Source organism: Emys orbicularis, chromosome 6 (assembly GCF_028017835.1).
Source record: "Emys orbicularis isolate rEmyOrb1 chromosome 6, rEmyOrb1.hap1, whole genome shotgun sequence".
Classification (NCBI taxonomy): domain Eukaryota; kingdom Metazoa; phylum Chordata; order Testudines; family Emydidae; genus Emys; species Emys orbicularis.
Window position 1 is genome coordinate 109500685 of NC_088688.1, and position 72089 is coordinate 109572773.

Here is a 72089-nt window from a genome sequence, read left to right on the forward strand (position 1 = left end):
TATTTTAAGTGTGGAAAGGTTGGTAGATGGAATACCCTACTAAATACTACATTAACCACTTTGAAGTCTCACTGTAAATGATTTTTCTGTTTGTCAATATCTTCTGTGTATATTTAAACAGAGGGCAAATGTGAAGAAACTATACAAGAGATAGTTTACACAAAGAATCATAACAAGAAATCTGAATCTATATTGGGTATTCAAGTATAGGAAAGTGTGTGTGTGGGGAGGGGATGCAAGTCTCAATTGCTGCTTCATTAAATAATTTTGAATGTATAGAAGTATAGACTAGATTGGTACAACCAAGGAAGAGAATAGGCTATATGCAAAATAATGTCTGCATACAAATGTATATAGTAGATATCTGGAAATTTGCCAGTTTCTAGAAAGGAAAACTATCTAAAGTAGTTTTCTAACAAAAGGAAAAGAGCAAAGTGAAACATTTAAGCAATGTAATAGTCATGCTAACAAAAGAACATGATAACTTCTTTAAAAACCTTCATTCCATTCTGGTAAAACGTGTGCATATTTAATTATCTATCAGAATCCAGACAGTCATTCGCTGAATGATAGAAAGGGAGTCATTTTTATTCCCTAAGTACAATTCATCCTTATGCCTCACAGCTTCCACAAATCCTTCGTTAGATCCATGTTGTTGTCTTTAATCATCTTTGTATTTGTAAAATTTCCTGGTGTTTAGCTTTTGAGCTTCCAGTACTGTGAATACATCCTCCTCCTATCTTCTTTCCTTTTAATTGTGCATTTCCTTTTATACTGACTATTTTGTTTACTGTCACAAAACTTACCTAAATTTGATGTTTTAAAGTATTCAGTTTATAGTACTTGATTTTTAACTCTTTATTGTACCATAAATGTGATCCATTTATGGTCGCTAATACATCAGTTTTCCCTCATTTTCAGATCGGGTACAATTTTGTTTTAATATCAGATCAACGGTTCTGTTGTCCCCTTGTTTTTTTCTTCCATGCTTTTGGAGTAACAAAGCATAAACATTTATTTTACAAATTTCCCACTGTATATATTTTTCAGTAGATGACTTGGTAGCAGGGCCAGCTCCAGGCACCAGCGGAGGAAGCATGTACCTGGGGCGGCACATGCTAAGGGGCAGCATTCCATCCATTCCTGGGGTGGCACAGTCCGGGCGGTTTTCTTTTTTTTTTTTTTTTTGCTTGGGGTGGCAAAAATGGTAGAGCCGGCCCTGCTTGGTAGACTTTATTAAGGTATCTTAACTTTTTTACATTATCATTACTTTCACAGTAAGTTACTTCACCTAATTCAGGGGAAAAGGGAAGATGTTCTATAACTTACTCCTAATATCATATATGCTTCTGGTATTCTTTATTTTGTGTTTGTGTTCTCATGTACCATGCTCCACCACCTTGACTTTTTCTTAGTTCTAATTGTTCCTGTTTTAGTATTCTTCTACAGTATATTGGAATTCCAGTCTTATGCCTCTTCCCACCCTGTTTTTCTAGAACCAACAAAAATCAGCTCTTTCCATGCATGAAGAGATCTGTTCTTTCCTGCTAATTCCCCATATGCTTTTCAGTATGTTAACAATTTAATAATATACAATATTTGGACATCTCAAATGTTTTGCTCACTTTCCTTAACACTGTCAGTATTACCTTTGGCTCTGTGCAAACATTTAGATCTAATTTGGTGTATTATAACCTCCATTGTTTGGTTCTTTCTTGGGCCCTGATATAACAAAATATTTCAAACACCTAAATAATCCTACTGAAATCAATAGCACTACTGATGTCCTTCAGAGCTTTGCTTTGGATAGCAACCATATTAGGAAAAGCCTTCCCAACCAGTTCTGCTAGTTTACCACATAAAAAGCTGTATCCACTATTGATGAAATGAGCTATCTGAGCTGTCATGATGAGCAGTTTTGGTAGAGTAAAGGACCAATCTTCTATGAACTCAAGACTCATCTCTTTAAGCCACTGGTTTATCTCAAGGACTTTCTCTTCTCTTTGACTCTCAGTACAGACAGAATCTCATGAAAGAAACCAAATAAAAAACTCAAAGATCACTTCCTGACCCCAAATCTTGTGACAGTTTGACCTTGAGAATATGAGCAAGATACAACAGTCAGGCATCTAAGAAAAGGGGTTCTCTGCACCACCTCAGACAACTAGTACACCCCAACCAAACAAACCCATAACGATGCCAGAAAGGTGGCCCACATGTGATACCAGTTTTTAATAATCTAAAGCATCAAAACATGGGTGGATCTTTGGGTACCAGGAATACACCTGGTAAAGGATGCTATCACTTATTAGTCCAAATGATTGTAGTTATGAAGCTGTGAATTGGTTGAAAGGAGAGTTGAGATTTTCTCCTGGAAGAAATGTTTTGTTTTTGTTATGCTGTAGGTTGGTAAGAAATGAGACTAGATTAAAAGCAAATTACAAATATGGTGAAAATATTGGCAGACTGAACAGAAGATTTCAGTATCCTGGTGAGAGTAATGAGCAAAGAAGAGAGTCCCTGAAAAGCATTCTGCATTATTCAAGTAGTCTACCTTGATGCAATCTGGAATTCACGTGTAGCAATTAATAGACACTTTAGGCACAGGTTGGCTAATGATGTAGCTAGGAACTACAGAAAAAATATAACGTGTCTGACTTCCAAAATTAACAGTGTTTTCCTGTTTTGTTTCCTTTAGTTAACCAGAGTCCATAAAGACTCTCAGAAGTTGTGGACTTAAATTGGATTTTCAAGCTTTGAGGCTTTATACAGGACACACGGCAGACAGGCAGTCAGTTGGGCTGTGTATGCAGAAGTCATCAGTGCAGTGATAAGGCATAAAGTAATGCATCTTTGCAGAGAGGAGGAAAAATGTATTGGTAGGCTTAGGTCTATGCTGCTTATATGATTGCATAAGGTTATGCATACCCAAACATGACCTGTGAGCTAGCCATGTGTAGAAAAGGCTGAGCTGCTACCAGTTGCTTGGATTGCAGTTGGACGATCACCAACTCCCTCTCCATCCCATTGTCCTCTCATTCCTTGCTTCCATTTCCTTTCCAGCTATGTGGACTTGCAGTATGATTGTGACAGTATTGGAATTCCTACGTGAACTCCTCACATGGTAGGTTGTGTTTCTGGTACTATTTGCATGTTGGGAGCCTGAGATGAAGCAAAGCCAGCTGTAGCAGACTGGAACATTTGTGTCCTGGTGGGTCAGAAGCTGCCCACATCAGTTCAGACGGTTCTGCCAGCCTTCTTATGCTATGTCAGTCATGAAAGAATCATTTTGTATTTTTTCTTTAAAAAAATATTTTCTATTGACGTTGATCTTTGCCGAACTTGCTATTTGTTGCTCTGCCCTCCAGGTTTTGTCCTCTGCCTCATACTGTTGTTTTCTTCGTCCGTCACTTTAGCGTGCAAGTTGAGTTATCTTGTATCTTCCTGTAGTGCAAGTCCCTGAATTTACTTCCTAATGCTACTGTGTCTCTCTCAGTTCCAATCAGTGAGTTTGCTAATGGCATCCATGTAGGCATTACTAGAGGCCTTGGAACCTCCTAAGTAGTCAAAATGGTGTCACCACATCACAGGGGTCACAGGCAGAAGGCACTAGGAGCCTTCATAGGTAAATTGTGTGTGTAACAGGGAAAGGTCTAGTTCATAGATGGGAAGAGAGATGCCGGGGCACCCTGTGTCTTTGGCCCCGATTCAGGGAAGCACTTATACATATTCTTAGATGCTTTCCTGAATAGGAATGCTTTCAAATTGGGGTCTTAATTAGAGCTGTCCACAATAGAATACTCTATTGGTACATTTTTATGAAATATGTTATGAATATAATATAGTGACAGCTGCTTCCTCTTGAGTTCAAGTCTTGAAATTTGGTTGGCTCATTTATTATAGACTGCTGTTACAGGGAAAAAAATCAGAAGTCAACAAAAGATCAGTTGTCTTTATCAGATTCTGATAGTTCACATGCCCTTACATGAGAATAAAGGATGACAGTTTACAAAAATTGATTATTGTTTTCATGCTGGATTTGAGACCTCCAGCTTGGAGAAATGAAGGTCATCTGAGGTCACCTCTTCCATTTATTGGATTTTAGCCAAGAACATTGATGTAAGTTAATTGGGGAGGTGGTTGCAAAACTTCAGTGATAGATACTGCCCTAGAGCATGTTTGATCACGAGGTTGAAAGTAGCTTGTCAGTAGCAAAGCTTCAGTGCAAGTATATAGTATCCTTATTCCATATGTAGCCAATATAGCACTATCACAGTTTTTAAGAAGGAACAGGCAATGATATGATCTCACAATACTCATATAACCTGTCTGCCAACTTTACAGTACTGTAAGGTATGTTGAAATCACCTCATTACATTTTTACGTCAAACATAATCAGTGTAAATTGACAATCTGTGTATTTAGGTATAAGGCATCACTGTTGGGGGGGGGGGGAACCCCTCAATATATAAGGAAAGTTCCTTATTTTCAATTGAAATAATAAAATTAAGAACTATGGCAACATTCAAAAGTTCATCAGTGCTCACTTGACAGCAACATTTGCCTTAAAGACAGATTATCAGCTAATATAAAATTGAATAACCTCGTCATCAAGGGACTTGTACTATCACTCATAAATATGTGTGGAGTGTTGTCAAGGCCTGCAGATTTCTGCCAGTGGATGGGGTTACCAGAGGAGGAAAACAGTGGAGTTTCTCTCTTTTTGGAACCAGTGAAAGACCCTTTACCTCTGATCTGTGGGATCATAACTCTGGGTTTTGAGGAGCAGAACAGGGGGTGAGAAGAGGAGGACCAAGGCAGAAGTTGCATTCCAAGTCTATCTCCTTTCACAGGTGTAACTGGCTATATGTATTTACTTACATAGCTCAGAGAGAGGGGTTTGTGTAGTGAGTAGGGGCCATGCTGCTGGAAGTGATTCAAGAGCAGAACAGAAGAGGTGGCCCTAATGTGGCAGTGGAGCTCCCTTTCAGAATCCATAGGTTTGGGAAACGATCCCACTTATCTCCTCCATGCCCCTCAACCACTTCCCTCTGCGAGAAGGATGAGTTAGATGTAATTAGGTGAATTTCGTAGAATTGCCGTATCCCTCTGCCTCCCTTCTGCTGGCTTTACTATGGGAAGGTGTGCTATGGCCCCAAGTCATAACCAATTACAAATGTGAGCTGGCCTCTATAATATCAGAGGTAATTAAGAAAAGATAGCTGGGAAGCGACGTGGAGACACTGGAATCTGTGGAAGCTAGAAATGTTGGCATGAGAATTGGGCCATTCATTCTACTTGGAAGGTCAGTCAATTAGTGATTACGTCCCATGCATCTCCTTGCTTTGTATAATAATAATAATAATATATGGAGCTACACCTATCTCCTAGAACTGGAAGGGACCTTGAAAGGTCATCGAGTCCAGCCCCCTGCCTTCACTAGCAGGACAAAGTACTGATTTTGCCCCAGATCCCTAAGTGGCCCCCTTAAGGATTGAACTCAACCTTAGGTTTAGCAGGCTAATGCTTAAACCACTGAGCTATCCCTCCCCCCTTATAGCATTATGTACCTCTCTTGATCAAATGATTAAGACTTGTAAAAGTTCACTAGTGTCAAAAATCAGACACAGAGTTAGACTTGAAGCACAGGGTAAATGCCTATGTGGATTGTTTTTATTTTATACTCTTTATCTGAAGGCACAGTCCATGTGAAAAAATGTCCATGGGGCTTGGTTTGTTTCTTTTTGTTGTTGTTGACACACAGTACATTTCTACTGTGAATAATGATGTACAAATTGAGGTCAAAGTCAATTCTGTATTATTTAATAGACTTCAGTTTATGGGTTCAGCAAACACGCCTTTGTGATAGCATATGCTGATTGCTTTTGGAGTACTGTGAGGGGCTGACAATCAATTAGTCTTTTTTATTGGGGAAAAGCAAACCAGGAACATCTGAATCCGAATCTTTCCTACACCATCAGATGTCGCTTAGGGCAGGAAAAAAAATGAAAGTATTGTAGAGAAGTCAGGTTAGCTGCAGGCAGCAGTTTGAAGAAGAAAAAAAAAAAAATAGCTGGTGGCAGCCTTAGTTGCATCAGAAAAAAAGTTCTGCAGAGCCATGAGCTGACTGGGGGTCTTTCCAAACATGAAGGGACCTGTGGCCATAGCTTTCTTGATTCCCAGAGGCCAATCTTGGGCAGCTATAATGGATTTCTAGGAAAATTCTGTTTTATTTTTTCAAAATGCTCCACAATTTTTCTTAAAATCTGTGAAAAGTTTTGAATTTTATATTTGGGGCTGTTTTCTGAAACAAAAGGAATAAGTTTCTAGCTATTGTACTTGCAGAAACAGACTTGAAAATGTAACTGGAAATAAACCAATGCAAACCAAACTCCAGGATTGAAATTTGAGCTAGCCAACATATTTTGATCAAAACTTTTTTTTAAATAATCTGGAAACTTTCACAAAAAGGATTTGGACTTTTTTTAAATTTTCTGGATTTTCATTTAAAAATTGGTATTTCATCATTTCAGAACAGAAGGAGTGCATGTCTGGGAAGGTGGAGATTTCAACAACTTGTTTTCTGTCCCATTGATATTTCTTTCTATGCCACAGCTAGTGCATATATTTTCTTTTCTGTTCTCAACTTCAACTTTTTTTTTTTTTTTTAAATGTGTGTGGTCTTCTGCGCATCTGAGATTGAATGGCTGTTTTACCATGGGTTGCTGAAGGACCAGACGCAGAGATGATGAATTGTGAAATATTCTCTCCATTTCTGTGGTTGAATCTGTTTCAGTTTCACTTTGTATAAATAATTTGTTGATCATTGGAGCAGAGGGACTGGAACCAGGGAGTCCCTCCTCCCAAGTGAGTGTCCTACCTACTAGGCCAGGGGTCGGCAATGTTTGGCACGTGGCTCGCCAGAGTAAGCACCCTGGCGGGCCGGGCCAGTTTATTTACTTGCTGACGCGGCAGGTTCGGCCGATCGCGGCCCCCACTGGCCGCGGTTTGCCGTCCCGGGCCAATGGGGGCGGCGGGAAGCCGCGGCCAGCACATTCCTCGCCCGCGCCGCTTCCTGCCGCCCCCATTGGCCCGGGACGGCGAACCGCGGCCAGTGGGGGCCGCGATCGGCCGAACCTGCTGCGTCAGCAGGTAAATAAACTGGCTCGGCCCGCCAGGGTGCTTACCCTGGCGAGCCGCGTGCCAAACGTTGCCGACCCCTGTACTAGGCTATAGAGTCATTTTCACTTGCTTGCTCTGGCCCAATGACTATTCAAGTATTTTATACAAAGTGGAACAGCTTCAACAGGAGAGATTGAGAGACTCCCTCCACAGATTATCTATAGCCTGGGGGTTAGTGCACTCATTTGAAAGGGGAGGGAGCCAGAGATTCAAGTCCCTGTTTCAAAGCAGGGATATTCACACCCCAGGTGGATGCCCTAAACACTTGGCTATTGGGTATAAGTGGAATCATTACCTCCTCATTTTGGTGAATCTAGCCCTTCATTTCCTTTGCTTTTATTAAAAATATCCCAAATAAAACATTTTGTTTGACCCCCAAACTAAATTTTTCTGACTCTTTCAATTTGCTGAAAGTTCTGAAAAATGTTCGTTTTGCTTTGACACAAACAGCAAACCGGTTTGTTTGCGGTTTTTTTTTTTTTCCAATTTCTTTGAATAGCCAGCAAATTGAAAAATAAGTTATTTGCATGCTCTAATGGTCATCATTCACATGTGATATTTCAGCAGTGGGTTAAAAAGAAGGGAATCTAAACAGATATAGTGGAGAAATGTCATCAATTAGAGGAAATTTTCAAATGAGCCTCTGAAAATTCACCCACTAAATTTGCAGGGAATTCCATTTGCCTATGAAAAAAATGGCATTTGTGTGTTCAAATGAGCATTTGTGTTTTGTAGCCAGTGGGAGGCCTGGTGAAAAGGAAGGGGAGGGCAACAGAGTGGCAACATTGAACACACTGGTTCAAGTGGTTTTGTTCTTAGCTCAGCTGTCTGATGGACTCCTTCCCCTGGTCAATTGGCAGTTGAGTACAGAAACCATGTCAGAACACTTGCTTTTGTAAAACAAACAAGCCCTTATAATAGGGACATTATATATTGGCAAGACTGCACAGTCACCTTTATTATTCAGATGCAGTGATATCACTGAAATATATTTTTTTGTGTGGGGGGGAGCAGGTTCTTTGGCAGGTTGTCTTTTGCTTAGTGAATTTATCTTGTCGGTAGCTGAAAAAACAGACACTTTCCATGAGCAATAGGTGGCAACTAGATCTTGGTACTGAGGATGCCATATTGCACTGGCAAGGTAATAGATGCATGATGTGGGATCAGCTAATATTAATGCTCCTTAATAAATAGCAGTACCCTCTGCCACCCATATTGATGTCCTAATGCCACTTTGAGTAATAAATGTTTTGGGAGCAGGAAAACGTGTCCATTTTAGTTCATATTAAATAAGATCTCCTATCAAGATCTTGTTTAGTAAAATATAGATGGTTTTGGCTGGACAGCATGCCCTGTGGAAGTCTCAAGAACAGAAGGGAAAACAAGATGGATGTGATAATTTTATAAGCTGCATGAGACCAGGGCCATTGTGGTTATGCACGGATGCAACTATAATGGCATGTCCATATAGTTTAAATTAGGTCTGCATGAACTCTGTCACAAAATGAAAAACCCTCAGATTTTTCCCTTTTTTTAGTTTGTGCATCTTCACAGAAAATGCACTGAGTCCTATAAAACTTTACATATCACTGCGGAAGATTTATTTTTTCTGGATGTCAGCAGAAATTTTAATAGTGATTTTTGTGGTGCATGTTTGAGATTTTAGCTTCCTTCATTGGCTTTCGTCATAAGGTTGAAATCATACTGTTTTCCTTCAGGATCCTCGACTGTCTGAACCCAGCCTTTGTTCTAACGAGTGTCAGCACAAACAATTTTGATAAAAGAAAATGTTTTTGATGGCCATTATTCTGCGACCATGTGTCACTGAAATTTTGCTAAGACAAAATATCATTTATTCAAAACATCGTGAAAGTACAAGTGGCTTGTATGTTGTTTGATGTGAAAAATATCTGTCCTCATAAAAAAATGGAAAACAAAATTATGGGGGGGGGGTCATGAAATTAACTCCATTCCCCATTTTAGGCAATCTTCATGAGCATAGCTTGTGCAGAGAATTTGAATGTAATAAGCAGTACTCCACATCTTCTCTAATGTAGTATCATAGTTTTTTAATGGGTCTTTCTACCTATTCCCATTATTAGTTATTACATACATTTTTTTCACATGACTAGGTGGCAGGATAGTTTCATAATAAATGTTTGAAAATCTTAGCACTTACCATACCTGTTTGCCAGAAAGGGGAGCATATAGCCCTAAGAAATATGATGATCAAAAGGGGTTACACTTCAGAAGAACAAATCATTATGAATATTACACATGAAACTTTTGTCTGAGACTGAATTGTATTTGTTAGTCAGAACATCACTGAATTCGACAACACCACAAATATCTGGTATATTGCCCTAAATTTTGAATCTTGCATCTTGAACTGTATAGTAGTATACGTTGTGTTACAGACACTTAGGTGTATTTATTTGGCATCCATTTTCATGTTAGGAACCTATGAACAAAGGCTCTGTAATCCTGAGAGAACAAAGGTCCTAACATTAACAAGATTAATTTGGGACAATGGTAAGGCAACACTGGCTGAAGTGTTGGCAATACACAGATGACATCTAGTTCTACCGTCTTTATATCAAACTCAAAGAGCACCTTCTCTCAGCTTCCTTAATGCTTGCCCAAAATGAGCCTTTGGATGCAGAAAGGCTGGGCAAAGCTGAACCCAGGCAAAAACGGGGATCATGTTGATAGGAAGAGGAAAGTGCTTTGAGGAACATGCTTCCTTTATAGCATCTTTCATACTAAGAGCATCTGCTTGCAGAATGGATGGCAGCCTTGGGGTCACTTTGAACTTCTCTGTACTACTGGAAAACAGGTTAGTCTTGCAGGGGAGGCAAAAACCACCCAACTCCATCCAGGGCTCAATATCCTATTGCACCCTATTGTATAAGTCACTGACCTGGCCACAGTGATCCATGCAATTGTGATTTCATGCCCAATTACCTCAACACATTATATTTAGCAATGAAGTCACACACATGTAAAATCTCCAGATAATACAAAAAGCAGCAATCTACCTGCTTAGCAGCATAGATCGCCATGAGCACATCACCCCATTGTTGATTTTTCTCTGCACTGGCTCAACATTGAATACAGAGCTCAGTTCAAGATCTCCATCCTGATATTCAATAGACTACAATATGGTTGGGCCTAGGTACCTCAGAGATTGCCTCTTCCTCTGTAACCATGACCTCTGACTACAACTATTTTCTACAGCTGCTCTGCCTGGTCCAGGTAAGAGGGCTTTTCCTGCACTGGTGTGGACCTAAATAGTCTCCCCTCTCTTCCAGCCATCTGGAGCAGAGGATGGGTCAGTGTCCCCATACTGACCTGATCTGAAGCTGCCACAGCAAGTCACTCTCTGGCTATTTAGTCTTTAAAGGAGTCACACTTTTTCTTACAAGGCTGACAGCAGCCCCCACAGCTTAATGTTCAGTGAGATAACCTTTTTGGTTCCCCTCAATAAGATCTACTAATAAAAATGGCACACACATAGCTCCCTCTATCACAGCTGCGCCCACAGTCTCTTCCCCCAAAATACTAATTAGCTATTTCTGCTACAGACTAGGGATGGGGGAAAGAGTGAGAGAGACAAATGAAGTCTGTTGTTATTTCTATTTTAAAATACTCAGGAAGCACTCTGATACTATGGTGATGGGGGCTATATATGTACCTAGATAGATAAATCAATTTAAAAAAGAACTGAAAAATAAATGTTAGTCAATTATATATTAACAGCCACAATGCCTCTGGCAACATGCTATAGAAATGGCATCATGTGATCTAAGGAAACAGAACACAGATTTTAGTAAGTAACTCTTCGCATTTTATAAATTTATCCCTATATATTTCAAATGTTAATTGGGATTATAAATCGATGTATGTTTGGGTGATTCTGGTCTGTCTTCCTGACAGTAACCTAGTGTTATATTTTAAAGTTACACAATTAAAATGACTAATCAGCAGGAGGTAGAGTAGTAAAATTGTATGTTAATTGTAAAATCATTAAAACCGACACTTGCTCTGACATGTGACTGCATGAGCACTGTGGTGGTAAAGTGCTAGCAGCACTTTTTTTGACGCTGCATATGTAATTAGAAAAAGCCTGCTATCTCCTGTCAGTGTTTTCTACCTAACTGTAGGGTATGTTTTCCATCTCTTTTCTTAATATCCTATTTTCAAGGTATTTTATTAGTACCTACCAATAAAAAGCAGTAGTCTAGAATTAATGAAAAAAATCAGCTAAATGGTTATGCATTTATGGATAGTACAGAAAATAAAATGGGAAAATATTATTTTGAAGATACAGTTTTGGGATAAATATTCAAGGGTTGATTTTGAGGACAACTCCTAAGTACCTAAAACGATTAAACCTAACTTCAGGGGATCTGTAGAAACCACCTCAAGTGCTGTTGTTACAATGGAACCCCTCTTCTTCCCAGCAGGGAGCAAAGGCTGCATTAATAGAGATAAAAAATTATAGATTAATGCAAAGCAATGGTAAGTGGACAGCACACATTGTTTAAATGTGACTGGACTGTATCACCTATTAAGGAGAGTAGTGCAATTTTACAACATGAAAAGACCAGACATGGGCAGAGGGAGATGAAAAACATGTGGGGGGTTTTAAATTGCCAGTGGTGCAATTCTAAAATAAGAGTATGTGAATTTGTGATTCATTGCCAAATGCATGGAGAGATTTGTAACATTTTCCTGTTAAAACAAGTATTATAATAAGAATGTTTTTGTTTTAGTCAGACTAAGCTGTGGGAAGTCGGAAAAGGTGTGTTTCTCTCAACTGCCTAATTATTTTCTCCTCTGAAAAATGAGAGATGGGAAGGAAGGAAGGATGGTTTTGTGGTAAAGGCATAAGAAGTTGGGAGACCCAGATTGCTTTTATGGCTCTTCCATAAACTTACTTTTGACCTTGGGTAAGTCACTGAGGGCCTGATTCGAAGCCAAAGGGAGTCTTTCCATTGACTTTAACAGGCTTTGTATCAGGCCTTAGGGCCCAATCATTCTTCCAATATTAAGTGTCAGGTTGGACAGTATAGAATGCTTTTGAGTAATCAATGAAGCACATGGTCAATAGGTGATTGTACTCTGCATTTTCCAATGATGTGACAGATATTCATGATTTGGTCTCCCTCTCTGAAGCCAGCTTGTTGTGGTGGTGATTCTATGTCTGTCCTTCATTTCATGTGATCCTGGATTATGTACAAAACAATTTTGCTTGTGTGTTATATCAGGGAGATAAGATAATTACTACGTTCTGTTATGTCAGCTTTCCTTGGTAAAGGCAGAAAAAATTCCTTTGTTCAGTCCTCTGGACAGTTTCTAGTCATCTATACATCATTACAATTTTTTTAAAAGAAGATCAGTACTTTATTTGCCAATATCTTTTAACAATTTTGCAGGTACATTACCTACCTCTGGTGCTTTCTCAGGCCTCATTTTCATAATACATACACCATTTCCTCTCGCAGGATTGATGGCTCCAGCTCTGTATTCTTTTTTGTCATCCTGTATTACGACTGGCTCAGGTGGCATTGTAATCTCTCTATCTCCATTTAATATAATCATTCTCAGTGGGACCTCTGCCATTGTGACCTTTTTTATGTTTGTTTATGGGGAAAACCTCTTGGTAAGAAGTCTGGCCGCTTTGAACATACCTTTTGTATTATTCCTCACTTTAGATAGCTACCAACAAAAAGTAATCACCTTCCATAGCTGACACTCCATAAGATTTCCTCCCTGGAAAGATCCCACCCTTGAGCTTTATGGATGGAGGAGGAGATGGGTCTGTAGGCCAGATTTTCAAAGCACTCAGCACCCAGCAACTCCCATTGTTCTGTAATTTTAATTATTCTTAATCCAAGACTCTTAGGTCCTCAGACAGCAAAGTATTTATTTTTTATGTGCATACCTTTTAAGCATGTGAGTATCCCCACTGAAGTCAATGGAAATACTTTATGCTTGAAATGAGGCAAATGTTTTCTAAGTGCGTTGCTGAATCCAGATGTTAGGCTTTTTTCTACACTGGAAATGTCCTTACCCATTATTCCCAGTGGGTAACATTCAGCTGATGCTAGTGCCAGAAGAAGCCTTAAAGTGTCATTGAACTGAATGGAAAGGCTCCTATTGAGTGCAGTGGGTCTCTAGTTCAGGCTCATAGACAAGGCACAGATACTTTTTGCCACTCTTTAATCAAAGCTGCTCTGAGATGACATACAGATAAAAACGTCTGTGCTTTGTCTACACAAGCACTTCCATTAGTGGCGTACTGCCTGTTGGGAACAATGAGTGTGAAAACTTCTAGTTTAGATGCAATATTATGAAACAATTAAGCTTGAAGTTTGAAATACTGGAGTGCAAATAACTTTGAGCCAAGGGACAGCAAAAGTGAAGAAGACTCTTAAAATTAAGTGATGACAATGTAGATAAACCAAGCATGAGAGGGATGAATCTCAGCCTGGGATTCTAAATTAAACCATTTGTGAAAGTAAGACCAAGCTCTTTTGACTTGAGTCCCAATTTTTGAAAGAATTTTACCACACGCTAGATTTAACTTGACATCAGTGGGATCTAAGCACATGCTGAAGTGTTTTCCTGAATTAGGACCATAGAGAACTTAAGGTACAAAAATCTAGAACGTATGGTCACATTCACTCTCTTCCAGAAGTTATGCCCACCAGAGACACAGGTCTACCATTATTTGGGCACCTAGAATAGTGTGATTGGCACAAAGTATAAATAAATTATTATTTATAATTAAATAGATGTAATCTCAAAATTCCTATTTATGAGCCCTAATTTATTTAGATTTTCCAGTAGAAAAGACAATTTATGAAACCGCTCTACAGAGGTGAATCTTCATTGTGAATTGCTCTCTCACTTATAGCCCGGGGGGGGGGCAGGGAGAAACAAGAAAAGAAAGAAATCATGATAATTAATACTAAAGTTATTTGTAAAGCTTCCTTTCTCCTCTCCAACCCACCTCCCCATTGAAGGACTCTGGGAGCTCCATATAATAATCAAACAACTGAAGATACATTGCAAAACATTTTAAGAGACCACCCTTCTTCAACAAACAGCTGCATTCATGGGGTTAAAAACAAGTAGAGGTGATGGTTGATTAATATGAGGTCAGCCCTGGTCACAATGAAATCACCTTTAGAATAAAGGATTTTTAAGTCGTTTGAACTATATGGAGCAATGGAATGAGATGGAGTATTTTATGCAGGAGTCAGTTTTAGAGTGTATGATCACAACCGCCTGGTCACCTACCAGTTTAGGATTTGATCCTGCTCCTGCTGAAGTAAATGGCAAGACCTGTATTAACTTCAGTGAGAGCTGGATATAGCCCATAAAGTGACGTTGTGCTCTAAAAAGTGACTCTGTAAATTACACCCCATTACCCAGCATGTGTGTTCAGTCATATCTTCCCCTTCATTATTCTTCATTAATTATATTATGGTAACTCCCAGAAGAGCCAGTCAAGATCCTCTTGTGCTAGACACTGTACAAATACCTAGGAAGCCACTGTCCCTGCCCCAGTGAACTTAAATTTAAGTGACAAAAATAAATTTGACTTTATCTTTCTGCAAGCACTTCACAGCAATGGCAGCTAAGAGAAAGTAGGCTGGATTCTATTGCTTTGTGTGAATCACCAAAATAACTGTTTATTAAGGGCTAGAATGGATTTACATGCATAATCCCATTAACTTCAGTAGGGCTACATTTGTATGAATAAAAGTTCACCCACATGAGTAAGGGTTGCAAGATCTATCCATATATTTCAATCCAATTCCTTATGGTAATGGGATGGTACCAGTCTACATGAGGGCATAATTTGGACTGCAGAACCTTGATTGATGCCTGAGAAGCAAAGAATCCAGTTTGATTTTTTTTCCAGTTGTGTATTGGACTGACAGATGGGAGGGAACATCTTATTTTCTAAGCATGTTTGACATGGGCAATGTTGAGAGACCAAAAAAGTGAAAGTCGCTCTTTTCAGAGTCATTCTATACAGTAGATCTGTAGATGGGGTTACACACAAAAGTCTTGTGCGGCCAGAGGAGGACCATAAAAATAAAAGGTACATGGCTGAAATCTTTTAGAAAATGGGTGTCTAAAGTTAGGCTTTTAAGTGCATAGCTAGGTGCCTAAATATAAGTGGATTGATTTTTTTCAGCAGTTCTGAGCATATTTGCACCTCCTACTAAAATGGAAGCACTGACAGAAAATAAAAAGTTGGATAAAGAAAAGAGCCTAACTGTAACTCTTGAATGAATGTGCAGAACAGCCATGATTCCCAATAACGATGAAACTTCCATAACTGAATGTTCATGCTCTGTACTAAAAACTTTCCCATTTAGAGCCTGATTTTTAGAAATAGCTTCCACTTTTCTGAATGCAATTTTTCTCCCCCCAGTTTCTTGCACCCATAATTTTGAACTTTCAGTTAATTGCAGGAGTAAATGCTAAAATAGGACTTCTAACTAGGACTGTTCAAAATTTCTGTCAAAACTTTTTTTGATAGAAAATTGGATTTTCAATTAATTGGAAAAAAATAACTGAAACACAAAAGGTTTTGGTTTTCAACTAATTTTTTTCCCCGGGTGTTTTTTGAGGGGGCAGAGGGGTTTACAAAATTCAAAATTTTCCACAAAAGGAAAAATCCCATTTTCTGGCACCTTTGCTTGTAAGTACAATTCCTATCTATAAAAGCAATTATAAAAATTGTTTTATTCATTGTGAAGACCCAGGGCAGTTCTTGCTTTATCCAGTCCTCTTTACAAATCCCTAATCTCACAACTGTTAAATATGTGCCAAACCCTTCTTCAAAAACTGATTAAATCAAAAGACTACAAAATATATTATGGTGTGAAACCAACCTGTGGAATTCACAGCTACAGGATATTATTGACTCAAATGCTAATACATTTTGTTTCAAGAAGACTTCCATGGTGCAGATCTGGGCATGTAAGGATATGTTAGTAGGTCAATAAATAAAAGTTACTTGTGATCTTTTTCCCAATTACCATAGAACTAAAAGATGACAGTACTTATGCAGCAAATCTTTGCTCTTTCAGGGGGTTGTTTTCTTTAAACTGTTAAACATCAGATTATTTATGTATTATGGCCCCCCCTTCCCCCTCCCCAAAAAACTATTCTATAGTAGTTTAGGAAGTCTTTAAAAACGCATTTGAATAGCAATATTTGCTGTCACACTAGCAAGATACAAATTTTAAAAGGTCTATCAGTTTTCATGCATAAAGTGATCACCAACTGGACATAAAGCAATTCCTCCCTCTCCCCCCCCCCCCTGGTAAATAGCATTGCATAACTGGGCACTCTTTTGTGTTTTTAATTCCTCTGATATATTAAATAAGTTATTCCTGGAGTTAGGGTACCAAACTATATGGACCAAGGTTCCTATGTTCTTACCTTTCTATTTTTTCCTGTATTTGCATGTATTGCTACAGCCAAGTTCCCAGCGAAGAATTTTGTTTCATGTGCCCACCTAATAACAAAATCCTCCTGTTGGGTCAGTAAGCATGAAAGAAAGGAAAAACAATTAAACACTTTTTGGACTGCTTGCTATTTGTTGTGTGGAGATGCTAAATAATAAAACCCATTCTGTAGAAAATAGTCTGGTTTTATCCACCTTTTAATTGTCATCTAATGCATATTCACTTAGTGTACTTCAAGCAGCCAATGAGAACATGTTTTAAAGCCCACTCAGATCAGTTGTTAGCAGAAGTGAAACTGGATCTTAAATCTCAGGTTTGAAAATGAGATTGCTGAAACATTTCAGGCCTCCTACTGGGAGGCATACTGGTGGATTCAATTACGATGACGTAGGCCATGGGCCAGGATTTGGCAAAGACAGATATAGATATAGATATATGAAGACTGAAGCCATGTATAATGGGATTTTCTGAACTGATTGGAGAGCCAAAGAGTTGGACATATATTGTCAAGACATGATGCCATATTGATGTATGATGTAAATCCCTTCAATACCAAATGGGGGGGAAAAGGTGAATATGATGGTTATTGAAGTTATTGACATCCTAGAAGAGTTGGAATCCAATGGTAGTGAAATTCTTGAAATTATTTAGGGCAACAACTATGGGAGAAATTTTGAAGTTTGTGTAGCACACTATTCACTTAGTCAAACAGTCTCTCCTAACAATGTAGAATAGTTGTGCTAATAAGTCACTGCAGAAGAAAAGGTACGTAGGTCACAGCAGGAAAAAAAAGTGCACATAGTTTCAGTGTTCACTTCTACTGTTGTGTATGCAAATATAAGTTCCTCAGTTCATTGTCTCTTGGAGGATGTGCAGCCTGATCTTAGATTATGTATTAATTATATTGATTACTTCAGAATCCCCAGTTATCACTTTGAGGGTTGACAGGTTCTTGCCCCAAGATCAGACCCAGTGTTATTTAAATTATTATATAGTTGGGAACCCTGATGTGCACAGTTGCAACACTTACAATATAGGCACTCTTTTATGTTTACAAATATAATTTATTAATTATTTTAGCAGAGTCACAAACACCCCAACTTAGTAAGATAGAAATACTACAGAATGTACATCTGCACACCTGAATACTCACACCATCCCTTGTAGAACAACCTGAAATGTAAGCCATCACCTTCCCCATCATCACCAGTGGCCATCATTCTGGCACCTCTCTCTCCTACCGCCCCTAGGCGGTATAATATGTTACGCTGATGCCATTATGTTTGATGCATATTCAGTAGGGGATTTTTCCCTTCTCCTTATTTGTATTTCCTCACCTCACTAATGTTGAAGTGTCTTTCCTATAAGTTAGCATATCCATGATCTCAACTTATTATATATGTCAATTAGTTACCATGGTCCTTTTGAGGTTTAATATCGCATTTGTTAATTCTGTCCTAACTGGTTATTTCAGTTCTTTCCAAGTTCTAAGTTGTGGGGTACCTGTTAAGTTTAAAAGGGTATGAACTTAGGAAAGCCCCTATGCCAACCTGTTTCAATGCATCCTCTATGCTAAAAGTCACAGTCATACATGTACTTATGCTTTAGCTCCATTTATCTAGGTGAAAAGTCCCACACATATGTATGCTAACTCTGCCTTAGCTCACCATATAGGAGGTATGGCCTGCAGGTCCCTTGTGTTACAGCCAAAATATACCCTAATATAAACCTATTATAATAAAACAAGAAAGAAAATAAGAAACGTATAAGGAAATATATATATATATACATTTAAGAATTGCCACATTTTTTTATCACATGTACTTGTTATGTATGTCATTTTGTTGCCAGGACACTTCTGTGGTTGAATTATTTACCTGCCGTCAGAACTTGCCCTTAAATTCTATTTTCAGCTCCCCAAATACTTGGGGTTTTCCATTGGGTTGTTTATCTGTTCAAAGATCATAGGTCTCAAGCCTTATGCTAACTTGCTGAAGCTAATATCTTACAGGATACAGGCCTGTAGGTTTCTTGCATTACTGCTGAATATGATGCAAAGCAAAATATAAGGCAAAGCAGTAAATATAATGAAGGCAAGCTACGGATGACAGTAGAAAAGATATGGAACATCCTGAAACTGAATTCATGGAAATGGAATCTCAAACATATGGGGCTGGAGCCTCTATTGGTATAAATTAGCATAGCTCCATAACTGTCAATACAGCTATGATGATTTGCACCAGTGGAGGGTGTGGCCCATGGATATGAACCAAAAAGATAGAATATCTATATAAAAAGATGGTCTCTGCAGCCATAAGAAAATCTACAGGCAACCTACATGGTTGTAGTGTTAACTCCCACTGGATGCTTTCCCTGTATAGTTTTGAACAGTGAAGTTCTAGAATGGATTGGTTTTGAAAGGAGGTAGATATCTAGGAAGTTGGATTTTATCTTTGGTTTAGAGAATGAACTCTAAATAAGGGACTTTGTTATCTCTTTATTAGGGCTGTCAAGCAATTAAAAGAAATTATCATGATTAATCGCACTCATAAACAATAAGAGAATACCATTTATTCAAATATTTTGGAAGTTTTCTACATTTTCAAATATATTGATTTTAATTACAACACAGAATATAAAGTGTACAGTTCTGACTTTCTATTTATTTTTTATTACAAATATTTGCACTGTAAAAAAACAAAATAAATAGTATTTTTCAATTCACCTAATACAACTACTGTAGTGCAAATGCTTTATCATAAAAGTTGAACTTACAAATGAAGAATTATGTACAAAATAACTGCATTCAAAAATAAAACAATCTAAAACTTTAGGCCTACAAGTCCACTCAGTCCTACTACTTGTTCAGCCAATCACTCAGACAAATAAGTTTGGTTACAATTGCAGGAGATAATGCTGCCCACTTCTTGTTTACAATATCACCTGAAAGTGAGAACAGGTGTTCACATGGCACTGTTTTAGCCGGTGTCACAAGATGTATACGTGCCAGATGCACTAAAGATTCATATGTCCCTTCATGCTTCAACCACCATTCCAGAGGACATGCGTCCATGCTGATGATGGGTTCTGTTCAATAATGGTCCGAAGCAGAGTGGACTGATGCATGTTTATTTTCATCATCTGAGTCAGATGCCACAGGCAGAAGGTTGATTTTCTTTTTTGGTGGTTTGGGTTCTGTAGTTCTGCATCATAGTGTTGCTCTTTTAAGACTTCTGAAATCATACTCCACACCTCATCCTGTCAGATTTTGGATGGCACTTCAGATTCTTAAATCTTGAGTCGAGTGCCGTAGCTATTTTTAGAAATCTCACATTGTACCTTCTTTGTGTTTTGTCAAATCTGCAGTGAAAGTGTTCTTAAAACAAACATGTGCTAGGTCATCATCCGAGACCGCTATAACATGAAATATATGGCAGAATGTGTGTAAAACAGAACAGGACACATATAATTCACCCTCAAATGAGTTCAGTCACAAATTTAATTAACACATTATTTTTTTAACAAACATCATCAGCATTGAAGCATGTCCTCTGGAATGGTGGCCGAAGCATGCTAAACATTCGTATGCCCCTTCATGTCTGGCAAGTAAATACCTTGCAACGCTGGCTACAAAAGTGCCATGCAAAAGCCTGTTTTCACTTTCAGGTGACGTATCTCCTGTCAATGTAAACAAACTAATTTGTCTTAGCGGTTAGCTGAACAAAAAGTAGGACTGAGTGGACTTGTAGGCTCTAAAGTTTTACATTGTTTTGTTTTTGAGTGCAGTTATGTAACTAAAAAGTCTATATTTTTCAGTTACGCTTTCACGATAAAGAGATTGCACTACATTACTTGTAGGAGATGAATTGAAAAATACTATTTCTATCATTTGTACAGTGAAAATATTAAAAATAATATAAAGTGAGCACTGTACACTTTGTATTCTGTGTTGTAATTGAAATAATATATTTGAAAATGTACAAAACCATTCAAAAATATTTAATTTCAATTGGTATTCTATTTAACAGTGCAATTAATTGTGATTAATTTTTTAAATCATGATTAATTTTTTGGAGTTAATCACGTGAATTAACTGCAATTAATCAACAGCCCTACACTTTGTTATAGAGCTCGAGTGACATGAAAACACTTTGGACATGGCCTTGTTTGATGGTCTGAGAATTGAGTGATTACTGACATAATGTGTGACCTTGGGCAAATTCTATAGCTTCAGAGTTTTTGTTAAAGGGTATCAAGAATGTCCAGGCTTACAAAAATACATATTTTAAAAGCAAAACCCAAGAGTTTTGGAAGGGAGATAAAACATCATGCTTCAGGGTATAAGCCAAACTGTAGCTGATGGGGAGTGGGAGGGTGGGGGTGGGTTATAGGAAAGCTTTCCTATGTGCAGATTATTCCATAACTGACTGGTGCAGATTTTCTTGTACCTTCCTCAAAAGCATAATGTACTGGCCATTGCTAAAGACAGGACACTCAATGAGATGGACCACTGCTATGATCTGATATTGCAATTCTGGAGTTCCTATAGAACAGCAAATAAGATAGTTACTATTATGGAAAAATGAGTGAAACTATAGAAGAGACAAGCTATCTGGTATTTTTTTTTCTTGTGTGCATGTATATATGATGCCTCCTGTTTAAATAAATATATACATGCATATTTTGCTGCAGGTTATAAGTTTGAATGTCGCTTATAAATAGTCTAGTTTGATCCGCCCTCCAGATGCATTCGAAAGGACATAGTGGAAACATTGGAGAAGTCCACTCTGCTTTCAAACATTATACAAAAGTGATTTCTCCTGCAAGTAAAGGGTTTGTGGGTAGCAAAGGGGTTTCAGAATCTCTGTCAATGACACTTATTTTGTTTTCCTAGCATGTTATATTGGGTTCAGTGTCTCTATAGGATATAGCTGATAAGTCACTTTTAAAACATAAGACTGTATATATGAATTTTACATGCATTAAAAGCATGTACATAGCCAGAAGTATTTTTATTTTGTAGCAAATATTATTTCTTTCCTTTGAAATACTGTAATAATTAATTAGAATGTTTACATAGCCTGTAAGTGCATGTGAGTAATATCAGAGGTTATATTTTTTTCAGTTTGTTTGAGTTGGAACGCACAGATGTTATGTGTTTAATAGATTCATTGCCGGCCTCAAAAGATCATGAAGTCTTGGTTGGCCATACCAGGTGGGGATAATTCACATGGGGTTGTGCCAAGTATTCCTTTAGTTATTTGAGGCAATAAGAACCTGAGATGGAGGCTTCATTGTGTGCTAATAATGGATCCTTTATAAGACAGTATCTTTTTGTTAAGATAATGTATATCGGCCACAGTGCACAGCTGCCAACAGAAATGGCTCCATGATCAGTGCTGCTCTCACCTGCCCAGTTGCATCAGGAGATGAGAAAGATTTAAGAGACCGCTTTCCGGGACGTTGCATTGCTAGATTAAGATTCTGTAACATCAAAACATGTTTTGATTTTTGTTTTTAAAATGACATCAGCTAGGTAAAATGATTCCATTGTTTGTGCTTTATTGATTCTTTGTGAGCTGCAAGGGCCAGCCATTAACTATTATAGAGGTTTGGTCTCCTTTAAGCTGTTGTTTTATTGTACTTCCCTCCTTTATGATATTGACTAAGGAGGGGCTTCTTATTTTAGTGCTTGGCATATTGGAGCATATGTTGTGAGACTGGGGAAGTTGAGCTGTGAAACTCAAGGCCTGATTCTGAGCTCATTTATACTGGTATAAATCTGGAGTAGCTCCACTGAAGGCAGTGATAAATGAGTGTAAAAAAAAAAGTGTAAAAGCTAGTGTAAATGAGATCAGAATCAGGTACTTATTTGGAAGAGTGAACTTTAGCTTTATCTCTGTTATTGCTTTGGAATTAGGATTTATAGCTGTTTACTCTGGTCCTTGCTTGCCTGTTTTTTCCTTATCTGTTTTTTAATCAAGTGGTCTGTGTGTGTGGGCGAGTTTTGTATAATTAGAATTTTATGATTTTTTTTTTTTGGTGTGCATCCCTCCACTGTATTGCCATCTGTAGAGCAGTATTGAAATGCAAATATATAGTTCTTTCTAAAGTGATTTATCAAGATAGATTTAAGTGTTTGTAACCTGACAAGACAGTGAATGTGTTGTATTTAATAAGAAGATATAAATTTGTGATTGATAATTTTGAAGAGCACTATTAGCTCAAATGACTACATTAGCCCTGGATAGTCTATTATTACTATTATTTGCATTTCAGTAGCACCTAGGTGACCCATCGTGCTAGGACCTGTACAAACATGTAGGGCTTGTCTACATGAGGACATCCAGGAAAACTAATCCAAATTAACGAAAAGTATGAATTTGAAGGGGATTAGTTAAACTGTATTAAATCTCTGTGTGGATGCTGTTATTCAGAATTAAAGTAGCCTTAATTTGGTTCAATTTAATTCAGAGTAAAGTTATCAAAAAGAAGTCTTTCCGTGGGATTAATTTTGGAATCTTGCTATGAATATGGAGACTGTTCCAATTCAAAATCCAACAGTGAAAATGCAAGAGCCATATTCCAGGTCCTAATTTACTGAAGAAGTCATTTGAAATAATATATTGCAACCCATTCCTGGAACATTGGAATTTTTGTTTGTTGTTTTGCAATGTAGGAGTTGAAAAATAGATTTTATATTCGCTTCTGTGGGTGTTTGGGGAAAGATCATAATAATTAGTATTTATTGTCAATAGTATGTAACAGCAATGAAGTCCATAAGACATCTTCATGACTTATTCACCATTTTCCCAAGAGAATATTCCAAAACCCCAAATTTTACATATACTCTGTATATTTTCATGCTAATTTCAAACTCCACTTCATTTGGGATGTAACCCTAAATATAGAAGCATTTTTCCCCACATTTTCTTCTTATAGTATTTTTGGAAAATAATCTAGAGCATCGATGGTCTCCAAAATAGAAGTTGTACCTAAATGAGAAGGGGGGAGAGAGAGAGAGAGAGAGAGAGATTTCTGGAGAAGGTAAGGAAAGCTCTTACCCACAGGAGGAAAATAATCTCTTATTACCTGGAACTCCTTTTTGATGTAATCTAGTTAGGCTCTGTGGCATGTGTTGATGCAGGAGGTCAGACTAGACAATTATAATGGTCTATTCTGGCTTTAAGGTCAATGAATCTATAATGTAAAGAAATAAAAAAGCAGGGTTTTTTATTTACTATATCTGGAATATTCAACAAAATAATTCACAAATCTCAAATGCTTTTTGCTGACTCAGGATAACATTTAAGAGAAATATTTTTGAATAAGGAATTGGATTCCACTCAGACTATTCTTTGGAAATTTAAATTTGTATATCTTTTAGAGAAGTAGGCTTCTCCTCTCTTAAAATTTCTAATGATAATTGATAAACATAATGGGATTTTATTTTTTAACACTTTGAGGACATCTAACTGAATATGCAAAGTCTGTGTCTCTGCCCTCAAGATATTTCTTTCTTGGACAGTATTGTTCCAGAAACAGTGTCACTCTGGATTTCATTTTGCTCATTGGTAGGCTTTAGGGTTCCTTCACTATCACTATGTTTACCAATACAGGCATTGGATAGGCTCTTATTCTACAGCTGTGGGAAACTACTTCACCTCCATTGATGTCACAGCAGGTTGCTGGGAATATTGATAGTTCAGACCCTGACTATGCAATACTTTTCATCTCTCAGTACAAAGGATGTCTCTCATTTTAGTCCCAGATTTCCTTCCTTTGCTCACAGACCTAGTGTTCCTTCACTGTTTGTTTGTTGCAATTTATTGACATCCCAAATGCTGAATCATTAAAACAGATTCATAGGGAAATGTTTTTATGTACAATAAATTAATACTACATCATTAAAAGATGCATACTATTTTTCTTGTCTTCCTCATTTTGGGCTCTCTCACATTTTGTCTCACCACTGTGCTTTAGAGAGACAAGGTAGGCAAGGTAATATCTTTTATTGAACCAACTTCTGTTGGTGAAAGAGATGAGTTCGAGCTACAAAGAGCTCTTATTCGGGTGTGGGAAAGATTCTCTGAGAATGTTTCTACGCAGCAAAGAAAAACCACGGCTGTCCCATGCCAGATGACTCGGGCTCCCGGGGCTCGGGCTGTGGGGCTGTTTCATTGATGTGTAGATGTCTGGGCTCAGGGTGGAGCACGGCCTCTGGGACCTTCCCACCTCTCAGGGTCCTAGGCCTGACCGCCAGCCCAAGCCCAGACATCTACACAGCAATGAAACAGCCTCACAGCCCGAGCCCTCCGAGCCTGAGTTGGTTGGCATGGGCCAGCTGCAATGCCTAGTTGTTGTGTAGACATACCCTGAGAGTCACAGCTAAACAGGAGGTGGAACAGATTGTTTAGCATAAGTAGTTAGCACATATTTTAAGGGACAATTCAATATGCAGTGGCCCTCTAACACCTCTGCAGTCATAGGCGAAAAAGTGGAGGGTTGTGGGTTACAAATTGTTGTAATAAGCCATAAATCCAATGTCTTTATTAAGACCATGATTTTTAGTGTCCAGAAGAGTTGTGAATTTAAGCTCCCAAGCTTGTCTTTTGAAACTGCTGTGCAGGTTTCCTTTGAGGATGAGGACTGATAGGTCAGATATAGAGTGATCACTTTGTGAACAGTGTTAGGGTGTTTTAGTCTCTATTGTTTTCCTGTGTAACTTCATTTGAGAGCGTAGTGATTGTCTGGTTTCACCCACATCGTCGTTATTGGGTCATTTAGTGCAGTGGATGATGTACACGACATGTTGTGATAGGCATATATAGGATCCATGGATCTTGAAAGGTGTACTGTGCTTTGCCATATTCAAGTATGTGGATTGTATAGGCCAAGTCCTTATAAGTAGTCATAGCTATATTTCCAGATACACAGAAAATGTGAGAGGCCTCCTCTCCATACTTAACCTTGCACAGCATCATGAGCATTGTGAAACATTAGGGTTGTCATCACCTGCTCTCTCTCATGGGTATCTTACGCAGGAAGGTCAGAGAAAAAGGGAGAAGATGTGAATGCTATCGGGGAACATTAATAAATGTACAGATTGAGAGCAAGCAGTTTTATTGAGAATTAATGCAATAGAAATTTGCTGAAAAAGACCAAGATGATTTGATCTGGATCCAGGAACAAACTTTTCTAAATTATGTGGTAGATTCATAATGAAAGCAATTTCATTAGCAGGGAAATTGTCACTTAGGTTTCCAATAATTTGGGGTAATAAATAAAGGCCTGATGCAGTGAGGTGCTTGAACACTTCCTGACAGATGCTGTGTCTGTAAATTCCATTTACGTCAATGAAAGCTGAAGGTGCTTAGCAGTTTGCAGGATTGAGCCCTAAGATTAACAAGAACTACAAGAATTAACAAGAACTAGATTTAGAACTTTAAGGGGGGAGGGATAGCTCAGTGGTTTGAGCACTGGCCTGCTAAACCTAGGGTTGTGAGTTTAATCCTTGAGGGGGCCATTTAGGGAACTGGGGTAAAAAAACTGTCTGGGGATTGGTCCTGCTTTGAACAGGGGGTTGAACTGGATGACCTCCTGAGGTCCCTTCCAACCCTGATATTCTATGATTTTAGGGGGGAGGGATAGTTCAGTGGTTTGAGCATTGGCCTGCTAAACCCAGGGTTGTGAGTTCAATCCTTGAGGGGGCCACTTAGGGATCTGGGGCAAAATCAGTACTTGGTCCTGCTAGTGAAGGCAGGGGGCTGGACTCGATGACCTTTCAAGGTCCCTTCCAGTTCTAGGAGATAGGACATCTCCATTAATTTATTACCTATACACTCTGGTTTACTGCAAATGGATGGGTCTGAGTGGCTGTGGCTGCACTATGCTGTCTGTCTATGGTAGGTATTTCTATAGCTCCCATTAATATCGTACCCAAGACCGCAATCCTGCAATGAGCTCTGTGCACCTGAGTCCACATGGAATCCCATAGAAGACAGTGGGGCTCTGCATGAGCACAGGTGTCTGTCCACATGGAGCTCATTGCGAGATTGGTGCTCAGGAAAAGGGGACTTATGTGTAGATGTCCATAAAGGACTTCATAGGGGATTCTGATTTTTACCTATTCCAGCTTTTAGAAAAGCTCTGCTTGTTTTCTTTGCTTATGTTTTTGTTTGTATACATTTGTTATGATGAGAAAGCTTTAGCAAATAGATGGCCTTTTAGCATGCTCTAAAATCATTCAGACTTTGGTTCAATCTGATCTCCTCTGGAAGCTCATTCCACATATGAAGCCCCTTAACAGATTGCTTTATCTCCTGCTCTCACAACCTATGGTCTAGTTCTTTGATGAATTTTGCTGGTGTTCTGAAGAATTATATAGAAGTTTTCCAGAGAATTTTGCAGAGGATGTAGTGGAAATTTCAGTGTAAGGAGACCACTCTTCAGGTTCAGGCAGTGATTTTATACTATGTGCATTTGGTACCTGAAGTACATGGCAATTGAACTACAATAATATCCTATCTACAAATAATAACATATTTTGTACTGAAGGCTGTAATGCAGGATAGATCATAATAAACAATTCTGCCTCCAATTATGGTTTCAGGATGTATAACAGAAGTATCAATTAGGACAAATCTTGGTTTAAATGGACTATTAATGCCTAATTGGACTTCACAAAAAGGTTGGACTTCAGAATGGATAATTCAATCCCTGCGGAAAGAATAATGTGGAATAAGTATTCCTAAATTTCACCCATTACAGTAAAGGTTTTTGTCAGAGGAAAAGAACAGCAGTTTGTCTCTCTCAAATGTTTTTTCCACCAACTTGTATAGTCTCTCTCCACTTAATTTGTATTTTAATACAGTAATTAATTTTTTAAAGTGTAATATTCAGAGAAAAGTTGTTGTTTTAAATTGGACCAGCATGGAAAAATAATGGAATTTTATATAAGTATATTACAGCTTCTTGACTCTGACTTCATGGACAAATTAAAGTGGCACTGATTAAAGGGAAAGTAAGTGGAGGGAAAGTTCATGTAGTATTAAGACATTATTCAACACGAAAGAAGCCAATGCATATTTTGTTTGTCTCCCAATTAAAAATAACATGTCTGACATCTACCTCACCAGTGTCATAACCAAAGAGTTTTGTATCTTGGGAATGCAGATTATTATAACAGATGAATGAAAAGAGCTTGTGATTTTTGACTCATTGCAAGGTATATTGTTCTGTCTGCCTCTAGGAGTTTTACTATCAATCTCCTTTTTTTTTTTTCTTCTTCTGCAAAATAGCACTCAGTTCTCTCTCTCCATTTCACTTTCTTTTAGTCCAAGACTGTAAAACATGTGCTCAAGGCATATTTTGCGAGAATTAGAGAAACAGTCTTCAAGGTGAGAACAACATTGTTTTTTCTACCATTTCAGAAATCTTATTAACCAAAAGAATTCCTCCATTGCCCCCAGTGCATAAAAAAAGACATCTGAAATAGCAGTAGGTGGATTACTGCAGCAGTTGTTGTAATACTGTTACCGAGTCCTCTTCTGGAGGAGAGAGATGAGATTTCTTATTTAGGGCCCAATTCTGTTCCCACTTAATTAAATGATAACACTCTTACTGTTTTTAATAGAAGCACAAGTAGGGACTTGATTGCTTTGGCCAGATTGATACATTTACTCCATGACAGGCCCTGATCCTGTGGAGATATACATGCATGCCTAACTTTATGTACTATGAGTAATCTCACTGAAGTCAATGGGACTTCTCACAGTATGTAGGAACAACCATACTGGATCAGGCCTGAGGTTCCCCTAATCCATCCAAGTACCCTGCAGTAGGCAGATGAATTATAATCAGCCCTTCAGAGAGACAAGATGGGTGAAGTAATATCTTTTATTGGGCCAACTTTGTTGGTGAGAGAGAAAAGCTTTTGAGCTACACAGAGCTCTGCTTCAGGTGTGGGAAAGATACTAAGAGTATCATGGCTAAATACAAGGTTGAAGAGATTACTTATACTAAGCTCACATTCTAAGGGACCACTGAAAGGGAAGTGGCCCATTAACACCTCTGCAGTCATAGGACAAAAAAGTGGGGGGTTGTGAGTTACAAATTGTAATAAGTCATGAATCCAGTGTCCTTATTAAGATGGTCATTTTTAGTGTCCAGCAAAGTTATGAATTTAAGCTCCCAGGCTTGTCTTTTGAAAGTGTTGTGCGGGGTTTCCTTTGAGGATGAGGACTGATAGGTCAGATACCGAGTGATCCCTTTGTGAACAGTGTTCACCGAAGGGTAATAGGGTGTTTTTATCTCTTATAATTTTCCTGTGTAAGTTCATTTGAGTGTATAGTGATTGATTTCACCCATTGTTGTTATTAGGTCATTTAGTGCAGTGGGTGAGGTATGCCACATGTTGTGATAGGCATATATAGGACCCAGGGATCTTGAAAGGTGTGTGGTGGAGGGTATTGATCGTTGTAGCAGTGTAGATATATCTGTAGGTTTTGCATCTCTTGAAGAATGTAATTTTTCTGGCAGTGTCTGGTGCCACTTTGAGTTAGTATGTACTGGGTCCATGGGGAGCTTGCTTCTCATGATGAGCTTGGAGACTGACACAGCTACAACAGCACCGCATAATCAGTCTTTCACATTGATTCTCATCCTGAAGTAGTTTGAGGTTAGCTATAGCCCTGAAACAAGAGGCTTAATATCCCTTCCAAAAAACTTTTAAGTTAAAATTAAGCAGGTGCATAAGTCTTGGCAGAAGTGAGACCATATTCAGTGGAATTATACGAAAATCCTGTCATCTGTTATTCCTTGTTGTCTGAGATAGTTAGGGACAATATTTACTTAAATTCACATATAGGTGTCTAAATACAGATTTTGGTGGCTAACTTTAGGCACTCAACTTTGAATGCTTCGATCTATGCTCCATAATTTAAGATCAAGATTTCTAGTTGATTTTATTAACAAGAAATGCAATTCCTTTGTGCAGCACCAGAGTATAATGTGCAAAAGGTCCAGAATAATTTTAAAAAGTAGTGGCACATAGGCAAAAAGACCCCCAAACCATTCTTCCTGCAGAGGACCTGAAGCCACTTTGCCACTTGATCAAAAGGGAAAAGGCAACAAAGAGCATCTTCTTCAACCTCTTTATTTGGACTATCATTTTTTTTATAGTTTTCCTTAACATAATAATTGCCAGTTAAGAGTTATAGTACTATTAGTACATGAGAATAATACCTGGCCCCATACCAATGAAGAAAATCTAATTGTGTCATTCTTTTGCATAATGTATGCTGCTAAAATCACAAATGTGCTTTTTTTTTTATGTAAATATGCCATTTTTTCTTATTGGTACAAATCTAGTAGGTCCTGATTCTACAGTCCTCTTTCAGTCACTGACTTTATTAGGAGTTTTGTCTGCATGAAGGACATCAGCTTTATAACCAGACCCCATGTGCACAGTGTAGAATCATTAAAAGTTAGAGATGGTGACGACCTATTGGATCACAAAGCCCATCTCTTTGCAAATGCAGGATTGTTTGGGAGCTATTCGTCACAAAAAGTATTGGGCCCAGGAATGAAGTTATTTGTAAAAGGAAGGATAAGTGCACACACAGATCTATCTGTAAAGGTAAAATAAGCTGCTATTTTGCATCCTGCATGTTATTTTGCAGCTCCCCCAGTTCTTTCTCATATGCATCAACTTCATACCCACTATTTATAAAATGTCCAACCTCAGCCATCCTTTTCAAAGGTGCACACATCAAAAGAAAATGAGTCAGAGTAAGTCCAAAAAGAAGTGCTTTTGGCAAATTAGAGTAGTGAATTTGTAATCTCATTTATAAAGGTACGGGTGCACAAATCACCCTTACTACAACAGGAGCACAGTGTGAGGTATCTTAGGTGTGTATAGGTGATATGGGTTCCTTGAGGGTGATTTTATTTTATTTTTGAGACAGGTGACATGATATGGCAAGCACTATAATTTGGGGCTATTTTTTCTTTTCTTGTGTACTTTTTTTTTTTTTAAATAGATCTCTTCTGATTTTGAAATTCCTTCCTCATACCTTTCTCACTTGCTTTAGCTTTTCAGAGACTGTTTCCCAAGGATTTTCATACATTCCCTCCCCTCTCACCTTTTTGATACTTTCTAATTGTGAATTCATCCAGGCTTTTACTAACATAGTAAATCACAGTGTAATGTTCTTGGGGCAGAATAGTTGCTGCATTTCCCCCCAGCAGAGGCTGCATTTCAGTGGTGGGTGGAAGTAAGACCTGAAAATGCTAACCTGCCCCGAACGTTGAACTTGTGAAGGGTGCTATATAGCAATATTATCAACTGTACAACTCATGCTCTCACAAAGAGACTTTAAATGAAACCAAGAAAAAACAGAATAAGTTGGGAAATAAGCCATATTAAACCATCTGATGTTAAAGAAATAGTATTTATTTCAGATGAATGCATGTCTGTTATGGTATAACAATCCATCATTAAATAGTCTACAATATTTACCCTTGTATATTACATTAAACACATCTGCAATTTTATTAGTTTCATATTTATTTATAATTGACTACAGTACTTGCAAGTGCCCCACTAAAAGTAAAAAAACATGCATATGATTTTTTTCTACTCCTTTATTAGTTTTGGGCAACCTATCTAAATAAAGATATATTTGTTTAGCATGCATAATTTTTAGTTGCCCCTATTTCATTGCAGGAAAAAAAATGAGATTTTCTCTATGCTGTTTCCCCCTCAAACCGTAAGTCTGCGTAGTTCAGATAAGAGTCAAATTAAGGTGTAAAGAAACTGCATATACTACATAACTAAAAGTTTGATCAGAACTACGTGCAAAAGGTGCCTTTGTCTATCCCATAAGATTACAGGGGACCACGTTCAGCTGCTGTCAGTTATCATAGCTCCATTGACTGCAGCTGAACTAGGAAAATTTTCACCAGCTGAGGATCTGCCCTATATCGTTCACAAGGCTGCCACTCCTACCCTGCATGGGTGTGTTTGTGTTAAGTGAATGCACATTGACTGTACTGGGAATTTGGGAATGAATTTAATGCCTTAAATTGATGCCTTATTGTGAAATTGAGAAGTCCAGCTCCCATCAGCCTGCGTACTGCTGTGAGATTGCTGCTGACAAACTGTCCACATGTTAAGTAAAGGAGTCCCGTCTATTTTAGATGCTATGGTTCACTATTTCTTACAGCTAGGATAGGTTCCCACTGTTCTGAAAACTGAGCAGCATTTAATTGTATGCATGCTTGTCGCAGGTGCCATGAGTAAATGGTGCAACTGGCAAACCCCTTCCTGCGGAATGAGAATCGGATTCCTTTTGACCGAAGCTCCTCTAGCTGGCTTATGTATTTATATTGTATTAAGCGTGTGTTTGGGGGTGAACCTCGTCCTTGTCTCTTTGCCGAAGGAGGTATTTTTAGGTGTTTGTAGCAGGTGACCACAAGCAAGAACGGAACAGAGACGTGGTGGGAAATGTGTGATAAAATGAAACCAGCTTTCATCGAACATCCCGTATAGCAATTGCTTTAAAAAATTCAATAGGCGGTAGCTGACTCACTCAATAAAATTGCATTTTAAATACAGATTACTTTTATTTTACAGTAGTCTTTTCCTTTGTTACCGACTTTAATAAACTCTTTAGGAAGGTCAATTGTCCATCCTTTTAAAATGTTTTTTAAGTGCAGGATATTTCCCTGCCCTGAAGAACGGACCAGCATTTCCCAATACTTCTGGGAAACATGTAATTGAAATGTTGCTGAAAGGCCCTAGCCGTCCTCTTTTGAAAATGCTTCAGAATTAAAGAAAAGGAAAAAAAAAAACAATTTCCCTACCCGCTGGATTTATTATTAAAAGTGGAATTGGAAGCCTTCTGGCAATCACCCCCGAATATTGCTTTAGTGAAGGGAGGACTTTCAGACTCCACTCAGTGCTGGGAGATACTTTGAGGGCCAAGTAAAATCCCCGCCTCCCCCCGGGAGCAGCGCTCTGCTGCTGCCGCCGCTCAGATGCCACAGCGTTAGGCGGCGAAGAAAAGAGATGAGTTTGGAGCTGATGTACACGCCGGTGCAGCAGTAAAAAGAGATAAGATATCGACACGCTCAGCTGCCTCTTGTTAAAAGCTTCCTGCGGGCTGGCAGAATGAAATCTTTATTTAAAATACACAAACTACCGTCAGGGGAGGAACGGCAAACACTAAAAGGGCCAAATGCTTTGCTTAACCCACCAGTGTAAGCAAAGGAGGAGGAGAAGCGAGCAGATTGGCTTTGGGGTGAGGATGGGGGGGACCCTGCCTAGAACACAGCCCCAGCAGGGACCTACTGGTGCGCTGTATCCACTCCGCTCGGAAGAGAGAGACTTTCTTTGATGATGATGATAGCTGCTTGGGAGGGAAAGGGGTTTATTAATAGCAGGGGCACAATCTGTGCTTACACTTCGGCGTGAGTGGTAGGCAAAGGTGCCTAACCGCCGTGTCCACAGCAGCGATCGCCTAAGTGGTGGTATTATTATCTGCTCATTGCCAGCCGCTGGCTTGTGAAGGTGCATTATTTTGATGCATTATTAATTGTTTTCCCGTGGAGAGCAAAGGGGGGGGGGGGAGATTTATTATTATTATTATTAACAGGAAGATCGGCTGCTCCTTTTGCACGAGTGCAACGGGAAGGAGGGAGGGCCGGGAAAGCAGGCGGCGGCAGCAGCTCGCCCTTCGCCCGCACGCCGTGGGGTGTGCACCGGGCGCAGCCCGCACGACAAGCACCGCCCCCCCCCCCCCAAATCGTCTGGTAGAAAGTTCAGCGGGTCAAGGTGCTTGTCCCCCTCCCCCCGTGACCCCGAGCGGGGAGCGCTCCTCTCTCTCTGCCCCCCGCACCCAGGGCGGAGGCTGCCCAGGAACAACCCCTGGCGCTGCTCCCCCGCCGGCAGCGCAGTGAGCGGGGGGTGCGCGCTGCAGCCCGTGAACAGGACAGCCGGGCTCACCTCGCGGGCGGGGCGAGGCGCCAGCAACTGCATCCTCCCAGAGGAGGGTTGCTCTCCGCAAGGCACCACCCCGGCTACGGGCAGGGAGAGGGCAAGTAAAGTTGCAGCGGTATCAGCGGCAGCGCCCGCGCCCCCGCCCCCCTCCCCGGTGGGCTTTGGCCGGAGCCGGGGAGAGCGCCGTGCATGGCCGCGGCCAGCCATCAAGTGGCTCGTTAAGGAAATGCAGGTGAGCGCGTCTGGGGCTGGGGCTGCCGCTGGTGGGGATGCGCCTGTGTGTGCGCGCGCTGGAGGGAGATGCTGCCTCTGCCGCTGCCTCGCACACAGCCGGCAGCAGGAGCGGGCGGGTGTGTATCACTTTGACAGCACCATTGACTCCTCGTGCTCTCGCTGCCTCTTCCCGCTGTTGCCACCAAGGAGCGTCTCACTTTCACCCCCCCCTCCAACCCTCCTCCCCCCAGTCTCTCTCTGCCAGCCTCAGCGGAGAGAGTTGCAGGTATTTCTCTTCTTCTCCGCCCCCCCCCCCCAACAATTTTCAAGGCACGCTTGAGCCTGGGTTTTATGTATGCGCTATAGCGCCGTGGTGCAAACCTCTCTCCTGAAAAGAATAACCCGTCAGCCCACCAAAACAAACCTGCTTGATGTGGCATGTGCTTCTCTTCCCTTGCAGTTCGCTCTGGGCCCGTGTGGAATAGAGACACTGTTCTTCATCTGGCTGGCAGGAGAGGAAAGCGAAGACTCCTTGAGGTTTTCCAAAGAGGTCCGGGCTGGCTGCTTTAGTGAGTAAATCCTTGTTTGTATAGGGTTTGTGTGTGTGTGTGCGCGCGGGGCGGGGGGGGGCATCTTTTCATTTTACAATGTGTCTGTTTCTGTTCTGCTAACCAGCTCCGGTCAGGTCAAAGAGGAAACTTTGACTGTTGTAACTTACACTGTTCCCAATGGGAAGAGTGGTTTGCTGAGCTTATAACAACAACAAAACAAAAAAAAATCTAAGAAAGAAAAGAAAATTGAAGGTGAGCACTTGCATTAGAGGAGTTATGGGTTAGAATAGTGTTGGTTGTGTATATTACCCCGAGTTTAGGTACATGTATGTCTATATAAAATATAAACAAAGAGATGCTTCTAGTAGGGATGGAGAGGTTTTGAACGGAAAGGTGACTCTAGGTGTCAGATCATTCTACTATAAAATAACATGTGGTGTAGTTACTAAGGATGCTTTTGACTGCCATTAATTGGCGTTTTTAAAAACATTATTTTTAGTCCAAATCTCCAACGTTGTTGGAATTTTAGTACATTTTTTTTTCTGATGGGGATGGCAGCTCAAGGAAACACTGTTTTGATTTTCCAGCTCTACTTAAAGTATTGGGGGCATTTCTTGGATTTGTGAAAAAGATTTTTTTTTGGCGGGAGGGATAGGGTAAACTCAATTTGGAAGGGGAGAATACCATTGTGCTTTGTTGGTTGAGTTGTGCTACTGACAGAAGAATGTACAAAGCTCTGTCAGAGATATGGCAGGAAGTGGCAGGTTTAAGGTGTCTTTAACATTGAATGTCTTTGCATAAAAAAAACTTTTGCAAGAATTATTCCCCTTGGGATAGGCATACCCATAATCAGCATTTGCTGCATTTCTGCTCTCTCTCTCTGTGTATGTGTATATATAAAAGCTTACTACTAATTTTTATTTTATTTTACTGGTATTACTAATATCAGTAGTTGAGGGTTAACTGCTTCCTAGGCAGGGAAAGGGGCGGGGTAGGAGAATGATGAATATGGGCAATGAAAACCTATTAGCTGGTGTTTTATAATATCTAAATAAAACCTTTGTGTCATATCAGTAGAAATACAGTTGACTCAGTTTGTATTGAATGTACTAGAAGGAATCAATAACATTTCAGCATTTTTTTTCATTATTATTGCCAAATGGACTTTGATTTGAATTCTTCTTGTATTGTTATGCATAGAGTAGGCACAGTATGGATCCCAATTTGGATACAACTTACCTGTTTCCTGACAAATTAAATTCCACACTGCACAGTATAAATTAAAATACAGTATACTTGGTGTAGTGTAAATAGAACCATCAAAAGTTAATCTCCTGCAGATATTGCTTTCAGTTTTCTGATTCTCAGAATGCATTTAGGTCTCATGTAATTTTCAAAGTTACAAGAAACTAACCAACTTATATCTGAACATTCATTTTTGATACACAACACAGGATGATTCTATATTATATCTTAATGTGAAAGTTTCTCCTAAATATCAGTGGCAGCTAATGGTTACTTTCAAAAGTGAAAGTTATTGTAAAATCAAATGTTTTTATCTTTACAGTTATCAAACTAGAATATACTGTAACAACAAGGCCAATTAGACAAGATTGATTTAAGACATTAACATAAAAGCAGTCTGTAATACCTAACATGTACAGTAGTAGAATAAAATTCACATTTGCCTACAGCTGCACATAAATTCAAAGCAAGGAATAATACAAAGCATAGGCTACGAGTTCACAGGATAGTTAACGATTGGTGACTAGTACTGCATCACAATATTTTTTGTGTGTTTGGCAGCATTTATGGCAGCAAAATGTTGTTTTATGAACTTCTGAACTTGAAATAACAAAAATGATAGTATGTATCTGATGGCATAGTAAGGCATTCTGTGTAATTGCTTAATGAGCATAAATTTAACATTCAAAATTACTTTCCTAATAAGGGGTAACATTTTGACACTGTTCATTGCTGGGATATTCTCTGTGTGGAAAACACTAAAAGAATGTATCTAGCTAATTTCCATGATGCATTTTGAAACTATGTGGATAGAAGTTTATTAGGTTAGACTCACTGGTGTGGTAAGTGATCCCCAGATATGCAACATGTGATACTGAATGTATAATATATGGTCTATCTTTTCCCAAAAAGTATTTTAATATATTTCCCAAGTATTTAATCACATATGCAATTGGGATTGGGTTAAATGACAGCATACTTATGACTTTAATAATTTGGAACATACTTTTTGCTCAATTTTTGGCATATAAATACATACAAACCTAGAATTTCTAATGGGAATACTTAACTGTCTAAATGAAAAGTGGCTTGACACATATTTCACACTTGCTGTAATTATAACTTAATACAATGGAAAATGACCTGAGTCAAAGCCCCTGCAATTAAAGCTTATATGTGTTATGTCTGATTGTGTGTGTGTGTGAATGTATCTTGATCATGTCAAATCAGGGCAGGCTAGTTCGAAGGAAACAAAGGAGATTTCAAAAATCTCTGTTGCCTTCAATGCTACAGAAATAGTTACATCTTAAAGTTGATAGCATAAAGTTGCTGCTCTCAGCGGTAATGCATTTTACTATGCAATTGTTCTTGTTATTCAGATCAGATAATGGCCCGGTAAAATATAAAGGCAGTCTGCTGGGAATGAATGATTAATTCCTCTAACGTGTGCTTACTGTAGGAATTCTTACTAATAAAGTACTGTGTACCTGTATTTGCTTACAGTTACAGTTGGTGAAAGCAAATATTCTGTTTCATTGCTATTATCATGTAGTGTACAAGTCTGCTGTATAAGTGTGAATATCATTTAACACAGTAATTTGACTTCATTCATAAAACTACTTAAGGACAATTATGACATGCACTATTCATTTTTGTTGCATTTGGCTTTATTGAATAAACTGACAGTAAACAGACTGGTGCTTGACTGCAAAAACATAAGAAGAGATCTCAGTTATACTTGAAAGTAGCTGGCATAATAAACATAAAATTAAACAATACCCAGCTGTTTCTTCTGTTTGTTTTATATGTCTTGTTTATTTTATTTAATCATTTTGCCAGTCCTAACTTATGAATATACTTGTTTGCTATACAAGTTCAAAGTACTATAATAAGTTGGAAAAACTAAGACTGCATTGGCTGAAACAGAGAGCAGACCAGGTTAGGATTTTAGGTATAACTACTGAAGATGGTTACTAGTACTATATTTATAGTGAAAACAGGTTAGCAGATGAAATTCTTGTGCTTAGTGTAAGCTTAGTTGGTTTAGTCCCATTTTGGGTACTTTGAAAACAACAAAATAACTTACTTATGCAAATATACTCAGCAAAATATATAAAATTCACAATCACATTTATGTAGCTGGTCCATAATTCAGGGCTTGATTCTAATCCCTTTTGTCATGTTGAGTAGGACCTTACTTATCAAATAGTACCACTGATTTCAGTGCAACTACTCATGGAGTAAGAAACCGCTTGATGAGAGCGAAGTTAGCAAAAATCTGTCTTTCAAAGAGCAACTAATGACTCATAGAAAAACATTACATGGAAAAATATTTTCTGTATTCTTTTCACAATCACTGTTTTGAGGACATTCAGATGACAACAAGATCTTTGTTTCTTAAAAGTTTATTTGTGCTTTATTTTACTTTTCACCCAGAGGTCTGATGCTACTGTTGTGTCTCTGCCAAAAACTGCTCAGAAGTCAACAGAATTTTGCCAGAGTAATAACAGCAGGATTAGGATAATAGAGTCAAAGCTTATTGACATCTGTGGCATTAAACAAGGAATAAATCTTGTCCATAATCTTTTGGACATCATAATTAATTGCTGTAGAAAACACTGTAATGTGACATATATGGCTTTTACAATCAAGTAGGAAATAAGCACCAGGAATTCTTAAACAAAAGATTCATTTTCATGTTAATGCCCTTAATTACAAAGACTAAGAGAAGAGAAACAGACACTCACAAAAATTGTACATAAACAGGCATATAAAGAGAGGCTTGCAAAGTTTTTTGGTGTTGTCACCTGCTTTCTAAGCATCAGTAGATCTGCTCTGCTTGACCTCAGTGGCTTCACAACTACATTTTAATGTAAAAAAACTAAGAGGAAGGTTAGTGATAACTGAGAATATTAGTGGGGTTTTTACTTTTACTGTCAACAAGCCAAATCTGAATGATGTATCTATTTTCATATGCTATCAGTAGCTGCAGAAGAGGTTTTATACGTATAGAATATCATAGATGTAGAACATATCCTATTAAGTGAATGCTGTTATATGTACTGTATAGATTTTATGCTATATATTTCTGTACTGCCAAATTGTTTTCTTGCTTATAAAGGCTGGATCCTACTGTCCATATTTAGATTTAAATTTCACTTGACTTCAATGGGAGTTTTAAATGAATAAGGACTGCAATTTCTGACCCATAAAATCAACTTTTCAATGTTTTTGTTAAAGCTAAATGTTAAATTTATAAAAATGTATTATTTACAGACACTTTACTAATTTATTATTCAACATATAATACAGCCTGAGTGCATATGTGTCCTGATGACCAAAATGGATTATTTAAAGTCGTTTAAAAGCTTGTTACTCTGTATGTACTATACACTTGCAGTGGGCTGAAATTTAAAATTAAGGTTTTAAAAATGTATTTTGCAAAAGATTTCTTGATTTTCACATCTGCAATATGAGCAAGACTCAGAGTAGTTTGCTGATTTTTCATAAGGAAGATATGTGGAATTTGTTCCATCTGCGTGCAGCATGAGCTTATATATCTATATCTATATCTATATATATAATAGTTAAAAGAAAAATATAGATTGTGGATCTAGTTGCTTGATGTCTGTCTGTGCTGGGGCTGGGGAAAATCCTCTGCATGATAGTAAGTCCAGACCCTACTTCCTATCCTGAATGTGAAAAAGAATTGAGACTCTGACTATGAGATGACTTAGAGAGGGCTTTGAAAGCAGGGCAAGGTGTATGCTTCTCCTGCATGAGGTGCCTTCTGCACTAGTCCCAGATCTGGGTAATAAGAGCAGAGAACATGTATATGGGGCCTGTCAAGAAATCACACTTCATCAGTGTTACTGCTGTTTGTTTATTTGGAGATTGCTTACCCATAATTTGTTTCATTTATTCCCAGTGTTGGAATGTTAAATTTTTAATTATACCATCTAACCTGAAATAAAAATGGAGATGAGATTTTGTGTGTGTGTGATCTAAATCTCAGTTCAACAAGACTAGTTGAACTGGACTGCCTAGTCTGTAGCCACAGGGGACTCCAGGTCAAAGGGGTATTTGTGCCCATCAATGGTTTTAATGACTAAGACGCATATAAACAATTTTAGAGCCCCTTGTGAAGCCTTCAGATTGGTGAACCTTTTATAGGTCACAAAACAATTGGTATCTGCTCTAATCAAGATTTCCTGGTGGCAGCTGATTGGAAGTACTGTATATACCAACCAGTTCTTTGGGAGCTGTAATACCTTCAGATCACTGCAGCATCAGTAACTGCAGAAGAACAATTACATCTGGTCCAGTCTGGAAGTGAAGTGACTATTGGTTTCTTAAACGGTTGTTTAACAGCCACTGTGGGAATGTGACAGCAGGGCCGGCTCCAGGCACCAGCCCAGCAAGCAGGTGCTTGGGGCGGCCAACAGAGAGGGGCGGCATGTCCGGCTGTTTGGCGGCAATTCGGCAGAGGGTCCCTCACTCCCTCTCGGAGCGAAGGACCAGCCGCCGAATTGCCGCCGAAAACTGAAGCGGCGGCGGTAGAGCTGCCGCCGAAGTGCCACAGATCACGATCGCGGCTTCTTTTTTTTTTTTTCTGCTTGGGGCGGCAAAAACCCTGGAGCCGGCCCTGTGTGACAGGCCGAGTTACTTTGTCTGGACCTTGATGTATTCTGTCTCCTCCACTCTTAACATGCCCCTTTCCCTGCTGTTAAAGTTTGAGCAGTGGGATGAGCAAGCCCTGCACGATGCACAGTACAATGTGTGGAATACCTGTTCCACAGTGTAACCTGTTTGCTCACCGCTACAGGAGTGGCCTGCTTCTGGAGTTACAGAAGGAGCAGTCCTACACAGCTCAGCTGGATCAGGTACTTTGTATTAATTGGAGGTATGAGACCCATGCAAAAATCCCTTCATACACCTGCAGGGTGGTGCTCTGTGCATTTGGGGAGCATGGTGGGGTGATAGCTGCTCTATGTGGTACCATCCTATTGGAAAACCACAGGAAAATTCCTGTAGGAGGGACTTTTGACACTGTCCTACAAGATTCTTCTCTGTACTTAAAGGAAGAGGATAAGGTGCAGGGACAGGCAAGAAGTCATTGGCAATATAGCTTCTCCAGGAAAGGGTACAGGTGTCATGAGAAGAGCACAGATAGGCTAAGCATGTGTTGGGATGGCCTTCCTCTCTATATTGCAGCCCTGAGATTGCTGCCTTACACTTTTAGCCCACACCATAGAACTACAAAGCTAGGCTCTCTCTGAGCCAGGGGCCCTGAAAGTGATAACGAATCTCAAATAACCTTTTTGCAGCTATTAGACAAGGATAGTATAGCCCATTGATTTTATTTGCATAGAGTAAGGATGAGTATGATTCTAGTCTCCATGTAGCAGTAAAAATAGCAAATCAGGACCACAGAATTTCTTATTAGCTGGCTGACTACTTTGTAGACTGGAAGTAATATCAAGGGAAGCCATTAGAAATGCTACTAGGGAGCTTGGCATTTGAGTCCTGTGAAAATTGTCTGAGGGAAGGGCTAGTAGACGAGAAATGGTTAAGGTAAAATTAGTAAAATATTATTTTATTTTATTATATTTTATATTATTATATTAGCCTCCTTTAAAAAAAAAACACCTATATCAGTAACTATTTTTAATACACTTTTTTGTATTCGTCTGCACGCGTGTAACTGTGCATTTGTGGATGAATAATACAAGTGATTTTCAAGTACTGTACTACAAATAAAATATTTAATTTGATTTGTGTGCATAATGCTCATGCGGTCTGGTTCTCATATAAATATTTCTAATGAAAAGTTCATTCAGTGACAATGGACAGGAATAGAATATGTATGTAGTATAGGGACATGCTTCTAGCCTATGATGATAGGTTCACATTTGGATAATGTAGTCACCTCTTCAGTTTTAAACAGAATGGTTTTCCCAATCTCTCTCCTTTGTCCAGGAGTACCTGCACTTAGTAAATAAAGGTTCTAGCCCCCAACGTGTAAATACTGCTTCTACTCTGTGTGGGGGTATACAAGGCCCAGAAAGCAGCACAATTGTCTTGGTCCCTATGTGTGGTGGGGCAAATTGTGGAATGGCCAGACAGAGGATTCTTCATCACTATCTTGCCATGGGCTAGTGTTCTGTGGTGGCTCTCTCTGCGGCACCTTGGATGGAAGGCTTGGGGATATAGCAAAATTCTAAGCAATGATCCAATATGCAGAGAGAATATAACAAGTTGCAACCACTACTATAATCTGGAAGCTGCACTAGGAGCTTCAGAGTGTCAGCACCGTTGTACCATTATATTGCTTCAGTTTGGGAACAGAGCTACGTCCTTTCTGAAACTGAATGCAAAACCCATTTACTCAGGTTTTGAATGGGGAATGAGAATTAGGCCTATAGTTTGCAACATATATTAATTATGACGGATAATTAAGATGTAATTTGGATGTGGGGGTGGTAGTTGTTGATATTGTTGTCTTTTAATTTGTTGTCGCAAAGTGGAAGAGATTTCCTTGGTGTGTTATTGTTTTGAGTACACATTGTAGAGGAACTCCTGGGAAGCATGCAACTGATCACATGAGCTGTGTTCCTTACTTGGACTCATTCTAATCAGATGATCAGAAAGCATATTTTTCTGTGAACTTTGCAATAAAAAATATTCTAGAATAAAATTGACCTGATTATTAGAGATGCTGAGCAGCTGTAATTCCCACTAAAGTCAACGATGCTTGGCCTCCCTGAAAATCAGGCAATGTGTTTTTACTAATTTCAAAACTCCTTTTACACTGGGCACACATAGCGACCTGCTGATTGTACTCTTTAGGGATGTTGCCGTAAGGTGAGCTCTTTCTTGGGGAGGTGGCTAAACAACAGCCAACTACACATATTAAGACTGAGACCCACCAACATGATGCATTTTCCCCAAGGACTGCGGGTTTTCAGACCCTACTATGGGTCAGTGGCTGCCCCGTCCCAGGAACAGGATAATGAGAACAGGCAGCCAATCAGTGTTGCTGCACCTGCTGAGAGGCAGCTTCCTTTCTCAGCATGTAGATGAGATTTCTCCTTTTCTTCCCCCTTCCCCAGTCTAAACACAAAGGGATGGATAGCTACTGAAGTGTTCAGCCCTGTGCTCTCAGAGCATCTGGGAAGTAGATAATCCTTGACAGCTCTGCAGATCACCACCCCTCTCTGACACCTCATGTCCCCTTCCTTGCCTCCAGGCCTGTGGTGGAGAACCCCTGAAGCTGTGCTGCCTTCATGCCTGGGGTGTGTGTGTGAGCATTCATGCAGGTTTGAGGGATGGGGGTAGATATATTACTGCAGTTGTCTTGCCCCTACACCAGGGACAGGAGGTGAAGAAGAACTTCTAGAGCTGGAGAGCATCAGCAAGTCTGTTGGGGCTGGGGTGGGAAGATGTGGTGGTAAGGGGTGCAGGCTTAATTAAAATAAGCATTTGTGGGTTTTGGAAGCACCTATGTTATCAGGCAGCACTTTTTTTAAATTAATGTAAATTAAAAATCTAATTTTTAGTAATAAGTTTTTGCCAGATTTGAAAACTAAAAGAAAACAAATGAATAAGCGTGTTTATATGTGTAACCTGTTAGAGCTATTTTTATTTTATTAATCATCACTATGTTCAGCAAAAGAAAGAATTCATGATGGTGACAGTCACATTATGATGTTCCTCATCTAGATAAATAAGATTATAAAGTATGAAATAAAATTGTGCAAAAAAAAAAATAGATGCAGTCTATTCCCCTGTGTCTTTTAAAAAGGAGATGGTAGAAGAGATGTCAGAGAGCAGAGAGAAAAGGTCAGAAAAATGGCAAAGCCACTAGGAATGGCAAGGAGTCTTCTGAGAGGAAAGATGTTATTCATGTTCATGACATAGTGATTTACACCTGCCAACGTATGGCTACAGAATACTCTTTAATCACTGCATATCCATACCCCCACATTTATTAATTTGCCTTTTCACTCACATATGTTCAACACACATTCTTTCATCATGTTATACAAATTATACCTGTTGCTAGAGCAAAAACACCTGTTATACACTTTGGTCAACATTTGTACAATTATTTTGATTAACTGCCATTGTAAAGGCATCTTAGTAATCATAACACAATGTATAAATTTTGAAGTAAGGGACAAGCCTTGTCTTCATATTCTGAAACAAATTTACTAGGTGGTTTTGTCTTTTACTTTAAACCACAGACACAAAATGAAAGGGTAAATGGAATCCAGATAACCATTTACTAACTGCATATGTAACATGCAAGGTCTAGTGACATACACTGCTCCTCCGGCAAGATTCTGGTGGTTTTGAAACATAGAAAAATGAAGGTGACTAGAGAGCTTACAAACAATTTAAAGCGATGCTACCCTAATCCTACATGTTACACTGATGGTTCTTTATTTTCTGTTTCTTAGGGTAAATCAACACTCGGGTAAATCAGCCCTGGTGGTTGGCACCTGAATCTGAATACTCAGATCAGCCTACCCTGAATATGAGCATTCCCATAGCGAAGCCCTGTCCATTACTATGTCCTCACTGTTTCTTAACTTGTCTGTGTGTGTTCAGGAAAACATCCCATGGTTTTGCGTGCTGAGTTGCTGTAGGATTCTTTCCCAGTCAACTCTGTCAATTGCTGGAGAATTTATCTGTCCTTTGGGGGAAATTGTGGGAAGGGCATTAGAAGACTATCAGCACTCGAGTGATCTTGCCTATGTCTTTGCTGCAAAGTGGGCAGTTTCCAGCCCAAGCTAAAGCACAGCTCCAGTTTTAGACTGTGCCCCCAACTGTGCAGACAAGCATGGGTTCCAAGCACAAATAAGCATGTACTTGAGGGTTTTGTATGTGGATGATTGAGGGGAGACTGGGCAAAAACACATGAAGTAGCATGGGCTAAGATTACAACATGGAAATATTCTTAAAAAAAAGGAAGGATGAAGGATCTAAGGAATATTATGCTATAATGATGCTGGGAAACAATAAAAATGTAAGAAAGCAGGATGAGGTGTTTTTTGTTGTTCTGCTATTGATATCTTGACCATTGTACAACAGTTAAAGATTACTGGCAGCAATATTTTGTTCTGAGGTCAGGGCTATTGATTTTAGAGTATAAACAGAGCTGGATGTAATAAATCTTAGTAATAATTCTATTTGGACAAAAGGAAAAGTGCAATAATTAAGTACAAAACAAGCTATATAAAGATATCTTTCAGATATCTAAAGGAGCATTTACTGAAGGCATCCATATATTCTCGTAACATTTTTAGCGTTCTGCCTAGGATAAAGCATGGTGGGAACAGAGTGTTCCTTTTCCACCTGTATTGGATGATTCCTACAGATAGAGGTGTCTCTCTCTCTCGTTACACATTTTTGGATAGGCAAGAGAAGAATTCCTATTTAGCGAGCCAAAGCCATTCATCAAACAGAAGATGAAATGATCTTCAAAATTTGTGAGACAAATCACAAGGATCAGAGCAATTTAATAAAGCAGAAAAGGTATCCAATGAAACCTTAATATATATTTCATCTAATCTTATTATCAGACATGACCTCAGGTAATGTTTTGTCCCCCACAGGATAGGTAGCCACAGCACCTGAAAACATTTACATTCTTTATGGTGCTTCACTGTGTATCTGCATTTTATTTGTTTGGAATTTAATAAACAAAACAAACAAAAAAGCAGAGAAGAGCTAGCTGAAATTTTCTTAATTTACTATAACTTGTAATTGCTGAACCTAATAAATTACCATGGCAAAAAGTTAGACAGCAAGTTATATGTGGGTCAGAAGACAATTGTAATCTAAATGGAGGGCAGGTCTACTTAAGGCATATTTATCATTCACTGTTTATTATTTTTATTATGGTAATGCCTAGGGAAAAATTGAGAATGAGTCCCTATTGTGCTAGGCATGACACAAAGTCCCTCTCTCAAAAAGTGTACAATCTAAAAGGACAAGAAAGACAGAGTGGAGAAAGGAATATAACATAAAGCAGAGTGAATAGAAAAATGGTTTGCAAATGTCAGTGGCACCACATTTTTTTGTTTTATTTAAATCACTTCATTGGGGTTATGAAAAGAAGGGATTAAGTTAGGAGGGTTGTATCAGCAGGGGAGGCAGAGGTTCACAATGTGTATTCTGTGTGGCTGAGTTACCTGCTTGTTTCCAGCTGCTAAATCACATTAACAGACATCCAAAAATACACTTTCTTCATATCACTTTTCCACGCAAGCAGCTGCTGTAATTGCCACAGGGGTGCTATGTGACCATGAATAGGAAGAGAGGTGTTAAATTGTGATCTGCACTATGAAAGGACTGAGAACCCTTCACCTATGTGCCATTAAACAAGAAATGTTATATTATTGTCTGTGGTTTTAGTTCTGTTGTGGCAGCAACTCTTTTTATTCCTCCTTTTCTTCTGTGATATATTTCCTTCGTTGTTACACATGTGGGAACATCTGGTAATTGCAGTGTGTCGTCACGTCTGTTGAATTCACATGTTGAATTGTTAAGTGGTGGTGTTAAGGCATCGTGTGTGCTTCATTCTGCTCCTGCCATAGAGCTATATGCTAGCTTTGGGGGGCTTTTTACCGATGAAGTAAAGGCATATGTTTTAAAGTGACAATCCTGTGACATTGTATTAGGAAATCAATTATGATCAACTCTATCAAACTACACAGTAATGTTTGCCTGATTAATATGGGTGAATTGCCATGCTGATTAATGTCCAGTGCCATATTTTGTTCGGTACATAGTTTTATGCCATTCATGACTGTGGGCAAAATTGTACATTGACTTATTTTAGTGAATAAAAATTCCTCTTGAGGCAGGAGGGTGTGTACCATTCTCCTTCTCCCGTCCCATCCCCAAGGTCCACGTCTGCCTCCACGTGCAGGCATCATCTCCACTATGTTCAAGACTCCATGGATGGCACTGTGTATCCTCAGGAATTTGTGGGATGTGGGAGATATTGTATTGGATGGAAACATGGCTGGCTGGAAAGCAGGGCTTTGGAGCGGAGCCCGGAGCTGGAGCGCGGAGCAGCTCCAGAGCAGTGGAGCTGCAGGTTTTTGCCTGGAGCTGGAGCGGAGCCGGAGCACAGTTCCAAAGCCCTGCTGGAAAGAGAGATTTATCTTTGCTTCCCTTCCTCCCTACCCCCCAAGTTTTCTAAGAAAAGAATGAGATGATAATTATCTGGCCTTGAGCTTTTGTTATCTTGTATGCTGCCCACATTTGCAGTGGGGTACCTGTGCCAAGTGGTGTTCCTATTATCTAAAGACAAGGGGACACCGTCCAGAGCTGGTGGCATTGGGTCTCAGTACAGATAATCTTGGCCTTCAGTAGATCCCAGAGGATCCATGGGATTTGGAGGTGAGCCCAATCGAACATTGTGTGTGTGTGGGGGGGAATAAGGAACAATGTGTCCTCTTTTCCATCAGATTTTTGAATTTTGACATTTTTGCTCCATCTCTATAGCTGGTTGAAAAGTGGAATGAGTTTTTCGTGATTTTTTTTTGTGAAAAATTCATCCTTTTACTTATTTGTCTTAATGATGTTGTTGAAAATTTTCCACCACGTCCATGTGAGGGGATGGTCACATAAATTTCCTTCTCCTGAGCCATCTCCCATAGGTTGTACCATGGGAAGGGTGATCAAGTCCAAGAATTGTGTATATGTGCTCTTTGAACTGCATGAGGGTTATTTCTCTATGGCTTTATTTAAAGTGAGCATTAATCTGTTTTTCTCTGCAGTCCCCACCTAGATACCCTTTTCATATGTTCCATTTCTCTGTCACAGTTCTGATCTAACATCTAAACAGGAAAAAGATAGAATGCCTGCATGACTTGCTTTTCATTGAGTAGAACCCAGAAGGAATGAGAATCTGTGAATATTGAAAACAGGGAGTTGAAACAGTTTTTTTATAAGTATCTCCTGCTTGGTGTTCGAAATCTCTTCTCTTCAAGTGTGAAAGATATGTGTGCAGACATTAGTGAATTGAGTGTTAATTGGATTATATTTCCCTCAGCCCCATAATGCATCTCTCTTCTTCCCCAAGGTCTTGTGCTTGCCTGCTGAGGAACTGTGATTTATTTTCAGTTATAAATGGGAAATCTAAACTGGTAGAAAGTGCCAGACTGGGCACTTATATGATGCAAACATGTACACTAGGGACCAGCGTGGAACTGTTAAACTGCTTGTAACAAGAAACAGATTTTGTCTTTTGTCACTAAAGATTTATAGAAGGATTAGTGGAAAGGAAAGGGATACAGAAATGTTTCCCACAATCAGCGATCACTTTTTTGTCCTTTAGTTTTAATACGGAGTCCCAGTAGTTTTCTGTCCTGTGTTTCTAAACTCTTTATTTGTATATTTACAATGAGTAAAGGCAGCATAAGTTTAGATGTAAGAACCATCTGTGGTATATGGTCTGAACTTGGAGCACAGGCACAGAAAGTGGACCTCGTTTTGGGGAAATTATTTGGAAACAACATCCCCTTGTCAGTAGAATCTGAGAACTGGTGTTAGAAAATCCAGAGGATTTCTGATAGGCATGTTCCAAATTGAAACCATCCCAACAATACAAAAGATAGCAAAAACTTACAACAGGCTTTCACCTAATCTTTGATTATTTTCTGCAGAATTATTGGCTAAAATATTATTTACATATATTCATCGAAAAAAGATGGACACATATGTTCATCAGAAAGATTGACACATAGCAAACAAGTGAGAGTTTTTCTGCTGGATGTCAAGCAGTTAGACATCAAGGACAGAGATATTAAAAAAAAGTAACAAAAGCAACATTGACATGAGATAATGGAGCCAAACATATTATGAGATGTAATAATGCTAACTAATCTAATTCCAGAATAGTCACATTGGAATAAATAGCACAGAACATGAACATGACTTTACAAGATGAGGTGAACCAATTATAAATAGATAATAGGCTATTAGTTCTATATATGTAATTGTGAATCACGTAGCATTGAGGGAAACCAGTCTGTTTATGTTAGCCATAAGAGGCATTGGGCATATCTCAAAAGAGCACAGGTAGTGAGGATTCCCATATGAGTGTTCTTCACATACTGTTAGATCACCAGATGGAAACCATATCTTCTTATCAAGTGAGAGTTGGTTCAGTTTTGTGCACACAACGTTTTCCTACATAGCTAGACTGCATCCTGATGCATCTGCAGTGGCATCTGTGCCAGAAAGAGTATTCCTCCAGGAGCATGGTGCCATCACTGCTACCATTTTTAACCTGGGATTTTGCTGGGGATGGGTGGGGTAGGGAGGAAGAATCTTCAGATTTCATTGGAGACTTCATTAAAGCACTGTTGGTGGAATTAGTGCTTCTCCCTACAAGGCTAGCCCTGCTCATATTGGGCCAAATCTGATTTCTATTGAAATCAACAGGAGTTTTTCATTTGACTTCATTGATACTTGGATTTGACCCCGTGTGGGCTGTGGCAGCTGGACAAGCATAGCTGGAGTGGGTGGGTGTCCTCTTTAACCTTATTCTTGGTAGGCTTTCTTCTACCAGTAATCTGCAGCCCAGTTGCTGCCAGTAGTAACCAGGAAATGAATTGTGTGCTATTACTGCAAATGATTTATTCAAGGAGAGATGACTTTCCCCTTGATACTAGAATTGTCCTTTCAGACTAGTCCTTAGAAACCACAGGTAATAATATGGATATATTAAAATAATTTGGGTAGTACTAGTCTTACGAACTACACACATTGACAAATCAAGAGTCCACCCATCTCCTCAGTATCTTGAGATTTATTTTTTTAATGAATAAATCTGGAGTTCTTTTTGTTTTCTATTTGGCTTTTGAGCCTTTGGGGGTACATTCAGATCACATTTGCTAGCTTTTCTTCACAGCCATGAGGGCTGGAAACTTACCTATTATTAATGAAAGTTGAGATTATTACATAATCACTTACCTCCAGAAACTGGGGTTTGAAGAACACCAAAAATTGCAAGACTCATTACTATAACGAATAGAAGATCTGAGATCTTGATTCAAAATGTGGTTAATTCCAGAGCTGGAATGTGACCAGAGCAGCAAATTCTTAAGAACTCACATAGAAATTGAGTTAGTATTCCCTTATCATTACTATATTTTTCTGCTAGTATTAAGGTTATAAGATTAATTCCTTTTACTCTTTATTGGCTAATGGAAGAGCCTATGCTGTTTCTGTACTTCACTGCACAATATCATGTTATGAGATTAACTAGTAAAAGTTAGAACCTAAAAGTTTACAGTGAGTATACACAATTTACAGAAACTCACAAAATGGTATACACATTTATGGAACATTTATATCAGATACTGAATCTACCTAGAGTTTATAAGTGGATATACAGGTTTTGATAAGCTGAACACATAAAATAAATGTGAATTGTAAACAGAGGGACAGTGAACATTTTTATATTTACAATTTTGAATTATACTTTGAATATTTCTAATTATGATCAGTATTTTTATTTCTTGGACTTGTGTGAAAAGCTAATGGAAATTTTGTTTATCATTGCATTTTACATTAATTACTGAATAGTGATGTGCAGAATTTTAGTTATTTCAATGTGAAAATATCTGTTTTAACTACTATAAAAATATCATATTGTATACCAAGCCCCAGTCCTGCAAAGACTTATGCACATGCTTACCTTTAAAGTTTAAAATTAAACACATGTTTAAGCCATCCTATAACTGATAGAAGTTATGAAGAAACTTTCCCCATGAGCAGGCTATTCCCTAACTGTCCACTTTGCACCTTGCTCTTGAGCATCTGTTCTGACCATTGTCAGAGACAGAATACTGGAATAGATAAAACTATTGCTCTAAGTCAGTAAAGAGGTTTCCATATTCTTAAATAAGGCATTCCAGCTGAATAAAGCCATACATCAAAATAAATTATACTGTAGGTGTATTACAACCTGGTACAGAGGGACAGGCATGTACATGATTTAAGTCTACCACGTGGGACTTAAGTGGTGCATACACTTGGCACTACCTTTTGTATGGGGCGAGTACCAACCATTGACTTCAACCATTTGTCTGCAGTAAATGTTTCTAGAGAGAGCGAGACACTGTATATGTTTGTGGAAGCCTTAAATTACATTATTAAAATTTTGTTACATGTTATAATCAGGCCATTTTCAGAAACTGAGCATCATGGAACCAAAAAACTCATTGTGACATTGAGACAACACCCTTCTATTTAAAATAAAATTGTGGGGATAGTGGCCAAGTTCATTAGCATTTTCCCTCTTGACTGAGGCCAGATTCAGTGGCCTCAACTTAGTCCCAAATGGGAGTTTATAATAAAATCATAATCATTACCAAACTGCCACAAACAGTAGCATACTGTTATTTTATTTTACTTTAATTTGTCTGAGTGGCCCAGAACTAGAAAATAAGGATATTGTAGTTCACAATTGAAGGGGCACTTGGGGGATTTGTATAAGGAAGCTTGCATAATATCCATCCTCACTGTACCTGAATCTGGGATACTATTGGACTTTCCTTTACATGCACACAAAAGTCACAGTATTCTGTTAAAAAACATTCTCATGTTTGCTTCTTAAAACATTACATAAAATTTTGAATGTATGGCCCCAAGCCCACAAATGCTTGTGACTTGAATAATCACTTAGACTTAAAGTCCAAGGGACTATGCAAGTCCCATGCATATGTATAAGTATTGTTACCCACCTATGTAAGTATTTTTCAGTTTTGGACCTTTCTCTAAGGGAAAAACATTTTAAAAAATAAATAGGAAAAGGTGACTGTAAAACCACAAACATTGTAATGGGGACTTAAGGGCATATGTAGTATCTGAAAGATTTCAAATTGATGGAATCCATTTAGCAGGCCAGCAGCAAATCTATATTGGCAACAGGTGATAACAGTAGGGTTACCATATTTCCACAATCAAAAAAGAGGACACTGGGGGGGGGGGAAATCCCCGCCCTAGCCCCGCCCCCATCCACTCCCTCCCACTTCCCACCCCCTGACTGCCCCCCTCAGAACCCCAACCCCCCCTGCTCCTTGTCCCCTGACTGCCCCCTGCTGAGAACCCCCCACCCCTAGGACCTTACCTGTCCCCTGACTGCCCCGACCCTTATCCACTCGCATGGGTGGCAGGGTTGTAGAAATTTTGGTGGTGCCCAGAACACCCCCCCCCCCACCTGCCTAAGGCTCTGGGAAGGGGGTTGGGTGGGGGGAGGAGGTCTGGGGTGCAGGTCCTGGGCTGGGGATTAGGGTGCAGGAGGGGTGCAGTGTGCAGGCTCTGGGATAGAGTATGGGTGCTGGGTGCAGGCTCCGGGCTGGGGCAGGAGGGGGCTCAGGGATGGAGCAGAGGATTAGGGTGCAGGGGGATGAGGGTTGGGTCTGAGGATGAGGGGTTCATGATGCAGGAGGGGGCTCAGGGATGGGGCAGAGGATTAGGGTGTGGGGGGATGAGGGCTGGGGCTGAGGGGTTTGGGACGTTGGAGAGGCTCGGGGCTAGGGTGGAAGGGCAGGGTAAGGGCAGCCTATCTTCCCATTAGTGGATGGGGGACGCTAGGACCCGGGGGCAGCAGACAGCAGTTGCCTCTGGCTCTGGCAGTACAAGCAGGCAAGGGAGAGGCAGGCGGGAGGGGGGACGCACGGAGGGGGGGTGGCAGGTGGAGGCCGGGGACCCATCCAACACTCCCCCGCTCCCTGACTGCCCCCCCCCCAGACTCCCCTTACCATTCTGGCTCCATGTGTTTGCAAAACACGTTGCCCGGTGGGTCGGTTTGTGTGTTACACAGGGCTGCAGACAGAGGGAGGGGGGAGCAGGGGAAGGCTCTGGCTGCTGGAGGCCAATGGGAGCAGCTCAATTGGCCCAGCCGCCCAGTCAGCAGCCGCACTCTGCATGGAAGGGAGGGAGGGAGGCGAGGGAGAAAACCCCCCCGGACATTTTAACCTTGTTACCAATTCCTCCTGGACGGCTATTTAGAGACGCAAAAGCCGGACATGTCCGGGGAAATACGGATGGATGGTAACCCTAGATAACAGTAACCGGAAAGCACTGAAACATCTTCAGGTCTCCCTCTTTCAGACTGTCTCAGCAGCCCAAGTCTGTGGTGTGAAGCTGGGAAAGATCACAACCTAACAAAAATTACTACCAGTTGAAAGTTATAATAAGTATTAGAACATGGGAACAAGTGGCTCAGTCCTTGGCCCCTTTTCTAGCAGTTTTGTGCTCAGAAAGCTGTCCTGAAGAGGAAGCCAAAAATTTTGCTGATATACAGGTCAAGGCCATGAGGAGTTAGGTCTAGAGCACACAACACTCTGTGCAGTCCTCAGCTGCACAGCAATTCTTATGGGATCACAACAGCCGGCATAATTTAGAGCAGCCCTTAGGCTGTATGCTTAGCACAATTGAGGATTGAGCCTCAAATCCTACTAGTAATAAATCTTAAGCTATTCTGCTATTATGAAGAGCAGTACTGAGTTGTATTTGTATTAACTAGATTCTAAAGGTTTTATTGGAAAGAATGACTACAAAGGACCTGAGAAATAGCAGCATTATTACTTTTTTTATGTTCGCTTTAGCAAAATAGATTAAATACTGTTCACTGCCTTTTATTGGCACTAAAATGTTTATTCACTATTTACAGTATGAATCCTCCTTCTTGTATGCTTTCACATGCCAATGTCAGCTTCCCATCTATATAAATAAACAGAATTGCTAATGCCTTTTAGCCCTTCTTAAAATACCTGTACTTCACATTGTAAAGACTATCAAGTATTTCCAAGTAATCTAGTCACTGATTGCTTTTGAATGGCAAATGCTCCTCTCTCTTCTGTGAGCACAGGGGAACACAAAGCTGTCAATTTATTTAGGGATACCGAAGTAGGGAATATGTTTCCCCTCCCCCATAGAAGCCTTTTCCAGGAAGATCAGGTAAGTAGGGGCTGAGATTGAGGGATATCCACTTCTTGTGATATGATTGCTTCCTGAGACTCAGAGGACAGCATGTCAAGAGTAACTTGCACTAGTTGACCTCCCAAACACATTGAATGTCCACCCTTGAGTTGTTAAGTGCTTTGGAAGGCAGGGATTGGGCAGGGTGTTGTAGCAGAGGGAGTTAAGGACTCTTGCTACCATGGAAGAAAGTCCGGGGACCAAGAAATATTGCCAAAACAATCATCTTTTTGTCACTTATTTCTGAAGTGTGGGTACCCACATCATTCATAGGCCTGGGGATTAGTTGGCCTGTGAGTACCTTATGTTGTCATATGGAACATTGATACATAAGAATTTTCTTTGGTCTGTTCCCATGAAAAAGCCTTCTTCTAGGAAATAAAAAAGCCCCTTATGTAATTCTGAAGTTGCTGTATAATCATTTATTTTTGTAAATCTATTAACTCTCTTTGATTTGAGAGTGAACTACCCTCTCCTTAAAATCTTTCTGTTCTGTCTAGAATCAAATTGGGTCTGTTATGCCCTTTCAGTCTCTCTAGTTTTAATGTAAGATAAAGCTGAATATGATTCCCTGGAAGGATAAAGAACTAACAGATAAAGGGAAAAAAAGTAAAATTCATTATCCACCAGTTATAGAAGCTCAGCGATGATAGTTTATTTTAAGAGTTGTAGAAACATAAAAAGTAAGTGGTGCAGTCCTTGCAATAAAGGATCAAGGACCAGATCTTGCTCCTATTGAAGTCATTGGCAAAACTCTCACTTTGATGGGAGCAGGATTTGACTGACTCTGACTTTGATGGGAGCAGAATTGGGGCCTATGGCAATGTTGGGGAAAAAAATAGGCCATGCTAATATTTTTGGTAATGAGATGGTTTTACACTCTCTTACTTTTGACCCAGTCAGTTAATTTTCATTACTAGGCTGCAAATTAATCTATTTTTGTTTCCTTTTCTACAACACACTTACTAGTTGTTATAAAAGCTTTATTCAGTTTAGTATGCTTTTTTCTATTGTTAACTCACCTCAATTTTAATGTACTGTTTGCCATTAATTTATTAATTAGCTACATAGGTTTTCTGTTTAGCACCACAGATAACTAAATAAAATTATATAAACTCTGATTTTTTTTTTTTTTTTTATACTTTGAGAGACTAAGATGTTAATTAAGACTTGGATTTGACCTTAGACTCTTATACTTCCCTGCAGAAGTTACTCTTCAAAATTAAAAGATGAAAACTCTACAACATAAGCAAATTCGATAATTCTTAATGCTGATGTTAACATATGGCTAGTTATAAATTATAAAAACAGTTACCATTTAAATAGTTAAACCATACCGTTATATGGGCAGTTGGAGAAAAAATCTGTCATTTTTCCCCCTCAACAATATAAAAGTAACATTTTTATTGCTTCTACCTTTTTAAAGTGCAAATGGTTCAGTAAGGAAATGGTACACTTCATTTAATTTGTTCTGTGCAAGGTTTGTGACAGAGCATCAGAGTTTATCGTGACTTCAGTGTGAGGATACCAAACTATTTTATCGCTAGGCTACCCTTACTACAGACTTTTGAACTGGTGGAGAGCTTGTGATACCTCATTAGACAGAATAATTGTGGCAGAGGTGTGACCTTGTACCTCTGAGCCGTCTCCCATTCAATGGTGTGAATGACTAAGTGGGTCAGTCCCAGAAGATTGTAAGCCATTCATTCTCATTAGGCTGCTAGTCATGGAACTTTAGTAATATATCAAGCTGCTTGAGAAAAGCAGTGATTTATAGAAGGCATTTCTGCATCTGTCACTCTTAAAGCAATCAGTAGTTTGAAAGAACTTAAATTACCTGAAAATTCAAATGTAAGTATTACATGCTTTAATTTTATTTCTTCAATGGAGCCACTTTTATTACATGTAGACTGATAAGAGATTAATCAGTAATGGAGCTATAAACATAATTAATACTACAGGTGCCTTATCTTTTAAAATTAATTATCATGATGATTGAAAGTATTTGCTGTGGCTACAATAGCACTAGTGCTACAATTGACAAACCTGAGTGAACTGAGCAATCCAAACAATCTTCTGAAATTCATTAGTTTTGTCATAATTTTTCTGTTTGGTATATCTGAAAAAAACCATAGATTTTTACGTTTTTGTATTTAGTTGTCTGTTATGGAGTTGGTGCAGTTATAGTTGTAGACATTATAGGTGTGATTTTTTTAAAATTTATTTCTGTCTCTCTCCTCCTCTTCCCCCAATCCCCCTGCAAATGTTCAGAATTTTTTTTTTCACTTTAGGTTTCTACTGTGATGGTATGAAATAGGAAAATTTCTAGTATAAAAATAATTTATTTATTTATTTTAAATGAAGAAAATCAAGGAAACAGAAATTACATATAAATACTACATGTAACATTCTTATAATTGTTTTTTGTTTCCTTACCCTTATTTCCCTACATTCTAATTTTTCTGTGAAAGTTTTATATTAACGTAAAATTTCCTGGCTTTCCAATATGTGAATATTTTTTTAAAAAACTTCAACAATCTTGTAACATTTCTTCCCACTTTTGGAAGTTATTGATACATATTTATAACTTAACTCCAAATAAATGAGATTTTTGTCTTAGGGCTTGGCTTCACATGGAATTCATGGAGACGCTAATGTGAAATAATAAGGGCGTGAATTTAAAATACAATAACTATTTTGCACTAGCTCCTCATGTGGACATTCTTATTCTGGAATGAAGGCTTTTTTGTGGTTTGTTATTCCACTTCCAGAGTGGATTCAGGAATTGCTATTCCGCACTAGCTATTCATGGGCTTTTTCCTCTATTAGAGAATTCCTTAGAATCTTATCGTAGGAAGAGAGTTCATTTCTTTTCTTCCTTTCTCAGAAGTACATGGAACAATTTTCCAACCTCTGTTAATTACTTTTGTGGTATTCATACCAAACAAGGGATTATGTTAATTGAAAAAGAGATATAATAAGCACTCTTGAAAGGAAAGGGTAAAAAAAAAAGTATGTACACAAGTTTTCTCCATCCTTTATACCTATTTATATTTTTAAATGCAGTGATTTTCATGATTTTAGAACTAAATAGTAAATTGTATGGTGTCACTGAGAGGAATGAGGCTTGTTTATATAGGAAGAAAGCGTATGTAGAATGTAATAGACATCCTCAAATTGATGGAAACAGGAGAGTTAAAAATGTGTTGGTATTGGGGATTGGGCTTTAACAGCCAAAAACTGGAAACAAAAGGTGATGCAATTAATGCACCTGACTTCTGTTAGAAATGACACCTGAGATCACTTTTGACTTAAGACCCTTAAATACAATATCGATTCATGATCAAAGTGCTAAGAATAAGGGAATTCCAATTTTAGGTTTTCTTATGATGCATAACTTACATTTATAACACTTTTCATCCAGAAAGATCCCAGCACACTGTACAAACTGTAGGGTACATTAACTTCAATTAAAATGTACAACTTTTTTGAAATAGCAGGAAGATGTATAACATGGGGATGTATTGTGGGCAAGAGGTGATATAAAATTCTAGATTTATTTTCCATATTTATATGTTTGTCCAGCTCCTAAACATGTACTTCCACTGTGCAAAAAAAAAAAAAAAAAGTTTTCTTTGTGTCTTGGTATTGTAGAATGTATAGTGATTTCTACTGCTAAATTTCAGCAATCCGTCATCTGGAGGTAAAAGTTTATATGAAAGGTGGACTTTTATGAAAGGCTTTCTGAAGATCAAAATATATTGGAACAACCAGAAGAGCGATTGGAGACAACAACAGAGGCAACTGAGAGCTTGTCTATATAGGAAGATATACCAGTATAGTTAAGTATCAAAGGGGTAGCCGTGTTAGTCTGGATCTGTAAAAGCAGCAAAGAGTCCTGTGGCACCTTATAGACTAACAGATATATAGTTAACTATAACTTAATTTATAGTTTATACTGGTATAACTCGCCATGTGGCCTGGTCTACACTGTGGGGGGGATCGATCTAAGTTACGCAACTTCAGCTACGTGAATAATGTAGCTGAAGTCGACGTACTTAGATCTACTTACTGCAGTGTCTTCACTGCGGTAAGTCAATGACTGACGCTCTCCCATCGACTCCTCCTGTGCCTCTCACCCTAGTGGAGTACCGGAGTCAATGGGAGAGTGCTTGGCGGTCAATTTATTGCGTCTAGACTAGACACAATAAATCAACCCCTCGCTGGATCGATCTCTACCTGTCGATCCAGCGGGTAATTAGACATGCCCTTATTCTGGAATAAGAGTGACTTTTTCCAGTTTAGTTTAAGCTACTTCCAAAGAGACATAAATTAAACTAGGAAAAGACAGTTATTCTGGAATAAGTGTCGGGGAGATACACTGGTATACTGGTATATCTGGAGAACATTAAATTCTCACCCTACCTTATATCTTTATAACATCCTGTGTGAAATAAGCATGGTCCAAAATGACCGATTGATTTATGTGAAAGAAATGTGAAGTACCAATGGAAGAAGTTCAGAGATAGCTCACGGATTATATCAAGGAAGCTTGTGTATTTGTGTGTACATACATCCCTCTTCTGCATATAGTGACAAACCTACCCAAGTGTGTGATCACTTCATTCTCTAGAAGCCAACCTATTGAGGATATAAGTTCTGCTGCTACATATAACACAGTTCCTACTTTACCATGAGTGTTTGGGCACTGTAATTTTTGGAACAGAAAGACTTGAGTTTTGCCACATTAATGAAGACCATGGATTGAATAAGCATCATTAACGTATTGCTATCTTTCATGTATTTTGTTTAGGTGCTAAATAAGGTTTATATAACATGCTCCTTTTAGTCACAGTTTATACTGCACATGCCTGTGTGTGGGTGAGCATAGTCATGCTAGTTCCAGCGCTTCCCTGTCTGACCCTGCACCCAGCCCATAGAGTCCTGTGTTGGAGCTATGGCATGAGGCCTCTGCAAGCCAAAAGGGACTTTTAGAGGTACATTTGCCAGTGATCAGATCCAAAATTTCAGGACAATATGAAGGGCTGCTTTGGAAGGGGAATTAGGATTTAGGTTCAGGCCAGGAAGTAAGCTTTAAAGGGACTGCTGCACCATTGTGGTGGCTATTGGGATTCAAATAATAAAGGACCCATTCATGGTTTCAGGGCACTTTCATAATAGTTAAAACATCCATTTGTTAAATAGAACAATCAAATAAATTCCGTATGAAACAATAACAGGATATACTATCTTCTCCCAATAGACTCTAATACAAATAAACAGACACATTTGCTAATTAGGTACAGTATGCATCAAGGTTCAGAACCACTAGCTTTCTACCTTTCCCATCATTAAATGCCTGAGAGAACTGATGGGCTTTGCAACATGTCTGGAAGAGTATCCAGTCCAGGCTCTGGTGAACTGGCATACCTCCCCATTTTTGCATAGCTCTATGTGACATGGTACACAAATTATTTAATGCACTAATTTGCTTATTTGTAAATAATTTGCACATGATGCTAAACATCTGCTTATGGCCAATACACCTAGGCAGAAATAATGGTCAGGGTATGGCATGGAGTAGCACAAAACTTCGTCAGGCTAGATGGGAGGGAGAGCATGTGTGGGTAGATGGGTAAACGATGGAGGGTTGCTGGGGTGTCTGAAATTTGCTTAGGTTGCTGTCAACTAGGGCAGGTGGGGACTGGGAAGTTTGGTGGGGTTCCTTCTGGGGGCCTATGGCCAATGTTTAATCCCCTTATCTTCTGTTATGGTCAGCTGCTCCTGCTGCTTTGGCTCCTTCCCTACTGTGATCCAACAAGGGGGCAATGAAAGGGAGGCAGAGAGGCCATCTAATCTCTACATTGTATTATATGTTGATAAGAAAGATATTGAGCAAGAGGTCCTACAACATTTGAGATATTTGGTCTTTCTCTAAAAGTTTTGGATTAACAAACGATGATTAAGAAAGAGTGTGGGGGGTAGGTTGGTTGTTTTTTGTTTTTGTTTGTACTTTGCATTTCTCAGTTAACTTCACTGGCTTGGACTTAGAAATATTATTTGTGGATTTGTCGTGTGCATTTTGACTTCTATTCTGAATCTCGCTTTTTCCTATACTCTACTTTAATCTCCATCAAAATTAGTCATTTGAGGTTATGACATTATACTAGTTGCAGTTGGTATGCTTAACATAAATCTTTTCTTTACCATCTTCATCAAGAGCAGGCAGCTCCAAAGGGTATTTTTGTTTTATTTGTTTGTTTTTACCCTTTATTCCTAACTCTCATGTTCTAGTCTCAAACCCACTTTAATTGCTTTTCCTGTAATGATTTAAGTGTGACATATTATTTTAAATGTTGTGATGAAAACTTCACAGGATATTCAAAGAAGGGTCTCACCAGAGAAATTTGCAACCTGATACCTACAAATACAGGGTTTTAAACTGCTCAGATATATTCACAGGAAAAAAAAAAACCAAACCTGATCTCTCCATAAGCTTTTTACAAGTTTTCTTGTTCTAGTACAAGTTTATTCATAAAGTACTTGTGTTTATTATTTTTATATTCAGCTTTTATTGCTTTCCATTTGTCAACATTAGATTTCAGTTTCTGCTTGTCAACCTAGTTACATAGTAGATCAGAATTCATTTAAACTTGACTCACTACTTGCAGTGTGTTCAGTATTACTTCAGATCTTATGTCATCAGCAAATCTAACAATCTAGGTCATTTATAACAATTAGTAAACAGCAGAAGTCTTCATATAGACGACCACTGTATGACCACAGTAATGTTTTCTCTCTTCTGCAATTCTCATACAAATACAACATTTTTTGTATTTTTAATCATGTTTTTTATCTTTTTTTTTTTTTTAATTAGAATAGATCTCTGGGAATTGAGACACCTGGGTCCTAACTATGATTTTGAATGACGTATTTAATCTGTCTGTACCTCAGTTTCCTGGTTTTTAAAGTGGGGATAACAATACTTCACTTTGTAAAGTAATTTCAGATCTTTGGAGGACAGGTCAGCATAACATAAAAGTATTTTAAAATTACTTACACTGAATTATAACTAAAGCAGGAATAAATCGTACATAACTTTTATTTTTCAAATGTTTATTCTGAAAGGTTAACTAAATTGCATAACTCTTACTGCCTTTATGAGCTTCGCTGTAGACCTCTTCCAAAAGTTTCTATCATAAAACTGGATGTGTCTGAGGACTGAAAATGGGATATTGGAGCTTTTCCTCTCTAAGCTGATGGTTCAAATACAAGCTATATCTACAGTGAGCAAAAGTTAGATTGCTGTCCAGTGACTTCGGTTAAATAAATTGCTGGGAGGAGTCCCGCTCCTAGTGAACAAGTACCCATGTCACAAAAACTAACATCTCTGTTGGTACTAAATCACATCCTTGTTGGCGTTCTTATCAGAAAAGAGGCCAAAAATTTGGATCTTTTGGATCACTCATAGAGGTGATCCTTCTGATATAGGGCAGAGGCACATTGGCACAACAATGACAAGAAACTTGCTCTACTAGTGCTCTACATGATTTTTTGGATTTAGGACTTCAGGGCTGGCAGTATGGCACCGTCACTGAAGTCACTTTAAACAAATATAGGAAAGTAGTATTTCCCTTTGAGAGCTGTCTATCTTTCTTTCCTGATAGGACTATTATTATGCACGAAGGCAGTACTTTGTGTGTGTGTTTAGTTGTGGTTCTGCTATTGTCCATTTTCCAATATCTGAAAATGGACAATTAGTTCTTGGACTGTCACATTTTATTTCAATTAGTCCCCTACTTAAAAATTCAGTCCCCTCTGATGTGCCATTATCCTTCCTGTTAGGATGGTGGGTTTAAAACCCTCTTCTCTGTGAACCCCTCGAATTGCCAAGGAAATCAAAAAGGGAATCAACATTCAGTCAGTGTTGCTCCTTAAACTTGCCAAGACTTGGCTCTGCATGTGTAGGGTATTTGACTATCGTTCATATCCTATACTAGCCAGAAGAGTAAATACTCCGTATACTTTGAACTTAAATAGCACTTTTAATCCTAAACTGCCAAAAGATTTTAAGAACAAGTACTAATTATCTACGGACCCTGGAAAATAGGTAAGCATTATTATACCAGTTGTACAGATGGGTAAATTGAAAAACAGAAAGATTATAGCCACAGTTTTCAAATGTGTTTGCCTAAAGTTCGGCATCTAAATCTATATTTAGGCATCAAAAGAAGCTGTCTGATTCTCAGAGGTTTTGAGCATCTATCACTGGATGTCCCAGTTTTCTCTTACTTACTAGATAATAGTCTACTCCATATTACTTGATAGTTCCTGAACCTTTGCCAGCTTTCTAACATTTTATGTTGAGCTGTGTGTAATTAGTAATGGTTGGTTTCCCTTTGAGCAGCGGTAGCATTTTTGTGTTTCTTTGTCTATTCTTGTATAATTTCATGTTCTCATAATTGTAGATTCCTCTGTGCCCTGTCCTAGAAACCATATAGACTAAACTTTTCTAGCAGTTCATGTGTAGTTGCAAGCATCTAGCTTAATATTTATAATTCACGGATCACTATGATATCTGTATTGGAGATAGGATTACCCAAAAGTTAGAGTATTTTCATAAGGAAACAAATGAACAGACTTAGCACCCCTGAGAGTTTTAACCCCTGGATAGTTCTCTGATTAGAATTCATTGGAACAAATTGCTTGGTAGAGCTAGGGCTTATGCTAAAGTCTTTCTGATGCCTCAAAATCCACCCTTTATATTTTGATGGGTTTAATAATAAAATCCCTGTGTGTGTGTGTGTGTGTGTGTTTGTTTTAATTTGTTTTTAAAAGGTTGATTTGGGATCATGTTAGGAAATCTCCACTCTGCCTCCCTTTGCTGGAAAGAGGCAGAGGCTCTGGGGCTGGAATTGACCTTCTGGTGTAGGAGCAGACCAGACTGAGCAGATCAGCTGCCATACTGAGTCACTGTCAGAGCTAAGAGAAGCCCCCATCCCTCCTGCCTCCTCCCATATGGAACTAGCTTGAGGGATAAAGGAGATGAGACTATCAGCAACTAATCGGAGGCTAGCAGGAACTTGAGGCTACTATTAGAAGGGAATAACTGAAGATGGTAGTTTTAGGATGATATTCTTGCCTCTGTCCCCTCTCCAACTCTTTCCAATATTCTCCAGTCCTTGGTTTGGGAAAGAGAAGTGTTTCTTCCCACCCATAACTCCCCAGAAATACTATCCCTCGTGCTAGGAATAATGTGCTCGGGAATTTCTCTCTCTCTCTGTCTATCTGGCCATGGACTGGCCGTGTCCTTAACTGAGAGGTGTCTGGGAAGATGAGATGACTTGTCTGTGTTCCTCTTGTTTCTCTTAGCCCCAGAAATCTGCATCAGGAGGGACAGCTTGGATTCTGCTGCTTTTCTCTGAGAAGGAGCTGAGCTTCAATGGCAGCATTATTGGACTTCAAATCCCAGCCTTGTTCCTCATTGTCAGCACTATGGGATAAATGTGGAAAGCCAAGCTATATTTCCTACTTCTGCTCTCTAGAATTGGGAGCATGGGAAGGGCTGGGCTTAGAAAGAACTTGGGCAGCTATATCCTTAGCTGAGCATGTGAGGACAGTCTTGGCCTTAGCTGACAGTAGTAAGGGAGTTCTATGCTATGTTGGGGAAGCCTTTGCAGCAGGAATGGAAAGAATCCTTTCTCTCTCAGGATCTGGGTCTCACCCACCTGGTCTCTCAGGTTCAGAAAGTTTGCTGAAAATTTGTGGGTTTATGTGGCAGCATGATACATGTAAACCCCACCAGGCTGCCTTAACTAGCTGCCCAGGAGTTAATATTTCCTAAGGATATTAGGACAGGTACAAGGGATCCCCATTCATTGTGTGAGAGAGGGAGCTACCTGTTGGAGCCTCACCCTAAGAGCCCCATGAATGTCCTGGTCCCTCCCTCTCCCTATTTCTTTGGCCATGGAGGAAGAGAAAAGGCTAGAGATGTTTTATTGGTAAAACAATTTAACTGCAATTAGAGAGGACCAAACCATTTTCAGCATTGGCTCAGAAAGCATGACTGTGAGGCTGCACCATGGCTGAGTCCATGATTTGGCCCATTGTGAGTTTTTTCCAGGGAAAGAAAACTGACTTCACCATAAACAGCTTCCAAAGCATGCATCAAAGGTATACTGTGTGATCCCTGGAAAATAAAACATATTATATTATATCCCAAGGAATTTTGTTTTCTAAAGAATATATTTGTGGTGGTCAGAGAGGAATCTTTTCAGAACCATTTTAGATAGTTAAAAACCAATACATTTTTAAAAAATCACACTTCAAGCTGGCTACATGCTTTAGAGGGACTAGAATTGATCGGATGACACCAGTATAATGTATACTGGGTGTCCCTTGGATAGAAAACAACAATTTGTGAATCTGGAGAATTTATAAAAGGAAATGGAAAGGTATTTCCTTATCTGTTGAATATGCCTCTTTTGCAGGGCATTTTTACAGGTCACCTTTAATGTATTTTGGCTAATATTTCCCTTTTATGTTTCGTTCTTTGTCCATAGAGTTTTTAAGGAAGAAGCAGCAATATCACAACATACATTCTGAAGTATGATAAAACAGCTTATGCCCAAATAAATCTGTTAGTCTTTAAGGTGCCACCAGACTCTTTGTTGTTTTTATAGCTTAGTTTAAGTTATTAGTATCAAAACTACATTTTTTATTTATAGCCACCTGTGATATTCCTGACAAAGTGAAATAATAATTAAGTCATTCCCTCATAGCTATGGAACATATGGAGTCTTTCAGTCCTCTGTTGTACTCACCATAGCACTGGCTCCATATTTCACAGACTATCACACCAGTCATTTTCAGTGATGATTTCTACAGCTTTGGTGATGAGATGCTTGTTTTGAAGGAAGAAGTCAGCCTGTAAGTTTTCTTTTTCCAGAAATCACGCCGTAATCCTTTGATGCATGTTTTGTCCAAAAGTGAAGCAAAAACATGACAACTTGATTTATTTGAGGTAATTAGGATAAGATGTCAGCCTTCAGTGAATATAATATAGCCTACAAGACAAGCAGTTATGCTTTTGTGTCTCTCAATCACATTGTTTCTGTGACACATTAATTTTTAACCACAACATTCAGTTCCTTAATTAGATACTTATTTTCATGCTTCATATATAATGTTTTTTATTTTAGCCATTAAGATCTCCTTTAAGAAAACTTGATCACATATTAACCTTAAGAGAAGGGGCGGAAGAGCCATCTCTAAGCAATCAGCTGGAGGATAATATGACATTGACTTTTTCAGCAACTGCCCATCAAAAAGATAGATGGAAGATTCTTATGAAAATAAGAATAAATCCTCAAGCACTTGCAGTTATCATTGCTAAATCATTCACATCCCTTTTTCTCAACACTAAAAATTCTTATGAGATATCATTAGACTGTTACAACTTATAATGGAAAAATCAATGCAGTAAGAAAATTAAATTTTACTGAGAGCCTTTAGGCAAAATGCAATGTAAAAGTGCATTTTAGCTTCCCTTGTGGTTAAGAGGAAAAGGAAGAAATGGAATCTGGGTTAGCTGTCAGCACACAACAGTGTTTAGAAGCCAGCAAAACAGCCTGTGAACTAAACTCTTTCTTAATGCATTTCTTCCTTGATTACTTAATAATGTGAAAATAACCACCTTAATCTGATAATTTGAAAGGTCAGAAGTCTCTTCTACCCTTTTTAAAAACCAGTCTTGGGTCAAAATCAATGAGTAGATTCATCTTCCCAGGAAGAGGATTTAGCAGAAGGAAAACTGATTCGTCTGCTAAGGTATACAGCAATGACATCTGAACCCCTGGAGAGAGAATGAGAGTGAGAGAAGCTAAAATGGAATGTGGTGATTGTGGTATAATCAAAAAGAAACGGATCAAAGCTGCCAGCAGGCTCTTGTGGTGATGTGACATATATACTACATTTGGTGTAGTCTGTAATCACCATAAGTGGTCACTGTCTTTTGTTAGCAGACGGAGATTGACACACCTGTGCTTTACAGGTTCAAAGTCTAAAATAAAAAAGAGTTTGCACATTTATTCTTTGTAATGCTAAAGAATCAGCTCCACTATTTAAAAGCCAAGGAAATGTGCATAGCTAATTTCTCTTTCATACAATAATTGTTTTCTTTCTTTTTATGCTGAATGCATTGATGCCAAGATTCATAGCAGTCAGGACAGCAGCTGAAAAAGAGTTCTATGATTCCTCTGATTCTCTAAATAAACACATGGAAATTTTAGGGAAAATGTGACCTGTATTTCTTGCTACTTGACATGGAAGAGATACTGATTACTTGTGTAACATAAAGTGACTTGAGACTCAGATCCTTAAAGGTTTTTAGGTTCCTAACTTCTTTTGATTTCAGTGGGAGTTTAGGTGTCTAAATACCGTTTGAGGATCCAGGCCTGAGTGTCTACAATAGATAGTAATCCCTTTGAAAGATAAGGATAAGCACCACTCAGCATTGGAGTACTATTAATTTTTCCTAACTTTACTAGTCCTTCAAACTTTGAACAGTAGGTTCATTGCTTGCCAGTTGCATTTTTCTTCCATTAGAACATCTCTGCAATACTTTTCTTAACTGACCTGAAATTTCTTCCTTTGGTCAGGAGTACTGTGACTTTAAACAAATGTAGTTATCTTTCTATAAAAGAAATTGTGATAAATTGACAAAATTTGATATAAATTATTATTGGTGTGCCAACAAACTCATTTGGTGGGGCCTAATAATTAATTAATGAATTAAAAGCTCAAACCCATGCTTATATAGCATTAAATGGAATTGTAATCTTGTGACTCCTGATAATATTGATGGGATCTCTTCCAGCTAATTTCCTATAAATCACTGTGTTGTGATATGATTTTCCCATGCAATTTTTTCTGTTAGTTTTAATTTTATTTTCTGAACAGATTCACCTGAGTCAGGAAGAGGTGTATGTGTGTGAGAATGTCTTAACATCTTCCAGATACTCAGAAGTTTGACAACATGAATCAAAGAGAAGTGTCTCTAACTGCCCTCATGTAGTACGTGAGGGAGAAGCATTGTTAGCAATCCCCAGAGAATAGAGAAGAGAGTCTTCCTTAAGGCTGGAGATAAAGGCCCAAATGTAGTATTCAGATTTCCAGGTGCCAGGGAGGAGGCATACCTACAAAGCAATTTCCTGAGCATCTTGGTTACTTGCACATGATTACTTACTGACACGTGATCCTGTGTATGCCCAAGTATGTTGCATTTCAGACAAACCTATTGGATTGGCCTGTAAAGGATTAAACTCATTCCCACTGAAGAAAGGGACATTGGTAGGAGAGATATATGGGAGAATGAGGTGGGACCCACTGTTATGCTTGGTGATTCTTATGTGGTCCAGACACATTTGTCATGCGAGGATCCCTAAGCACAAGTGTTTGTGAGTTTGATGAAGTTTATCTCTTTCTCCAGCACCAAATTAGAGAAGTACATGCACTCTAAGTAGAAATACCCTTTAGAGGTACATTTCTAGGACTGAGTTCCTACTTTTAGAAGGAACCACAGAAGGATGGGTCAGCCACCTCTGTGCCCCCATTCTCCTAATCCCCATGGAGGGTGCTGCATTGATTCAGGAATCCCTGTTTCCAGAGAACTTGCCCAGTAACAATTGGACTATGTTATCTTTCCCAGAGAGTCTCCAATGCAGAGGGGAACTCAACTTCCCTTCTTGACCTTCTTAAGGCTTCTGGGATCAGCTAGTGCCAGGAGAAGGCCGTAGTAGCATCACTCCATTGGAGTTATTCTATTTAGGTGCCAGAGCTTCACTGGAGGTATATAACCCCTGTGTGGTTGACCCTGGACTCCCAAGGGGACATGGATAGCCACATGATTTCTGTGTGTGCACTGAAACCTTCCATGGTAGTGGGGGGTCAATCTCTACCTCCTTACCACAACAGTATAGGAGGATTTCCACCAGGATCTCCTCATGGAGATGCCATCTCCAACAGATTTTACCCTAGCAAGGGGTGAACTGGCCCATTCATTTATCTCCTTAAACTGTGTAAGCTCTTTAAGGCAGTGAATCTATCTGTCCGATGTGTGTGAACTGCACCCAAACCATTGTGAACACTATCATAGTGAGGATGCTTGTTAATAATAATTTTAATGACAGATAAATGCAGAGAGTTGTGAAGTATATAACATTTTCAACACTAAAGGACTAATGACCTTTATTGTCATGGCAATTACTTACATAGTCTATATATTTATATGTTACATAATTATATAGTATTCTACAATTTACTACAACTGTCCATACATATTTAACTTAAAATATGTATCCATTCTTACTCTCAATACTAGCTCTGCTCCTCTGAATTCTCCAGATGATTCTTCTAGATCCTGAGCTCTCCTGCCAGGTTCTGGGAACCTCAACTCCCACTGAGTTCAGTGGAGTTGAGGGTGCCTTAGAACCTTGCATGATCGAGACCTCAGCTGGTCCCTGATAATGCCTTACAGTTTTGGTTGGTTTTTCTAAACTTTCTCTTTCAGGGGGGAAAAAATAACTTCTTCTGAAAGCCACAGAAGATCTAGATCTTATATAAGATCTTCGCAGTTTAAATGTCATAACAGCAGCTGACACCACAAAGGCTGTTCTTTCGGCATCTGAAAAATCATAAAAAAAATTCAGGTGCATATCTTCTTGAGAGTCTGGGAGAGAACACTTCAATGAGCTGTCTATTAATTCTGAAACATTGTTTCCTATTTGTGATCTGCAGGTGCAATTCTATTTATTTGCTGTTTGATTTAGGAGGTTAGAATTTATTTTAGCTAAAACATTTCAGGAATGCATTTTTCACAATAAATGATCCTTTATAACTATGTGCACAATAATTTTATAAGAAGTTGTGCTTCCCCTATAGTTATGCAAATGCTGTTTAAGAAAGAAAGAAAGGGAAAAGACCTGTCAGATTAAACAAAAAAGGGAATTAAATATATAGAGATTTAAAAAAAAAATCTAATTCAAGTACTCAATTGCTAGGAAAATCTGAAACATATTTATATATAATTGTCAATGGGGATCAGTTGATATGGTCCCATGATATGGTCAGAGTAGACATAAATATGGGCCTTGTCCTGAGAGGTCCTGAACACCTGAATTTCCTGTTAAAGCCAAGGGGAGTTACAGGGCTGAGCTCAGAACCTTTTTGATCAGGCCATTACAGGTGGAAAACAGTTATAGGCATTGCAAAACATATTATTGTGCCAAAGGAAGAGGGTTTCACAGCACAAATTTACTCTTTAGTGCATGAAAATCCCACACATATGGTGCATAACTTTTTATGACTTGAGCCTGAAAGCAATACTGTAATCACCTCATGAGAACAAAGCACTGCATTCAGATGTAGTAACTAACTAAAAAAGGCAAGGTAGTATCTGTCCTGGACTTCCCAGATAACTGATAAAGTACTGTAGTTTTGTGGAAAGCAATGACTACTCAGACAGATTACTAAACCAAAGATGTTAGTTCTGTGATTAGAACGTGACACCTTGGTAAATCCAAATGACAGATGAGAGAGATTTATATCTATACCATGCTGCTTTCATAAATAATGTTTAGCTCAAATTAGATAATCCAATGAATATCCCACAATGTGTGTCAGCCTCAGGCCATGTGAGTAAAGAAACAATCCATGAGGTAGTGGCTTCCATGTGTTTGCAATAGAGTCCCTGATTTATAACATGCAGTATATTGATATAAGAATATGGGTAGGAGATAATTGCTTTTATCACTACTACTTACGGGGTTTGGATTTATTAGAAGAAAAACATTGGGAGGTATATTTCAACAGCTGCATGTGATGTCTCATAACAATGTTTCTTGTAGCAGTTTTCAGCATATGCTAGCACTATTCCTGATATATGCATCTAGGCTGTCAACCTCTGTGCCACATTTCAGTGTGAATTTGACAATGAACATAGCAAAGCTGGTGTGGAATATCTTCAAGATTCCAGATTTCAACTTTTACCATTCCATTGCTGAGAAACAAACAAATCAACTCCAGGTTGTCTTTCTCGTGCTTCCTCTCTTGATTGTCCCAAATCCTTGACTGTGCTTGTGTCGCTTGCACAATAAAGGAAATAAACAAAGCCCAAGCCTGTTTATTTTAAACTTGAATAGACATATATAGTGAAAATAATTCTAAAATTTTTTAAACTGAAATGTTAAAGTGAAAAAGATTTGCTAGTCACTCTATTCCACAAAGCCCACCCTCCACCCCGTGTGTATATATGGAATACTTTTTGAAAGAAGCATTGAAGTCCATTGTTCAATTTAATAATATTTTGGTCAACTTTAATTACTATTATTTGTATAGCTCTATAGGCGTTCATGATGTTTTACCACAAGACATGTCAAGGCTGATTCCCCACTCTGGCACTTCGAGTGCAGAAGGTGGGGGCCTGCAAGGATTCTAAAAATTAATACTGGCCACTTCAGGCTTGTATTAATCTCCCAAGGTTACATATTCTTGCTGACCTTGGATGGGTAGATGCTGCCACCACCCAAGTGCAGAACCCCCTTTGAACCCAGGAAGGCGCACTTGGGATTTCCTCCCTGTGGGGTACCCTCAAGCCCTTTCTCTCACACGCACATGCGCACATACACACACCCTTCGGGGAAGAGCTGAGTAAGAAAACAAAGGAAATCAGCTGTTCCCACCAGCTAATTAAACAACATATGCACAAAGCTCTTAGGACACAAAAACCCAATCCTGTTCTTAAAAAAAAAAAAAAAAAAAAAAAAAAAAAAATTATTAAAAACAAAAAAAGAAAATATATCTGGAACTTGGGCCTTTTGCTAGATTAAAAAAGAGCAACTATAATAATTAAGCATCAAGAATGGTTTTCTTGAGAGCCAGCTTAATGGTTACAAGCAAAACAAAAGCATTTAGGGGTTAGCACAGAGAAGTCCACAAGCCATAAAGAAATAAGAGAGAAACTTAATCGCATCTTCCTAGACATTCCTGATCTACTTACATATCCTGGGTTTTAAATAAGTAGTTTCTAGGTATGATTTGATGGTTTTAAATACCTGGCTTAAAGCTTTTTACAGCATTGCTGCTCTGTGTCTCCTCTCTCTGGAGAACAACAGACAGCAGACAAAGGGAAAGTTTTTTTTTTCACAATTTAAAAAAGTTCTAGCCCTCCCATTGGCTCTTTTAGTCATTTGCCCACTCCCTTCCTTTTACCTATGGGCTTTTTTAACCCTTTACTGGTAAAGCAAGTAGAGAACAGCTACTAACAGGGATTTTGTAGTTAACTGGCTGGCTGGGTGTCCATACAAGGGACCTACTCCCCTGCCCCTTCATTTATCACAAGAGAAGAATACAAATCTGCCCAGACCTAAACAAAAGCTATGCAAGGATGAGTAAACATCTTCCATTTAAGAGGTTAACTTAATGGTACCACGTAGGTATCTGCCCTTCACATACTGGGATATATCTTATCCTTTAGTCTCCCATCTTCCATGTTCATTTTCCAGATGTAATTAATTCTATGTGCAGTAGAATTGCAACTAAGAAATTGATGGATTCACACATTCAGGCTTAGAAATGTAAATACAAATGACAAGGTAATTGTTTATTTATCTGTGTCTACCTAATCTGCTATGGTTACTTCTTTGTGTTTTACTAGATGCAGCACCTTTGCTCTATCTGTATTTCTATTTTCTTAAATTGTTCCTTAAAAATGTAATAAAACTTTATTTTAGGTCAGTAACAATGCAGCGATACATAGAAGTATTACATTCATACAATGTAAAACATACAGCATTGATACTGTTCCCTGAAATTATATTTATCTGAAAGGATTGAGGGGATAAAGAAAGTGGGTGGTGATTAGGTATCGTACAAGGAGGTGGGTGGGGGGGGAGAGTGTGGCAGTCTCCCAAGCTCCACCCACTTGAGAAGACATTCTCAGCAGATACTCAAGTATCAGAGGGGTAGCCGTGTTAGTCTGAATCTGTAAAAAGCAACAGAGGGTCCTGTGGCACCTTTAAGACTAACAGAAGTATTGGGAGCATAAGCTTTCGTGGGTAAGAACCTCACTTCTTCAGATGCAAGAAGAAGTGAGGTTCTTACCCACGAAAGCTTATGCTCCCAATACTTCTGTTAGTCTTAAAGGTGCCACAGGACCCTCTGTTGCTTTCAGCAGATACTGAATATATTCAAATTATGATTCCGTGTGCTCTGCTGGGCTTGTCAAATGTAGCTCCCCCTCAGTGAGGCTAGCATACATTATAGGCAAAATAGATGTGTGCCCTGTGATTTATGGCAGAGTCTCAGCTGTCATTTTAAAAAACTGTGTTT